This window comes from Astatotilapia calliptera, chromosome 3 (genome assembly GCF_900246225.1).
Source record: "Astatotilapia calliptera chromosome 3, fAstCal1.2, whole genome shotgun sequence".
NCBI lineage: Eukaryota > Metazoa > Chordata > Actinopteri > Cichliformes > Cichlidae > Astatotilapia > Astatotilapia calliptera.
The window spans coordinates 40,331,206-40,403,294 of NC_039304.1; the positions used below are offsets into that span (position 1 = coordinate 40,331,206).

At 39.5% G+C, this 72,089-nt stretch overlaps 3 protein-coding genes, 1 long non-coding RNA gene and 1 pseudogene across 4 annotated transcripts; 3 read left to right on the forward strand and 2 right to left on the reverse strand.

The window, feature by feature from the left end:
* Positions 1–10,242: 10,242 nt before the first annotated feature.
* Positions 10,243–11,014, reverse strand: LOC113014742 (platelet-derived growth factor receptor-like protein; annotated as a pseudogene).
* Positions 11,015–14,205: 3,191 nt separating this feature from the next.
* On the forward strand, positions 14,206–16,622 carry LOC113019551 (CD276 antigen homolog). The gene is made up of 3 exons (XM_026163308.1): positions 14,206–14,458; positions 15,607–15,960; positions 16,199–16,622. The coding sequence occupies exons 1-3, from the start codon at positions 14,404–14,406 to the stop codon at positions 16,381–16,383; spliced, it is 594 nt and encodes a 197-aa protein (XP_026019093.1). The 5' UTR covers positions 14,206–14,403; the 3' UTR covers positions 16,384–16,622.
* Positions 16,623–33,462: 16,840 nt separating this feature from the next.
* On the forward strand, positions 33,463–35,160 carry LOC113019553 (lipocalin-like). Its single transcript, XM_026163310.1, has 6 exons — positions 33,463–33,688; positions 34,191–34,330; positions 34,422–34,495; positions 34,617–34,730; positions 34,815–34,916; positions 35,015–35,160. The coding sequence occupies exons 1-6, from the start codon at positions 33,593–33,595 to the stop codon at positions 35,041–35,043; spliced, it is 555 nt and encodes a 184-aa protein (XP_026019095.1). The 5' UTR covers positions 33,463–33,592; the 3' UTR covers positions 35,044–35,160.
* A 6,658-nt stretch (positions 35,161–41,818) lies between these two features.
* LOC113019564 (uncharacterized) lies at positions 41,819–45,832 on the reverse strand. Its single transcript, XR_003272049.1, has 3 exons — positions 45,685–45,832; positions 44,661–44,758; positions 41,819–41,942 (listed from the first exon to the last, which is right to left on the reverse strand). It is a non-coding gene; the product is annotated as an uncharacterized LOC113019564 (long non-coding RNA).
* A 16,476-nt stretch (positions 45,833–62,308) lies between these two features.
* Positions 62,309–64,570, forward strand: LOC113019549 (butyrophilin subfamily 1 member A1-like). The gene is made up of 3 exons (XM_026163306.1): positions 62,309–62,640; positions 63,611–63,964; positions 64,290–64,570. Exons 1-3 carry the CDS (start codon positions 62,571–62,573, stop codon positions 64,517–64,519), a joined length of 654 nt encoding a protein of 217 aa, XP_026019091.1. The 5' UTR covers positions 62,309–62,570; the 3' UTR covers positions 64,520–64,570.
* Positions 64,571–72,089: the final 7,519 nt, after the last annotated feature.

Below are 72,089 nucleotides of genomic sequence, written 5' to 3' on the forward strand. Positions count from 1 at the left end.
ATTTTCTATCTCCTTGCATATGAAATGTTAAAAAAGAGGCGTGGCTCAAGAAGTTGCTCCTACAAAAACTATATAAGAAACATAATTCTACATTGTTGATGTCTTGGTTGTTCAAGGTCTACAATTTTTTTAAGGTTGTAATTAAAGCTTTGTTTTTGTTCCATGTTATGTTGTAAACACTTGTTAAAATGATAAAATACACAATTAGCCCATTCAAAGCTCCTTCAGTTCCCAGTTAAAACAGTCCAAATTCTTACAGCTCCAAAAACACCATCTGTGTGGTTCTGTGTCTGTATAGGAGCTCGGAAAGAAAGCGACTGGACTTCATCACGTTTCTTCACATTTCACGTCTCTTCTTCTTCAGTTCTAAAGTCAAATTGTGGAGAGTCCCAAGTATTTAATCCCTAGTGGGAGTTGTCCCACTGACCCACTATTGATCATGTGCCTCATCACAGGTAACGTCTCACAATCACTATAAACCTCTGCTGATACTGACCCACAGCCTGATGAGAGATAAATATTTCTCAGTAAAAGCTCAAGTTGTGATTCCCTGATGGGCGCAAATAACCATCGTATGACCAGATGAAGAATTAAAAACAGACCAAATTTAGCCCTCGGATTTCTAATTAAGAAAAAGTCCTGGTGCTAAGCTTAATGTCCAGGCTGAAAGGTGACCCAAGACTCAAACCTAGAGCTAGAAACATTCACGTCATTGTGATGTCACTTTGAATGTGATTAAAATGTGTCCAGGTGAAAACAACAGTTGGCAAGAAATTCATCTTTTAAAAAAGTTGTGCTGGAAAAAAGTAAATGCATCCAGTTCTATCAGTTTATCTTCAGACTTTAGAATTTGTTGGCTGTGGTCTTCTCATGGCTGCATAAGGATCAATAATCTAACTCTACTTTATAGTCACCATATTTGTTGTTGCATGCACTAACGATGACGTTACCACAGGCCTGTCACTGGTGCACTACTGGTGCTTCAGGTGAGCCAGAAGAAAACAAAAATAAATCTCATGTCTTCAACCTGAGTGCATCTGTATGCACCAGGTTACAAAAATTAAAAGGTATGTAACGTCATTGCATAATGAGCAACAGTGTCTAACAGGACATGAGTGCTGGAAGTGAAACATAGAAAGTGGTGTCAGTATACAGGATGTGTTAAAAGAAGTTATTTCCCAGTAAGCATCATGATCAGATTTCTTAGAAACTGCCAGCAGGTTTCAGAGGCCCTGTGGTCATCTTTCCTGTTTCATTTTACCACAGAGTACTGTATAGACCAATACGTTATCACTACATATACACACTATCATCAGGACTATGATGAGAAGTCAATCTTTAAAACTTTTTAAGCTAAACTCTACTGCAGCTCTGTGGTCATCCAGTTTCCTGTTTCTGATGAAACGCTTTAACTGAGTTCACGGCTCAAAAAGCATTTCAGAAAGAGGAGGCTATAGATATGTAAATATAGATGTTTATAATTCAGGTGTTAATGCAAAATGTTTCTTTTATGAAGATTGTAACTGTAATAGTCTATAGTATAATGCTTAAGCTCACTCTCAGACATATAGACCAACCTTTTTTTGTGATACTCTGCTAAAAAAAGAATAACTTCTAACTTTAACAGAACACATCCATAAGAACAACACAGAGCAGCTCTGCAGGTTCTTATCTCACTCTTACTGCCTGTTTGTGCCCTGTGCTTATCTTCAACATCATGCTGCTCTGTCGTATATTTCAGGTCTTTCTGATTCTGATTCTGATGGAGCTACAATCCAGGTTCCAGTTACCTGTTATTGTGAATCACCTCAGAGCCATCAAATATATTTAATGCTCAGACTTTTTTATACAATAACACATAAATGATAAATTTGTGTGAGAAATTATGTTAATTTAAACATTTCATCTAAGACACCGTTAGTTTGATTCAGTGTCAGGACTTAATGATGTCATTTTTAAAGCAGGGTTGCTTTAAATATGATGATATGGACAATTCATCACAGTTCTTACATGTTAAATGTTCCAGTGGTCCCTCTAAGCTGAGCGCGTGAGCAATCGCACACTGCTGACACAGACAATCTGCACTGCGCACAAAAAAAATCCAGCCTGAATTGAAATTGAAGTAAACACATGTACTTATTTTAATTCCGCTGGTTTTCTGTGTGGAGACTGTGTCAGCAGTGTGCGATTGCTCACGCGCTCAGCTTAGAGGGAACTGTTACTTAGTTTTGCCACGTGGCCTCTGACATGCCTGTTAAATTAGATGTTGATTTTAACTTGGTCATACATGAGAATTTGAGTTTGTCTTCCTGTGTTTGCCCTGCAATAAGCTCTCAAAACCTCCAACTTTTAAAACAGATGGATGGTAAATCAATCAGTAAATTATCAAACCCCATGAATGGTTGCAAGGATGTATCACACAAGCCTGGATGCATATGAGCAGAGGTGTTTCAGAGGTACTCATACAGCCTGCAGCTCATCTCAATATTTACAACAAATATCGTCCTTATGAAGGACAAAAACACATGATGGAGACAAAGAAGAGCAGCTGTACCTCTGGTCTTTGATCTGTTTTTCTTGTCTCTGATGGTGATTTGTCCATAACTGACGTCTCCAGTTCGCACTGATGAGTAGACTCCAGCTGGATCACACTCTGCACAATAAAACACACAAAGAAGACATCAGTGCAGTAGTCATACTGGCACTTACCATTACATTAGAAACAACACAAAAAACTATTTAGATTATTTACTTTTTTAAATTGTGTAAATAGGAATAACTCTTATAACACAGATGTCAATAACACTTTCACTGTCAAGAAAGAAGAGAACAGAAGTGATACTAAAGGTTATATTTAAAGCAGACAACTGAGCACAGCACTGTTTTAATGAAAACATGCTAAAATCATGGGATGCGTGTACGTCACACTAAGTGCAAAATTTCTGCTAACTGCAAAAACTGTGCTGCGCTTCTTCTTTGCAGATATTTACAGGTTTTATAACTTTTGGTGCAAATAGTGATTTTCTATGCTTCTGCCATAACTTCACATTATGCATCTTTCATGATGAACAGAAGAGATTAAAAAGTATAAGGCGATGGCCTTACAAGTCTGAACAGACAATAAATTTGGTGTCTGTGCTTCAAGTGTTGCTGGAGCTTTCTGTTCTATAGATGAGAGTGGAAATCACACTTGTGCATGTGTGTACAGTAACCACAAGCTGCATAAAGCTGAAGCATACATGCACATAGCTTTGTGAAACTCATAAGGGATAAGTGTCAGCATCACTTGTTTCTGGGGGTGGAAAAACTGTGATGACCTCGCACTTTAATGCATTTCCCTGTTAATTATTTCATGACTTCAGCCCTGTTTAAATAAAGATGCTTAGCTTAAGAGTAATTAGTAAACAGTGTCAGACTGATCCAGACAGGAGTCTCAACACCTGCTGGACTCTTCCTTGCATTCTTATCCATGATGAAGACAAAGAGGAGCAGCTGTACCTCTTTTCTTTGACTTTCTTTGCTTCTCTTTGATGGTGATTTGTCCATAACTGACGTCTTCAGTTCTCACTGCTGAGTAGACTGCAGCTGGATCAGTCTCTGCACAATAAAACACACACAGAGGACATCACTGCAGACAGTACGGTCATTTTTATACTACTTTTAATATTTTAAATATGATGCAAAACCATTTCAGCTACTGCTTTTGTGTCCAGTATTCAAATTAGCAGTGAAACAGCTGCTTTGTGCTGATGGTGCAGGCACCTTATCTGAGGTGCAAGACAGATGGCAGGTATGATTAACAGAACTGTACATTTTTATTTTTTAATACATAAAATTAATATTTTGAAAATGAATATTTTAGTCAATGTATTGTACCTATACAGAGTTTAAAAATCCCTTTTACTGCCCTGCAGCGAAACCTGAGCAGTTGAGGTGTTTCATTAGAAACAGGAAACTGGACAACCACAGAGCTGCTGTGTTATGTTAACAGACTAACCACAGGCTGACAAACAGGCAGTCCAGCATGTAAAAAACAACCGTGTGAACGGTTCAGCGGGTGAGCAGTGTGAACATTTATAGACTAAGTTTTGGTTGCATCACTTAAACAAACCTAATCTAAGATAAATAAAGTGAATTATTTCATTTGCATGCTAATGTGAAATTAAACCACAAGATATTAATTATAGACCATGTGTGTAGTGGAAGGGTGCAGTTTCTGCAATCTATGGTCCACAACCATCAAAACAAGTCTGGTCCCTGCAATAACCAGAACACTTTACGATGTTACACCTCTAGTATTAGGCCTCTGCTATTACACAATGTGTTGATCTGGTTTTGTAATCTCAGGTCCTCTCCTTATCTCTGCCTTCCTGTCTGTGACCTGAAAAACAATCAGTTTGTCATCTTGAAGTATGTCTCAACTCTTTAAAAGCATCTCAAGAACAAAGAATGCTGCAGGATGAGCCACTACTGATGTCACTGATGACAAATACACAGCCAGCAGAAAAAACGTCACCAAGTAGCTGTAAAATGAAGGTTTGGGTCCAGAAACGTGCCTAAAAAATGACGACAGCTGTGTATCTGAATACACTGAATAATCCATTTTTCTATTAATAGATGCTTTTTTCGTTAATGCTGCCCTTGTCTGATTTTTACTGCACTAAAAACGTCTTATAGTATGTTTAAAAACTACAAATACAATAAAATAAATATATAAACACAATATAATACTATTCCCAAGTGAATAGTGCCTGGAGAGTGATGTGCCTTGGGTTTATTGATGAAGATAACATCTACAGAGAAGAGCTTTATTGTGTCCCCTCAATCAAAGAGATTAAACCTAGAGGCATATGTCACAGAAATTAAAGGCATTTCCAAGGCATTCACTAATAAGACTTTCTGAAACTAGTCTTCAACATTTGCCAAGGCTAAAGGTTTTTAAGATCAGGATAACCTAGGATTTTACCACCACACAAAAGCTTTCTTCCTATATTATCTATAGAGAGCAAAGAGAGAGAGAGTCTTTTAATTACACAGGTCTGCAAAAAAATTTAATAAATAAAAATTCAGCTCCATGGGATATTTTTAGTAAATTATATGTTTGATCTCCATTTCCCTCCACCACATACAGTTATTTTTGTAAAATATGATAAGTTTACATTTAAAAAAGCACAACACCAATACAAACACTATATTTTATATTTTATAGCTATGCATAATTTTTCTGAAATTCCTTACCTTTTGCTATTATTATTATTATTTATTTATTTATTTTTTTCATATAATTTCTAGTTAGAGAAATTTCAGAGATTTATCCCTCAAAACTGTAAATACAAAAAAGTTGGACAACGTAGTTTCCCACCTATGGAATTTTTTTTTTAGAGTATCTTCATAGACACTCCTGAATACTGAAGGAAAACCGGAAAATTAATATAATGCAAATTTGCAAAAAAACAAAACAAACCATGTGTGTTCCAGCAGTGTGATTTGAGTTCTAAGCCTCCCAGAAACGATACAGAAAACCATAAAGTCAAACATGACTTTTAAAAATACCAGTGTAACTTATATGGCCCTGAAGGTAAAAAACTACATTTTCTCCATAAATGATGTTGCGTCCAGTTTCGGGCAGATAATCACGGACACGCGATAGTTCGCGCTGACGTCTATTCCAGTTAGGAAGTGTTACAAACAGCTGATCAGATTGGCAAAGCGTGTTTCTGGAATATTATGTTTTTGTTCCTGCAAATACTTTTTACAAAATTTTTGCAAGGCCTATGTGGACGGAAACCGTGACTTAGGACAAGCTGATGGCCTCTAAGTACAACTCCTCCGGTTTCATGTGCAAAACCAAATATTGTTGCGCTAGCTTATGTGGTTACAGTTCTACAGGGGTTTAAAAAGAATTACACAAAACAGAGTGTGCCCGCTCTGACCGGTCACTGCACATAAAATGTAAAAAATAAAATATAAAATACAAAAACCAACTATTTACATTTCAACTTTTAACTATTTCAATTTTCAGCTTTTTTCTTTTAAACAAATTTAAAGTGAAACAACACAAAACACTTCAAACCAGAACACAATAAAATATAAATTAAAATATGCTAAACAACAAGAAGATGCATATTCTGTCATATAGGTCTGGGATGATTTTTTGGGAGAGTGTTTTCCTGCTTGGAATTGCATACGTAGGATTCACTGCATGAATAAACTTTCTGAACAACTGAAAATAGTTGTGGATGATTACTATTACTATACCTTTACCTATACCTATACTATAACTTTCTAATGTGACGTTGTTGTCCCTGGCTCTCTTTCTCCCTCTCCTACCTGTTCCTGTGCTACTGGGAGTGTAACTACCGCCTCTCCGCCCTGTGTTCAGTGCAAACACAAGACTCACGTGCGGCGTGAAGCAAAAAAAAAGTGTGAGAGAGACAGAAAGAAAAGAAGCACGTCTCCTTTGTTCACTTCAAAGAGCCGACTCTAAGAATCGTTTCATTTGGGACCGACACATCACTATTTACTATGAACAAAATATACCAGAATAAACCCATAACCCCGAATTCTGTAGTGCTCTCGCTCTAAGCCTGAAATCTGCGGTCTCTTTTAAACTGCAGTTTAAAAATCATCTTTTTAAAAGTGCTGTTGGTAAATTTACTGTTTCAATGTTTTAGTATTTTTCCTCTGAAGCACTTATTTAGATATTTCTCCTGAAAAGTGCAACATAATATTATACTTTAGCCACTTTACATTAACCATCAAAACAAGTTTTCTCCTTCTTTTGAATGTTGTTAGAAAACACACACACAGAGACACAGTCACACACCTTTACGCCGCCTCATTGGCTGTTGATGAGGATTTGAGATTTTGATTTCACTGTATCTGATATCATCTCTGACGTCGTCTTCTTCAAGTTATGATGACATGAGCCAAAATAAAAAATAAACAACATATAAATAAACAAAATTACACACACACGTATATATACGTATATATGAAATCTTCTCACCTTCAGGCTTTCTGTGAACAAATCGCCTCACCAGTAGAGTTAGTAAAGCCAGCATGACCATAACACAGACTGATCCAAAAACTGACAAAATGCAGACAACAGCAGGAGAAAGGGATGCAGGAAGAGTGGATGTAGGTGGAGGTGTGGATGTAGGTGGAGGTGTGGTGGTGTGTTCCCCTAAAATAAAGCAAACACAGTCATTAAGTTGTCGTCACATAGTGAATGTTGAAAGCTGCAGAAACACAGACAGGTGAGTGTGTCACCTGTGACAGTGATCCAGCTGGATGGAGACTCTCCATGAGCGCTGATGTCACACTTGTAGAGGCCTTCATCAGACCTGGAAACATGCTGGATGGTCATGTGACCTGTAGGCTGCTTCCTGATGAGGGAGCCATCTTTATAGAAAGCAGCTGGGAGGTTGGAGGGAGTGGTCTTTGTTTTACAGAGCAGAGTGACGTCATCTCCCTCCATCACAGGGAGGACAGGACTCTGCAGGATCACTGATCCACCTCAACACAGAGACAAACTACAGCATTTCATCCATTTACACACAGCTTCATCAACACTAACTCCACACACTCAGCTTACCAGTGACTGTCAGGTTAACCATGTTACTGATGGGACCCTCTCTGGACTCACACCAGTAAACTCCACTGTCCAATGTGAAGATGTGACTGATGTTACAAGAAGAACCAGCACCTTCTCCCCACACATCTCCACACTGAGTCCTCTGTTGTTTGCTTGTGTTTCTCCTCAGAGTCCATCCAGCAGAGCTGTCGTCCTCCTCACAGCTCAGAGACACAAAGTCATATTTAAAGAACTGAGAGCTGCTGGGACTCACAGTCAGACGAGCTGTGAGGGTTAAAAATCCTCATTACTTGTTGATAAAGCAAATAATACCATGATACCAAGAAAGCCAACGAGAGAGCAATGGAGAAATACTGGTGAAGGTGCCCAAAAGTTGATTCTGTTCATCTGGATGTTGCGGGTTTTTTTGTTTGTTTTTGTTTTTCTGGGGTGGAAAATGCTACGTCCAGATGAGCAGAATCAACTTGTGGGGATTCACTTACCTTATTGAGCATGCATCAAGAAGTAATGAAGGTGGCACCAGAAGATTCCACCTCCACCACTCCTTATCTGCTTAATTTATAATAGAATAACACAGGAACTGACCAGTCATTTTAAAACCTCTGAATATGAGGGACTGTCTATAAATATTGCTGTTATTCTAAAAAGCTAATGCAATACTTTTCCTAAAGCCATCAAATTAATGTCAAAGTCTGGAACATGTTGAGGCAAAATTTAAAAACAAACAATGATCATTAAAACGTTTATTTTTCAATCCCAAAAAGTTGATTCTGTTCATCTGGACGTAGTGTTATCAGTGGGAGAAATCCCACTTTATTTGTCAAAAACATTTATTTGTCAAATTAGAGCCATGACTGTAAATGCATTTGGTTGATTTAAGAATAATGCACAAACATTTTTAGATCATTCATGTCTTAAAGTTATTTTTGCTTTGAATCTTAAAACATCAGCATTCAAAAATCCACAATCGAAATTTTCAAATTTCAAGCAGTTTTAGGATATTTAGGACCCCTGTGCCTTTTGTTGAACACGATCATAGAGAAACTGCTGTCACTGAAACTGAACCAAAAACTAAACGTAATATAAAAGATTTTCAGGTTTGGCTTCAGTTCTTGGTTATGAAACAACATGGCCAACCGTCCAGTAGATCAACAGAATTTAAACAATTAACTAATAGTCATAACTATTCCCACCCACACACGTGTGCGCTCTCTAACACTTAAATTCAAATTCTTCTCTATAATTATTGTTCATGCTCCACTGTTTGTGTAAGGCTTTAGCTCATATTTGATGCCATTAATGTTCATTTTACACCTTCTTCCTTTGCTATGCTTGTGACATGGGATGCACATAATAAAGCCACAACTTCTAAATCAAAGTTTAGACTCTGCTCTCTGTCATCATCCCAAACCCAGCCCTCAGTTACCAACCAAAGCATACAATCAGAGTACAACGATGTATAAATATATATATATATTACTTACTTGGCATGGTTGTGTTCTTTATTTCTGTTCTCGGTAATTAGATTTCTTTTTCTTATTTTTAAATGACACCAACTAAAGCCCGCCCCCTTCCCCTAACTGTATGTAAGCCCTCCCCTGCGTTTGCTTCCTCTCTCTGTTACGCTCTCTCTCTCTTTGTCCTCCTTCACTAATTTTTTCCCCCCTATCAGGTCTGCCAGATGGGAATAAATAATGATTGCTCTGTCATTAGGGACGGGAGAGTGCCTCTGTCCCCTAGACCAAACATTCTTCTTCTATTGGTCAGTCAAGGTTTCAAAATCATCTGAACAGCGACACCCAATGGCCACTTTTGCTATTGTCACACATTGTCACTGGCGTTTGAACATGTGCAAATGTGAGACAGAAAGCACTTGGACCTAGAGAAAGTGCTTGTAGTTTGTGTGTGTGTGTGTCTGGGAGTTTGTGGCATCATAAATATTTTTCAATACTCTGGCAACCAAACCAGTGGGCAAGCCATGACTCAACATGCACCAAAACCTCAGTTACCCGTGGTCACCTGACATGGGTTTTTTGAGCCACACATCAATATTGAGCATGACATCCCTAGCATGTCCAATGTTTTTGAACGATTTTTTTTTGCTTAATTTACTATATCTATAACACACTGGATGAACACAATATTCACTCAGATGCATACTGATGTTTACTGTGTTGAAACACTACACAACAAGCAGTCTTGTGTTATTGTCTGCTTCTCTTTTTGATACCATGTCCTGCAATATAACAGAGCTACTTTGCATCTGCCATTCGTGTGCCAGACACTGCCAAGCCACGACTCCTATCCACTGGTGATATTGGATGCCACTTTATAAATACATCAAGTGAGTGCAAATAGGCTTTACATCCTGTACTGTCACACAAAGCTACACTATATTGCCAAAAGTATTGTTTTGTGTGCGCTCACACACATGTGAACTTGAGTGAAATCCCATTCTTAATTCATATTGGTGTAATATGATTTACAGCTATTGCCGTTTCATCTCTTCCGGGAACTCTTTCCACAAGGTTTAGGAGCATGTTTATAGGAATGTTTCTTAATTTTTCCATTTGTAAGGTTAGACACTAATGTTTGACAAAAAGGCCCGGGTTGTAGTCTCCGCTCCAATTCCTCCCGAAGGTGTTCTAATGAGTGGATGTCAGGACTCTGTGCTGGGCAGTCAAGAGAGTGGAGCTCAGCATTGTGTTAACATAGATGAGCATGTACTTTATAGAGCTCTGCCTCAGGTTTCCCAGACTGGAAACACAGTATAAAGCTCCGGCATGATATGCTCGAGGTCGATGGATTGTGAAGCCCTTCTTACATTAAAGGAGATCTCCCTTCTGTCCACCTCCACAGGTGGGTACTCACAGTGCAGAGTTACTTTAGCCTCAGGTGACGTCGCCTGACAGGGGAGGTCACCTGGCTGCCAGGCCAGTTGCCCCTCAGCTGAATCACCTTGTAATACTCAGTTGATGGAACAAACAGTTGTGGATCTGGTCCGTACAGAGACCAGATATGGCAAATTTATGATGAGATTATTAGGATGTAAAAAAGATTCATGTCAAATCTGCAGTTCAGAGAAATGCAAGGCTAACCATCAATAAAATGTATTAATCACACCTGGAAAGAAGACGAAGACTAACAGCTTTGCTGTATTCCTTCCTGCAGTCAGTGTGTTCACAGTACATTGGGTAGCATGTGTACTCCCCCGTGTCTGCACCAGAGGGGTTGACCAGCATCAGAACCCCATATCGCTCATACTGAACAATTCTGCACAGCCAAAGCAAAAAGGAGCAAAAGAACACATTTTCTTGCTTACTCAAGCTGACACTGCACTTTATGAGTAAAGATCTGTAGACATGAAATGTTACCTGACCTTATGGACCTTGCTTTGTGCAAGACGATCACTGTCATTAATGGGTGTGTGTGTCTGTAACAACACTCAGCTGAGTAAAATATGTCAAATATAAAATTGATTAAGGAACTTTAACCCATCAATTGTTTAAAACTCTGAAGCTGTATCAGAGCACCACACTGTGCTTTGTTACATTACACAGCTTGACTGTAATGGATAACTATGGATATCATGCTTAAAGAGTAAATGGTTAGACTGGTTAGTCAGGTTAATGTGTACATTGTTGAAGAATATTTATATATTCTAAAGAGCTTGAAAAGAAAAGTGACTGGACTTTAAGTTTCTTGAAGATGTTTAACCTCTCAGCTGAGAAGCTTCTTCAGTTCTTTTATATACATCAATGAATAAAGAAAGATCAACGAATAATTATGTCTACTAATCTGTATTTGTTACTAATGTTCAATTTCAGTTTTTAATGAAATCAAAGAAAAGACATCCAGGTTATGGTGGATTTGCTTTGTAGTACACGACCAAAGTGGGTTGAGTTTGCAGGAATAATCCAAGAACATTCTACTGGCTAATACGAGAGATATGAGAACTGAACCACCTTCATAGTAGAGAAGGTGGTTCTACAATTGACCTTGATGACTGAGCATCTTCACAGACACACCTTCGTAGTACTGTGAATGTGGAGTTACTTGAATAAGCCACAACCCTGCTTCATACACTCAACAAAAATATAAACGCAACACCTTTGTTACTGCTCCCATTCCCCATGGGATGGACGTAGAGACCTAAAATTCATTCCAGATACACAATATAACCATCCCTCCCAAACAGTGGTCACAAATCAGTCCAAATGTGTGGTAGTGGGCACATCTGCTATATTGAGATAATCCATCCCACCTCACAGGTGTGCCACATCAGGATGCTGATCTGACATCATGAGTAGTGCACAGGTGTACCTCAGACTGCCCACAACAAAAGGCCACCCTGGAATGTGCAGTTTTTTGCGCTATTGGGGGTCTGGGGACCCAGAACCGGTCAGTATCTGGTGTGACCACCATTTGCCTCATGCAGTGCAACACATCGTCGCCTGGAGTCTATCAGATTGTCAATTGTGGCCTGTGGAATGTTGGTCCACTCCACTTCAATGGCTGTGCGAGGTTGTTGGATATTCGTGGGAACTGGTACACGCTGTCGTATACGCCGGTCAAGCACATCCCGAACATGTTCAATGGGTGACATGTCCGGTGAGTATGCTGGCCATGCAAGAACTGGGACATTCTCAGCTGCCATCTGCCCTGAACAATGTGAACCATGATTCATCCGTGAAGCGCACACCTCTCCAACGTGCCAGACGCCATCGAATGTGAGCATTTGCCCACACAAGTCTGTTACGGCGACGAGCTGGAGTCAGGTCAAGACCCCGATGAGGACGACGGGCATGCAGTTGAGCGTCCCTGAGACGGTTTCTGACAGTTTGTGCAGAAATTGTTTGGTTGTGCAAACCAATTGTTCCAGCAGCTGTCTGGGTGGCTGGTCTCAGACGATCTTGGAGGTGAACCTGCTGGATGTGGAGGTCCTGGGCTGGTGTGGTTACACGAGGTCTGCGGTTGTGAGGCCGGTTGGATGTGCTGCCATATTCTCTGAAACGCCTGTGGAGACGGCTCATGGTTGAGAAATGAACATTCAATGCACGGGCGACAGATCTGGTTGACATTCCTGCTGTCAGCATGCCAATTGCACGCTCCCTCATTGCTTGTGGCATCTGTGGCATTTTGCTGTGAGACAAAACTGCACATTCCAGGGTGGCCTTTTGTTGTGGGCAGTCTGAGGTACACCTGTGCACTACTCATGATGTCAGATCAGCATCCTGATGTGGCACACCTGTGAGGTGGGATGGATTATCTCAATATAGCAGATGTGCCCACTACCACACATTTGGACTGATTTGTGACCACTGTTTGGGAGGGATGGTTATATTGTGTATCTGGAATGAATTTTAGGTCTCTACGTCCATCCCATGGGGAATGGGAGCAGTAACAAAGTTGCGTTTATATTTTTGTTGAGTGTAGTACAGGACTTGTGTCTTTAAATACTGCAGGCTTTATGAATTGATAATGAACAGGAGCCACCCAAAAACGTGTAAAACCAGATTACAGTTCCATCTAAAAGGTGAGAGAGAAAGAATGGAAGGAAGAAAAGAAACCATCACACGAGGAGCTGCCTGTGCTCGTGCTGTTGTCAGATGGCCTCTGTTTCAAATGGACTTCAAGTCTTTATTTATGTGTTGGCTGATTGTTGTCTACATGTAAAAATATCCCAAAATATTACGTAACAGTAATCACTCAGTTGACTACTTTATTTTGTGTCTGTCACTAGAGAGCAGCAAAGTGCCATACAAAAAAAAAAAAACTACAACCCTCCACATAATACAAATACATCCTAGTTTCGTGCAGTTCTGTTTTCACTTCGTACCTACAACACTGCTTTGTTATTTGTCAGAACAAACACATGAAACGTCTTCAAGAAACTTAAAGAAGTCCAGTCGTTTTCCTTTCCAGGCTCCTTAGAATACATAAATATTCTTACACATTAACCTGACCGATAGTATTGTCCTTACCACCCAGACTAACTGGTCTAATAGTTTACAGTTAAAAAGTGTTATCCACGAATATTCACAGCTAACGAACGTGAGTGGATTTAAAAACACTCAGCACAGAATCGGCTACACCACACACACCTGACAACAGTGTGCGCTGCTGTAGGAGAACAGCTATTGGTCAATAAATTGAAGAAGAGCCAATCAGAGAGTTCAAATATGTGCGCGGTCTGTTGTTTCAGTCAAACTTTGTAATGTAACGTAAAAGCGCGTAAAAACTGCTCCTCTGAGCTTCCTGGTTTTAACTGTGACATATTCTTAGACTATACACACCCATTAATGACAACGGCACTCTCACCACAACACAACTTAAACAGCATAAAACTGTTTCCTGTTATGTAAGGGTACATACATATTATTTATTTATATTTTATATTTTTTTATCTGTATAAAATGTTCAGACGCCATATCTATCTATCTATCTATCTATCTATCTATCTATCTATCTATCTATCTATCTATCTATCTATCTATCTATCTATCTATATATATATATATATATATATATATGGCGTCTGAGCTAGGAAGGGAACTGAAGTAAGAATGCATGAAACCTATGTGTTATCGGCAATCACGTGGTGTGGTTTACAGGGCGTGGATGTTCCCTTTGTGTGGAAAGGAAAACGAAACTTAACAACACTTCTTGCTGTAAGATTCTACAGCGAGCAACTGAAGTTTAATATTAGAGGCGTAATATTACAAATTTAATATTAAACTTCAGTTGTTTGCTAGGTCTGGCGTTGGGGAGTACACAAACGTGTACATAATGAAAAGAGAGAGAAAATGCTGCCCTTCCTGATTCTTCTGTCTCTAAACCCACTGATTTCTGCCGCACAAGGTGAGCATTGTATTAGTAGATCAATGTGAATGTGTGAAAAACGATTAAATAACAAGTTAATACATTTTATGTGAGTTTAATTTGTTGCTTTTTTATTGTAGTCTACATTTAGTCTTTTTGTTTTTCATAAAAAACCTTTACATGGGAAGTTAATGCGACAGTACAAAGTGCCTGTAAGATTCGTATGACAGAAACGTATAAATATGTCTATTTTAAAAACAGTATCGATAGTGATGTGGAAAGAAAAGGCTTCGTAAAACACGGAAACGCTGACGCATTTGTTTCCTGCTATTTCAAACAGCGACATCTGCTGGCGTATTGGAAATCGCCCCTGCAAACCTGCAAACAAACTTATTATTATCAAACTGTCAATAACTGTGATGTGTTTTTTCTTGACTTCTAAGCTTCTAAGACTAGTTTGGTCCATCTGTTTTTTTTTCTAGACACTGGCAAGCAAAGCTAGAAGCTGCCATCGCCTTAGTTTTAATTTGTAGTTAAGTCTAATTTATCTCTTTAAAAATGAAAAGACTTGAGGTGTTCTCCTTGTTTATAATTTCAGTTCAGTTTTATTTATTTAGCATCAAATCCCAACAACAGTTGTTTCAAGGTTCTCTATATTGTAAGTAAAATACCCTACAATAATAGATGCAACTAAGGTATTAATACAGTATAGCCAATCATAATATTGTGGTACTTTGGCTGCTTCAATTTTTTTCCTCACTCCTATTAAATATGTGGATCAAAAGGATACAAAGGAGCAAACTCAGTGGCTGTGGAGATTCATATCAAAGGGAACAGTCAACAGAAGGTTTGTGTGTGTGCTTTTATGCTTTTATAGTACAGAAGACGTTGATATGATTTTCCTGATTTTAATGTACAGGTTAAAGTCATTTAAGGTTAAGGTCTGGGAACACACATCAGTGCAGGTCCTCACAGAGAAAGAGAGTCGATTCTGTGTAAGTGGTGTAATGATTTATCCACCACACATCAGATGATGCCAAGTATGTCTGTTGTTTTGTCTCTTGCCCAGTTCATCAGAGCTTTGCAGTTCCTCTTTAAAGTTACTTGTTCCTATTGGCTGCTGTAAAAGTGAAGACCTATACTCTGACCCCTTTAACCTCTCTGATCTTTGTTGTTTCCTCTTTCAGACATAAAAACCATCACAGCTAGGCTTGGAGAAAAAGTCACTCTGCCATGTCAAGCTCCAAACAGCAACAACCTCGCAGGTGTGGAGTGGAGCAGACAGGACCTGGAGCCAGAATATGTTCTTTTGCTCCGAGACGGGCACATTGTTCCAGAAGACCAGCAACCATCTTTTAAAGACCGGGTGGAACTCCAGGACCAACAGATGAAAAATGGAGACGTGTCTTTGATTCTGGAGAAAGTGAAAGCTGCAGATAATGGAACATACGAGTGCCGCATCCTCACGCATGGGGGAGAACGGAGAAAGAGAGCTGTGAAAACCATCAGCAGCATAAACCTGAGTGTTGTTGATCCTCCAGGTGAGTGAGTAGAGTTGAGTGTGTGTGTGATCAGAGGTGAAGCTGCTTCCTGCTTGTTGATGTTTGTTTCTAAAGATGTTGTTGATGAGACTTTGTAGAAAGCAGCTGGTCTGAGTGATGTGATCAGAGTGCAGTAGATAATGTCTGACAGCAGTTTGAAGAGGAAATGGATTCTGTTCTGTTCTTCACTCATCACCTACCTGACAGCTGACACCTCACACCTGTTTCTCACCTGCAGGTCAGACAGGAGAAAACCCAGACGATGGAGGAGGGAAGATTGGATCTGTTGGACCTGCAGCTATTCTGTCAGTTTCTGCTGTGCTTCTTGTTGCTGCTGTTGTTGGCCTTGTGATCTACAGAAAACATAAACAACAGCAGAGCCAGGAATCATACCAGCCTCCAGCTGAACAACCGCTTGTCTGAAAAATTTCAGAGCTTTTTTCAGCTTTACTTTAAATTTCCTGCTGCCGTTCCAAGTTCTCACTTCTGACATTCAGCATGTGGAAATATAATATAGGTCCGAATCTGGGCCCTGTACTATGAAGCAAGTTCAAAATACCCAGGGTATCTTTCCTGACATTGGTGGTCATATTTATATATTATATTATTATTATCTTATAAGATTTTACATCAGTTCCAGGTGGACAGAGTTTACATTGGACAGTATACAGTATGTTATTCATATTGTAGTCTTATCTTTGCTATATAACACTGTCTGTGAAGGTTCTCAGTCATCCAGGTCATCGTAGTCAAAGGAGCTTGCAAAGAAAAGTGTCTGGACATCTTTAAGTTACTTGAAGATGTTTCCGAAATGTTTCTGAGAAGCTTCTTCAGTTCTGAAGAAGCTTCTCGGATGAGAGGTGAAACATCTTCAAGTAACTTAAAGATGTCCAGACACTTTTCTTTGCAAGCTCCTTTGACTACGATGACCTGGATGACTAAAACCTTCACAGACAGTGTTATATAGCAAAGATAAGACTACAATATGAATAACATACTGTATACTGTCCAATGTAAACTCTGTCCACCTGGAACTGATGTAAAATCTTATAAGATAATAATAATATAATATAAAGAGTTTGGACAACTACTACTATCCACACGCTGGTCTGAAGGCTCTTCCAGGAATGGTGATGCTGTTTGCCACAGACTTAGTTTGTCAGTAGGAAGTGATCTCACACCTCATTTCATACCTACAGATCTCTAATCTATGACCTAACCTGCTATTGAACAGGTTAGGTCATAGATTAACAAGGAACCCCAGGAAAAAGTGAACCACCTTCATAGTACAGATTGAACCCTGAAGTTTGAAGTTACCTGGATAAGAAAAAATTCTCCCAATAGGCCTTTCATCTTCAGTTTCTTTGCACAGGGCAGTTAATAAACATTCATCGTCTGAGGAATAATTGCCTCTTCATCCTCACCTCAAAACAGAGAGCAAAGAGAAAATGAAATCACTTATTCTAAATGTTAAGCCTTTTATTGCTGGTCTAGCAATAAAATGTCTGTTAAGGGCAAATAAATATAAAACAACAAGAAAAATGCAAGAATAGAAAATTACAAAAACTAAAACTTCCACAGTTTTACATAAATTATAAATTGAATGCATTCTGTCTCTGTCTGTCAGAACATAAACTAAAGATTTGCTGTTCTGGTGTTTGGATTGAGGGTCTGTCTGGTAATGACGTATATAAGTAGATCAGTCACTGTGAGCCAATTGAAATGATTCTCTGTTTAATATCAATGTCTTGTTTGAAGCAGAAGTCCTCTTATAAGCTACAGTTAAACATAGTATTCATTTCACTTCTTTACTGTTTCTTGCATTTTATTTAGCATCAGCTTTTTAAACAAAATCCTGTTTGGGTGATATCACCTGTATGATTACCTTCTGATGCTTTAATGTGCCTTTTGAAGTACTAGTGTGAAATGAAATTAAAGGGAAAACTATCAGTTTATATTGTTTTTTTTTTCTGTTGTTTCGTGCTCAGGTTCTTTCCTTTACTGGTGAATATGAAAAAAAAAAAGCAACAACTAGCTATTATCATGTTCATGCAGGTCTAATCTCACTGGGAACCACCTGAACTCAGCTCAGAGAGAGAAGCTGCAGCACTGAAGATTTAAAAGTCAATAATCTTTTCCCTCAAGACACATTTGAGTCTGAAGCTCTTTATACCTGATATAAAGGCTGCTTATCAGTTATTCCTTGAACAAAGTTCTCTGTGTAGAACACACGCTGATTATACTCAATAAAAGCTGGTGATAAAGTGATTGGACTGACTTTCATTAACTACAGTATGTAGCAAAAATACTTTGGATTAAACTTAAGTTCAGCCACAGCTCCTGATGAGCCTGTGACTGTAACTAGAAGCAAAAAGGTTCATGTTGTTGCCTGAAGTTCAGCTTCAGCTCTGCCACTGTTTCTCAGCCTGAGGCAGGAAGAAGTTTTCAGTACTTCTTCTGTGAGTCTAAAGTGCAAACTAAGCCTGATGTGTAAACACTGCTGATCTTTGATTCAGCTGCTTCAGGCTATGGTTTAATCTGCACATTTATCAGCTCAGCAACTCCTGGATAAGAGCAGGCTCCCTCTTAAAGGCTTAGCCATCGTCCTTAAAATATTTTGCATGTTTAAACATGCTTTTTAAAAGCGTTTGCACAAAATTAATTTGGTGCCTATTCCTGATGCCATGAACTTATTTGCAGAGTATCTTTTTGCGGTAAAATGCTTGAAATCTTTAAGAACTGAAAGGTTGTTTAATCGTCTGACTGTAAGTATTAATATATGATCCTAAAAGAGAAAACAGTGGTTTAAATAATAACAAGGGCTGTATTAAAACTTTCTATTATGATGTTCTTAATACATACTCAAAAAACACACTATGAAAACAATTGTTCTGTTTCTGTATTGTACTGTGATGCATTTCTGTATTTAAAAAGGATTTATGCTTGTTTTCTTTTCTGTTGATGTGTTCAGCGCTGCGAGTGGGCGTGTTCATGCAGGTCTAGTTTTACTGGAAACCTGCTGATCCAGTTCCAGAGTCAAACACAGCTCCTGAGATCAGCTTCAGGCATCACCAGGTGAAAAACACTCAGAGAGCAGCTGCAGCACTGAATAATGAAACATATTTGTTTGGTATTTCTTTATGCAGAGGCTGATACTAAACCTGATCATTGACCTGCTTTAACTGCAGTGTGCAACAAAGAAACTGAAGTTAAAATGTAACCTACACAGCTCCTAACGAGCCTGCGACTGTAAACAGAGCTCAGTGTGTGGTTAGATCTGTTTGTGAAGGTTCTCAGTCATCCAGGTCATCATCACAGCAGAGATCATCATCATCTGGATCGGAGGAAGTTAAAGCTGGAGGTCATGTGACACTGTGATATTTGTGGGATGCAGTAATTTGATAAGATGGTTTTAAATGTCAAATATGGACATGAACCTGAAGGGGAACGTATGTGAAAGTGACAAGTTGAGTGAGTCGGACTGTCTCAACTCAGCCACGGCTTCATCTCTTATAGGTCAGACGTACGCTGTTTTCTGACACTTCTACCACATCTGGCCCACACAGCACTCATTTTAGACCTCGTCAGCTCCTCAGCTATAAAGGTCTTAATGTGGGCCAGGTTAAGTTCCACATGTGCCGTCTGGTGTGTGTGGTTAGTCACTCTGTGACTCAGAAAGATGAAACATAAATGTTGCTCTGGGGGAAAAACTCAGCTTTAAAAAATTTCCTTGGAAAATACAAATAGTAAAGTTTGTTTTTACTGTGTAAGAATCAAAACTAAAATGTGTTTATCTCTAAATGTCAGTTAGGGGTCCGTCCCTGAGAGACAGCAGAGATAACAAAATGGGTGTACACACATATGTGCACAGTGTTTGTGGTTGAAGCTGTTGCACTGTGGTTTCGAGCTTGCAGACTGAATCAGGAAGTTGCTTCATGCACCATGCAGAGAGCCTTCTGTTTAGGCCGACTCACAAAAAAATCCAGAGTGTCACATTTCCTCCTTCACACATGTCACACTCTGTGGCAAAGGTCTGTGTGACCAAGGCTCACATGAAGAGTGTTTATATACGGTTGTGTAATAGTGTTTAAGTTTGTTCTGAGCCACAGGGTGGGGTTTAATGAGGCGCTGTTATGAGGGACAGACTTTATTGACATTTGAAGAGCACAGAGCAGAGGCTGATTGGCTCACTGAAGGAGGGCTGTGAGATGATTGGACCAGACTGATGACAACAGAAATGAGTTTTAAAGTGCGGGAAAGCAGAAGTGATGTAAACAATAGACCAGAAGCCCCAAAACGAATACAGCTCTGCCTTATGAACTCTTTCATAGGTTCAACTCAAAACAATATCAGGATCCTGTGTTCAGGGTGATGTTATAAACAGTTTCCTGTTTCCTGCTGTGAGGTCCGTGTAATTTCTGCAAATACTCTGTGCGCTCTATTGGCAAAAACAAATAAAAATATTTGATAGAGAGAGTTGAGGTTGCGGTTGTTTCACATCACTGATGATGTGGAACTCGTGTTGGACTGTGTTGTAGGATTGTGGGATGCACTTTGTGGAGTCCTCTAAAACAGTCGCACACACGGGCGTCTCCATCCTTTCCTTACATCAAAGTCTGTCTGTTAAAAGAGCCTCAGCTCATGCATCACTCATCTTTCTGCTCAGCATAGCAGGAGAAGCTGGCGACACAAGACACAAAGAGAGATGAGATTTATAATTTCATTTCTAACAACTTTTTAAATATTAAATGGTGTATAATTAGGAGAAGAAGGTGCAGCCTGGTAGAATGTGAGTGTGTGTTAATACTTCAGAAGGACAAAGTGTACAGTAGTTTAACCCTGACTGTGTGTGTGTGTACAAAACACAGACTCTGAGGGCTTCAGTCCACAGACAGCCGGAAACATCGGAAGTGAGGTGTGTCTATTTCAACCATGTGTCTAAAGGTTATTCATAATTCTTCAGTTATTTTACAATTTGGTGTCAGTCCAGTTTGATTTCTATAGTCCCAAATTACAAGAACAGTCACCTCAAGGTGCTTTGCACTGTAAGGTAAAGACCGTACAATAACACAGCGAGCACTTGGTGACGGTTGGAAGAACAAAAATCCATTTAGCAGAAAGAAACCTTAGAATCACATTAATGGACGGGTGGTCATCTGCTGTGAGCTTTTAAAGGTGAGCAGGAGGACAACAGGACAAGCATTGTGTGTATACGGTGTCACCTGTTCTGCTCACCTGCTTCTGTTTGATGGGCAAACAATGGGATTTGTCTCCAGGATCAAATACCAATAGTCTCGCATGTCAGGGAGTCTGTTTTGTCTGTTTCTCTGAGAATTTCTCATCCAAAAACTCTAAACCCAGGCACAATGTACATTTCAAATTCCTTTGATTTTAAATATGTCTATATTGTCTATCCTGTAAAATAGTCAGATGTCTACTTTTGTTAATGTACAGAATTCACCTGCTTGCTGCTACTACTGCACATTCACCCAATGTATATACTATATATATATATAATGTTCTTCCTCTACCCCCTTTTTGCACATGTCCAGGAGCGTGTCAGGTTACATTTCACTGTGTGTTATACTTGTATAACTATGCATGTGACAAATAAAGAACCTTGAACTGCAATCATGAGGTACAAATACAACACAGATTTCAGTCGATTAGTTGTAATCAGAGCTGATTTGATTCTTTAAATAGTAGCGAAACATCTACCTGTGCTCTGCTTATGACTTCTAATAGCAGACTGAACACTGGAGCATCCTTTATGAAGGGAGGCAGTAGGAAAACTTCACATCATTCCTTCACCTCGTGATGTTTTCCTTCAAATTAGAGTAAACATAAACCAAAGATAGAGGAGGAAGTTTATCATACTGTAAGTTTGAAACTTTATTCCTGTCAGAACAGGGAAGTAAAAGCTTCTGTAATCAAGGGGGGAAATCTGCTGTTGCTGTCAAAGGAAATTGAGTCATATCAGCGCTATAACAGCAGCTATTCACAGACATAAACCGGACACCAGAGCAGACTCAGCACACAGATGTCTTTTTAGAACAGGCCCTGCACTGTGGCTGATTTGAATGTCAAATGTGCAAAGTTTCTGTTCTCACGTTATCGCTGTACTCTGTCCTCAGTGTGATGGCTCTGTGAAGAGCAAAAAACAAACAAACAAATGAGTTAAACTGAAGCTGTTTAGGAGTCAGGGAATTTCACTGGTTATTATCAGTTATTCTGAAGTATTAAAACATAAAATTCCAAAAGAGGGAAAAAGAAAGTTACGCACTGAGCTTCGTTTTAGAAGAAATGAAAGTGAGAGAGAAGGCCACACCCACCAGCATTTTGTTTATCAGTGGAAAGTTTCCAACATTTATTCTGTGGTTTTACTCGTTTTAGACATTTTAATGATATAAGGAACATTGTGCATGACTCAGATGGATGAACAGAAGCTTCGGTGCAGGTTTTTTAATATGCAGAAAAAAGAATCACTTAAAACAAATGACCTCATTATAGATGAGCCAGCAGGAGCTTTGGGGCCCTCTGGAGGTCAGATTTAAACACAGAGGCTGCTCTTGTGAACATGACACATATTTATTCATGGACCTCTAATATTTATGTTAGAAATTCTCTTTAATCAGAGTTTTGACTTACAGGAGTGTCTAAATGTGTTTATTGTTGGGAACTATCAGGAAGCATTCAATCCTGTCTCATCATGTCTGGAATGCAGTTCAGCCGTTTCTTAGAAATTTCAAGAAGTCGTGATGTTTCAAAAGAAAACATGTTGGCACTGGTTGACTTTCAGTCTGAGCGTCCTGTTTACATCTGATCTTTCCTTTGCCTGCCTACTTCCTCCTCTATATAAATATATAACCTTCATTTGTATGTTTGTCCCTAACAGTCAGAGCAAATATAGAAAAAAGCTTTAAACACGTTCCTGGATTCATCTACAGCAGGAGCTGAAGCTGGCTGAGCTGTTACTGTGGGGGTGTTTAGCTGGAATTCAAAGACCTGAGAAACTCTTATCGCCTACATTACTGCTGATCTGGATTATTATTATTATATAATTGGCTGTTTAGAATATTTAGTGTCTGGTGGTGGCAGGAGAAGCCCATTTTCTGTTTAATATTCACTGATTGTTTAACTTCTCTGATCTACTGTAATGTAAACTCAAAAAAATCTGTTGTTGGATGAAGACAATTTAATCATGGCACCTTTTTCCACGTGATTTAACCAAGTACAAAAACCTATTTTTGACAGTATCAAACCAACACATTTGGCATTTGGTGGTTTAATGTAATCAGATTACGTTGGATCAATGTAGTATACATACATCAGAATCAGAATCAGAATCAGAAAGGGTTTTATTGCCAAATGTTGAGCAGGTTTACAACTTTAGGAAATTGCTGCGGTGCTTCAGTGCAAACATACTGTTATAAATTACGCTTAAATAGACATGAAATAAAAATAAGAATAAGAATTAAAAGTGCTAAGTAGATAGATATATACATGAGTGCAGGTGGTGATCAGTGCCAAACATGGAATGATGCAGTGAACACAGCGTAGGGTCATGTGTTAGTGGCGGGGACAGTCATATGGTTATTGTTCATGTGTCCAACAGCAGAGGGGAAGAAACTGTTCTTATGGCGAGAGGTTCTGGTGCGAATGGACCGGAGCCTCCTGCCTGAGGGGAGCAGGTCAAACAGACTGTGTCCAGGGTGAGAAGGGTCAGCTGAGATCCGGGCTGCACGCCGCAGTGTCCTGGAGGTGTACAGGTCCTGCAGAGATGGGAGTCTGCAGCCAATCACCTTCTCAGCAGAGCGCACAACACGCTGCAGTCTCTGTTTGTCCCTGATAGTGGCTCCAGCGTACCACACGGTGATGGAGGAGGTGAGGATGGACTCTATGATTGACTTGAAGTGATTTATTTAAGTATGTAGAGTAAAATTTGTTTTAATTCATTCTACACAAGTTTAAAACTTTAGGAAAACACAATGAAATCTTGTTGTTTGAAGAACTACTTTGTTAATCAAGGCAATTACTGCTAGTCTTCCTTAATGAACCAATATGGGGGTTGATGGTTTTATAGAGACAAACACCCATTTTCACTTACATTCATGGGTAATTTACAATCACCAATTAACCTAACTCTAATTACACATTGCAAACCAACCAGATTGTGGATTTGAACCCCTTCTTAGTAAGAAGGGCCGTTTTTAGCCCATTTAAACACCCCCCAAAATGAATCAAAGCACCCCCAAAGATTTTTTACTTTTTTGACAATATTTGGTGTTTGTGTGACACACTACAAAAAATATAGGAAGCATATAGTACTTGGTTGAGATGTAATATTTTAACAACAAAAGTATAGTTACCCCCAGTCCCAAAATGGTTTGTTCCAGCTCGCCTCTCCCCATCTCTGGCTCTGGTGCCCTTTGTGCCAGAGCGATAGTGGCTGAGACGCAGCAGAGCGGAGGTGTAAGTGCCTGGCTTAAAACAGGACATAATAGCTGCAATTAACCTTCAGTTACTCTTTATATACTTTGATAGGAGTCAGGCCATGTTTCTTTTTAGCTGAAAAACATTACACCAGGTAACCTGCAGTGTTGAAAACATGTTTTCCGACGATGTTTGCTACCCTACAATCCGTCCTGTTCTGTAGTAAAATCAGCGACATTTGACCGTCCTGTTACTGTGTGTGTGTGTGTGTGTGTGTGTGTGTGTGTGTGTGTTTGTGTGTGTGTGTGGTGTACAGAGAGACAGCCAGGTTCATAATGGATATAAGGACGTTTTTTCAAAAACAGGAGCCACATTCAGGTAAAATTGTAAGATCAAATGATCCGTCAATAAAGGATAATGTTGGATCAGTGTTTCAATATTTAATCTTTGGTTATTTGCTTTTTGGTTGAAAGTACACTGAGAGAGGACTTTATTATTAGTGATTTCAATAGTAATTTTTTTCATATTAATTTAATTTTTTCATCTAATACAATCTTGCGTATGATTGTCAGTCCAAAGAGGGAGAGAGGAAAGAGGAAAGTACAAGATCAGGAAGAATCAGGTAAGGAAACAGACAGGGAACAGTGACAGGCACAACACAAACTGTTAAACTGCTTGAGAGAGTTGATCACCAAACAGTGACAGATTTGCCAACCTCAAGGTGAGGTGACATAGGTTAAAATAAAAGACTAAATCTGCAGAGCCATGATAGTAGCATCTGCAGTAAAGATCCTTTCATACATCGTACCATAGCCACAGTTGCCTCCATTTTTATAATTTTTTTAATTAAGATTTTGTACATTTGTACATTTCAAGGGCTCTTCTATTTTTGCAGTGTATTTTCTATGTATCTGTATTATATTATTCGTACACTTTAAAAGTGAATCTCTGTCCAAAAAATGCGCTCAGTTTACTTTTCACTCACTGTGAGCATCATTGATTATTCTCCCACAGTAAGTAAGGTTAGGATATGTAATTTTTTTATTCCAATCCATTCTTCTTTTGCAGCATTTAAATAACCTTTATCAGATTTGATGGTTTTGTTACAGACTTTTCAAAAAAGTGTTTTGCGTTTCTTTCACAAATGTGGGGATTCTATTTTTTTTAGAATTGAATATTGATTTATTCATTAGCATTCAAATATCTTAGTGAAAACAGAATAAAGATCTACCACAAAGCAAGAAACCGAGACAATAATCAAAAGGTACTGGCTGAAGCATATGCTTATTAAATTGTGTTAAAATGTACAAAACAATGATGTCATGTTTTGAGACTTGATGAATTTAAGAATCTTATGATTTAATAAAGAAATTTGCAGACTTGCACAGAGATGGTAAAATTATGATGACTGATAACGGAGATGAAGACAACAGACGACGAGGACAGGGAGGGACAGGGGTTTAAATGCACCAAGGAGACAGTCAGAGGGAACCCGGGACAACTGGAGACATTTAAGGACGCAGGGACTGACAGAGACGGGGAAGAAGTCTCATTGTGACGAGTAAAGTTTACCCTGCCTGACTGGGCAGCTCTCCTGGTGCTCAGCACCCCCAAAGCTCTGATCCTAGAATCGCCCCTGACTATATTCATTAACTAATTATTAATTACAGCAATTTTGCACATAATGTGCCATTTTTAACAACTGATTATATTGCTTGGGTGAAATTCTGAAGCACAGAATTCATGGACAGTGCCAAATGCTAGTGATGGGCAGATGAAGCCTCATGAAGCACTGAAGCTTTTCATCCAATTGGTTCACCCCAGCGCAAAGCTTCTTGAAGCTTCATTTGCTCTAGTAGGACACCTACTGGACGTAAAAATATTAGTTGGCATGAATTTGAAGAGTGTGGCCTTTTGCACACAGCCTGTAAATGTCAACAACAAAAGGAGTGTGTAAAACATGTATATTGTAGTGATGCAGTATACTGTGTATATTTATGCTGGCAGTATGGAAAATGATCATTTGGAAATGCTTGAAATGGAAATGATCATTTACTGTGAGGTGAGGTGTGGTTGGGGTGTGGACAGTGGTTGTGCTTTTGTAACGTTGAGGTATGGACAGCTACACACTGAGGCCTCAGTCCTGCCTGTTTACATTTTATTCTGTAAAAACTAAATTTTCACTGCTTTTATGACCTTTTTAGTGGGGAGAACATAGCTAGGATTTAATGATTTCACAAATCTTTTGAATCCTTTGTCCTCCACAATGCTAAATGGCTGGGAGTCCTCAATCACCATGCTAACCAGGTCTTCATCTATTTGAGATTGTTCTCCTGAGGAAAGACAATAAAGACAAAGCACAAATATAAATATCACACACGTAACTTATTACAGCTGTATAATATTGTTATATCATTTAGTAACATTACTGCATGCTATATTATCATGGCATTTGATGGCTCACCTGGTCTTGCTCCACATTCGGTGTTCCCCTTATTCTCATGCAAAGCTCTGTAGTGCCTAAGCATGGATGAGGTGTTGTTGTTATATCCCAGCTCCCTGGCACATAGCGAACACTTCACCTTGTACAAAAGTACAGACAGCTTAACATAAATTGTATTGCACCATCAGTATTATGAAAATACATCTTCTGTAGAAATTTACATACCTTGTTGGGAGGAATAAAATCAAAATGTTCCCACACAGGGGAGGACATCCTCCTCTTCTTAGCTGGCTCCATTCTCTCCTGACTTTCTCTCCTCACTTTCCTAAACCTCCAAACTGTCTCCAAACTCTCACTAACCGCAACTCTCCATCAAACACTCACATTTTTGAATGAAGTCTGAGGGGTTTATATCGCTGTCATATCTCGCGGCAAAGTTCGAACCACTTCATGAACCAGTCACGTGGTACAGCCGGGCAGCGAGGCTTCGGACGTCATCATTTTCAGCTCCTCCCATAAATGAAGCAAGCCTCGAAACGCGCATCGCTTCGAAGCCTCGATACAGAACGTCACATCACTACCAAATGCTGTGTTTCCTCCCTTGAGATGCTCTGCTAGGCCTTTACAGCAGCCACCTTCAGCAGCCATCACAAAACTGAACAGCACTTCCCATTTCAAATGAATAGTGACCCATAGCACACTGCAAACCCACGAGTTTCTAAACAGAACTGGTTACAAATGCCAGCTACAGCATTTTTTCAGGGTAACAATTAACATATAATTATGTGAAGTTAAACTTGTAGTCTTTTACATATAAATAAATAATTTAAAATGAAGATTAATCAGGTTTCAATGATGTCTTTTCAGCTATAATGGCACATGTCGGAAAATGGAAAAAGTGGCCAATAAGACCGACGTGCCTGGAAAGTTGAGACACATAAGTCAGAGTGGGTGCGCCCACACTGGGAGAAAGATATTAATAGTTTCACCTTTTAGAATTTTCATTATTTCAGTTATATTCTTTTGTCAGGCTTTGGACATTTGAGCGAGTTGCTCATTGTTGATGTGAAGTATGATGAATACACCCTGACTTACTCCATCAACACCAAGGGGAATGAAACCTATCTGCTAACAAACTAGACAGTAACAGTATTTAGGCATAATTTCACACTCTGACGAATCCTTTTTTTTAAGGGTTCGGGCGACCGTGGCTCAGGGGAGGAAGGTTGCCGGTTTGATCCCCCTGCTCTCTGTGTCCTGGTCGTTGTGTCCTTGGGCAAGACACTTCACCTACCGCCTACGGGTGTTGGCCAGAGGGGCCGATGGCGCAATATGGCAGCCTCGCTTCTGTCAGTCTGCCCCAGGGCAGCTGTGGCTACACCTGTAGCTGCCTCCACCAGTGTGTGAATGTGAGAGTGAATGAATAGTGGTATTGTGAAGCGCTTTGGGTGCCTAGAAAAGTGCTATATGAATCCAATCCATTATTATTATTAAAACGTCTAGCTGAAACACCTAATGTTTTCACAGGGTGCAGTGTGGACCTCAGTGCTGACGTGCAGGAGAAGTTCAGGCTTTTCTCCTTGCAGACTGACTTCCTTCCTGAAAATATTTTCATCCTTCCCAAAAGTGGTACTGTAATGTAATGCAATGCAATTTCATGGCAGGATGCTGTAAACGGACTAAACTTCAGTCAGGAGAACAACTGAGATCATCTATCCACAATACTAGGTTAGCTATTAAGTAAAATGTTAAAAATATATAAATACAATAAAATACAGGGTCGTACATAAAACTTGTAATGCAGTTGTGCACTGACCACCTTTCCAATGTTCCTTCCTCAGATGAGTGTCCAGCTGCTGAAGACATTAAAATCTGTTATGTAAACGTAGCCGAGAACCAACTTGAGTACTGCTGGGAAAATAAAAAGGCAAACATCAAAAGTGCTGTATTATCTCATTTCTTTTTAATGTTGACTTAGATCCATACCATGATTTATGAAATTATAAAATACTAACTAAAATACTAACTAAAATAACAAAAATTGTCTGCTTCTTTAAAATTTCTTTTATTACATCAAACCAGTGAAAATTGGAAAAACAAAAAAAAAACAAAGACCTGTTAGCATGTTTTGAGACAGAGACTGTAAAGTTCTTCAGGCCACTTTAAATCCTGCTTCATGCAAATGATTCACACTGAAAGTATCTTAGTTTAGTATTAAGTGAGCCACAAAGCAGCCTAATAGCTTAAAAAACAGTAAAACTAAGTGAAATTGCCAGTTTCAGTGTAATTCAGACGAAAGTCCAGCTGCAGATAAGGAATACCATTAAGTCAACAGTGTCTGAGTGTGTACTTCCCCGGTTAAAGTCCCTGTTTTCTTTCACCGTATGTTTGTTTGTTTAGATTTGCAGTCTGTGTGTTAGGATGCCTGGGTCGTCGACCCAGGGTTTTTGAGTTTATGATATTATTTATACTGTCTAGTTTTTGGTTTCTTTGAGTTCTGTCTTATGGCTTAGGTCTCTGTCTTCTTTAGTTGCTCTGTCTCCTCTATCACCTGCATCCCCTTGTCTAGTTCGCGTCTATGTGTATCCTTAGTTCCTATATCCCCGTGTTCAGTCAGTGTTTGTGTCTGCCCTGTTCCCACATCTCTGTTCCCTTTGTAGTGCCTGCATGTGAGTCTGTGTCTTTGTTCAGTCTGTGTTATGTGTTTCCTGTTTTACTTTGAAGGTCTCCGTCTTTTCTCAGTGTGTGCAGTTTACGCTTCTTTGGTCTCGTCAGTTCTGATTTGCCCCAGCTGTGTTTCCCTCCTGTTACTCATTTCCTGATTGCTCCCTCTGTGTATTTAAGCCCTGTGTTTCGCTGTGTCTGTGTTGCGATCTACCGTTTACTTTGCTGTGTGTTCTGTCATTTCTCCAGTTTAAGTTTGTTTTGAGTTTTTTCAGTTATGTTATATTTTTGAGTACCTAATTAAAGCCTTTTTGAGTTCACGTCCGTCTCCGGAGTCTGCACCTTGGGTCCTATTCCTGCCTGCACACAGCCACACCTAACACTGTGGTTGGGTAGATTTAAGATGAGTCATTGTTTTTCTATCCATGGTAGCTGCCACTACTGAGGCTCAGGAAAAATGAAGAGGATAATTAAGAGGAACCATCAGTTCTGTCTCATCTAACTACACAGTATTATAATCATGCACTTATGTCTCAAACTAAGACAAAATGAGACAAAATGAGTTATGTGAGTCTTTAGATTATCAGTAAATTCTGGTGATAATTTGACACTCAGTGGAGCCATTTTTGGTTTGTGATGAGTGTTTTGTGATGGTCAGCTTCTGTTTTGTGAAATGTTTTTTCTAATTTAGAAGATCACGCAGAAACGTGCACGCCCTTATCTGAGAGTGTCGCAAACTCGAGGTGAGAAGATAAACCTCGGCTGGCCTGCGTGTTATCTATGTGCATCTCTCTTTTCAATGGCATCAAGTGAACCCATAATAAGCATTTCTATGTCTTAGACATCATATCCATTTCTAATGAGAGATTATTTTTTAAATGAGGGAAACCTGGTCTAACAAAACGCTTACAACAGAGCTAAAGGTTCATCACATGTGAGACGGTGGGACTCTCTGATAAGAACTGAAACACTGTGTGTAAACAGCTGAGACAAAACTATATATAAACACTCATTTATTCCATTTTAGTTTACAATGATTTTTAAAGTAATGTGGAATGATTCATGTTCATGAGCTGTTACAACCACAACCATTTATTTGTCTGTATATGGTTGGACTACAAGGCTTGTGTTGAGGGTCTTGGAATAAAAAGTGGAATAACATCAGCACAGCAGAACAAATAATGTTATTGTCTGCAGCTAAAATATATAGTGAACATGGTTTTATAATAATGCGCAAACACAACCTCACTCTGCAATATACGAGAAGCCAACAGCTGTCTTCATCCACGACCTCCGCCTTTACTCATCATCATTCACTTAATCGCTTAGGTTGGTTTAAATCAAACTCAGTTACAGGTTCAACTCCATTATATAAAAGTATGTTGACTTTGGATTTGGTGTGCAGTGCCACCTTAACAAAATGAGGAAACTAAGAGATTACAAAAAAAAAAGAAGTGCAAGAGTTAACGAGCTACTGCAGATTAACAGTTTCTGAAAGTCACGTGTTAAGAAATAGGACGATTAGATGAGCTGAGGGATCCATCTACTGCTCAATGAAGCCTCATCAGAAACAGTCTCAATGGAAGGATGGCTCTATTCTTAAGGAAGGGACACAGGGAGAAAGACTGGCGTATGTCACATTACACAGGAACTGGACGGAAAATCAGTTGAAAATATTCATCAGCATGTGCAAACATATTATAGGTATGGAATTCAGGAAAGTACCATCAGAAGTTGATCCACTATGCAAATGTCTGATTGGCAGTGGCTTCATTTTTCACTATGACAACAAACTGCTAATGCAGTATGAAGCATCACAGGACTTCAGTCATGGATTAGCCTCCACAGACCTCAACATTACTGAAACGTCTTAACAGAGAATGGAATAAAAGGGAACCAACATCCAAGAAAAGAACTGCTCCTGAATACTTCTTTACAGAAAATACAAAAAAGCTTGACTAAGAGACTTAAGGCTGTGCTGAATAATAAAGGTGGACTGACTTACAGGGTCCTTAGTATCATATAAGCTCAGTTTTTGTCTTGTACACTGTATTTCCATTTATATAACAAAATATATAGAAACGAGGGGTGGTTTAAGACGTCTTTAGAGTTATATTCATTATCTTTAAACAAACAAAGAAAGCACCATCCATTCGTCTTCACTCTGTATGAAAAACAGGGGAAAGGTCAAATTAAATGTAAAAGTTTGAAATTCCTTTCACAATAAATCTAATCATAAACAAAATAAAAAATAGAAAATTGTTTAAACACACTTTTCCATAAAGCTATCAATAGGAAATGTTCCAGTAAACTTGTCTTGTGTTTCTGTTTAACTTCTGCTGGTGTCCTTTCATGTGTCCACAGTTGACAGGTAACCCTATTGGAGCTGCCAATAGTAACCGGTGGCTTCTCAGCTTCAGTGTGTTGATGGGCACAGCCATTGTTACCACAGCTGCTGGTGGGGACCTGGAGTTGGTATACGCCGAGCTGTGAGAGGACAGAGATGGAGAACGGACATTTAACTATTTAACAGGAGATACGTTATGACTAATAGACGACTACTGTTTAAATGATGCCTTTGCAGCTCTTATGGCACACATTACACAACTTTTCTTCATGCCAACAAGACTGAGGTGCCCACATAGTTGACACATACAACTGATTATGATGCATATTTTACTATTCCTATTTTCACATATCTCCTTGGCTTTATTTGGGCTTTCTGTAGAGCAAGTATGTAAGAAGTACCTGAGCTAACTTAAATTTAGACGATATGAGGAAAAATGCCGCTTCCCAAAGTTTCCTACAAGTACCCAGTTTATATTTAGAGAACTGAAGGCTCTTTATCCTCACAACTATTCCCTGGTGGATCCCTGTCCTGTCACAGTAGCAAAGAACGTGTATCAGTATTATCAAAGCCACTTCCCTAACCAATTTTAAAAGCTATCTAGCAGATGAACTTAAGTGCCAGTAGCCTCTGTCTGCTGTGTACAAAATGTTATATGATTAACCACACAGCAGATGCTGCACTACAACAGTAGCAGCAGTTCAGGTTCAGTTTGGTTCAACGCCCTTTTGACCTATGAAACAGCAGAAAATGAAACATTTCAACACGCTTTTGTTAGCGTTAGCTACTCTGCTGTTTTTCATCATTTCACAGGTGAAATAAAATCATAGTACATTTACTTTGCTTCCTGTAGGAGTGATCATGTCCAGTCTGACTGAGACCATGAATTACTTATAAGGAAAGCCAACTTTGAGATTCCTAATCAGTCAGCTTTAGAAAAAAACTGTGTGAACCGGTTGGTGGGGAGATAATCTCACTCTTCTATATAAAGAGTCACCAGGCAGCAACTTCCAGATCTTCATTTGTGAACTCCCCCATTGTTAGGTATTTTAGTACCATGGGAGCATTTACTGGATATTGTTTTATAGTGACATTATACAGGAAAACTCTGTCATTCAATAAGGCCCCTTTGTTTTAGTTATTTTTCTCTTTGACCCAAGAATTGATGTGTGAGAATCACAGGCTGGTACAAGGTTGAAATACCACAGAGATCACTCCCTCAGCTACATTAGTTTCTTAATCTTTTAGACGCCTGTTGAAGGCCAAATGGTTTGTTTCAGATTTCACTAATGTAAGAACTCTTTGTTTTGTGCCTTGAAAATATGTCGCTGAGATAATCACAATTGTAGCTGAACTGATACACTACACAAAGGATGCTTCTTCACCCAAGGGCAGGAAGACGCTGCCTTATCTTGGTCTGTACTGGTTTAAACTGATGAATCTGCTGTCTCATGAATTTTACCCTCTATATAAACTGTTGTACTTGTGAATAAAGTTGAGTCACTTTGGGAAGACAATCTAAAGCAGTCTCTGTTTTCTTGTTCTCCCAAGCTGCTCCCGAGCTCGTACTAACACGCTGAATGGCATGCTTGAATATTACTTGAGAATATATTTGACTGTGTTACAGACTAAGGTACATTCTCTGCTGATAGACGTCCACGCCTCGAAGGAAGTCGATCCATGGATTAGGCCTTGGAAACCGTTTCCTTCACCCATCATCATCATTTCTTCACTCTTCAGCAGCTATGGCTTCACTTCGTGCCCTTCTGGGAGTGGTACTGTGCTCCCTCATGGTTTCTGCTTCTGAAATCCTACCTCAGGCGGACTTTGATTTACAGGCGGTAAGAGTCATCCATAATACTTTTTATTTTTTATTTCACCGCCCATCTGTTTTCATACAAATATCTCCGTCTTATGGAAAGAAGGGGTGCTGGACCTTATCCAACAAGGATAGGCAGGGCACCCCCCAGACAGTTTAGCAGTCTTTACAGGAGGCTGACCTTTGCAAAATTTACTTCTATGATGACTTCACCATTTAAGTTAATTGGTTATTTTTCACCCTGGATTTTGCGTGATAATATTTATTTTGTCCATTGCTTTAAAAACAAACAAACAGAAAAACTATATAAATATAAAACAGAGTGTGAACAACAAAATATAAGCATTGCAAACTTTGATGTAAAATTCTGCAAATGTTTTCTCAAGATATAGCATGAATAAAGCTAATATACATCAGTGTATTACAAATGCGCACACACACACACACACACGCACACAGTGTTACAATAAACAGCTCTTGTGCTTCTCTATAATTCTCAATGCTTTCCATTTGTGTGTCCACAGGGTGCAGGTAAGTGGTACTTGACTGGAATGTGCTCTAATTCCAAGTGGTTCGTCTGTCGCAAAGCCAGTATTAAGTCTGGCACGGTCACGCTTGAGCCAACTGAAGATGGGGGTTTTAAGGCGTCTTTCTCATTTCCTACGTGAGTGCGAGAGGACAGACAAAGCAAATACCATTTGGATAGCATTAAAATATTTACACTGATGATTAATGTTATGTCTTTGCACCCGTAGCGATAACTGTTTGAAAATAGACATGGTGGCATCCAAGACTGACGTGCCTGGAAAATTCACATACAGCATTCCCTGTGAGTACGCCCACAAAGCCAGGAAACATTTTAACCACCACGGTTAATGCTCCATCATCATCATCATTGAGTATTACTTTTTTTCCAACATCTTTTCTTCTGCTGTTTCCCTTTTTGTCAGTCAAGGGGTTAGCGACTGAAATGCGTGTGGTCGATGGGAAGCCTGACGAGTACTGCTTGAATCATTACATCAACACCGGACGGAATGGAACCTATGTTGAAAACAAATTATATGGTAAAGTTGCATTTAGCTGTGTTCAGTAAACTGTTAAGTAAAGTTGCAGCCACTGCAGCAGATTTACATCACGTGGTTTCACAGGACGTAGTCTGGACCTCAGCGCTGAGGTGAAGGAGAAGTTCAACCAGCTCTGCTTGCAGTCCGGCATCCTTCCTGAAAATATTGTTCATCTTCCTAAAACCGGTACTTTTACATTGGTGGTGAAGTTCTATATAAAAATAGCCTGAAATACAAATTGATGTGCACTGATTACCATACATTTTCCATTTTTCCTTCTACAGAGGAGTGTCCGCAGGAGTGTTTTGCCTGACTGATCTGCTGCAAGATCGTCTCACCGACACTGCATAAAGATCTTACACCATCTGTTATGGAAATGTGACTGAGCAACATCTTGAGCAGTTTTTAACAATAAAAATGCAAAAATCTAGAATGTTTTTCTTCATTATTCATCCTTTATATGAAATAAACTGAAGAACATCCATAACAACACAACCAAAATTTCCCCCATTCACACGATTCTATCTCCACAACTGTGATCACCATTTTCGTTGTGTATTTGTAATAGTTTTAATGTTTTCTAGTATTGGACTGTTGAAAGATTAATAAATAATCATCAGATAGACCCATTATAAAAATAGTATTTGCTTCCATCTGATAGAGTTACCCTCAGCTCAAATAGCTGTGACATTAAAATGCTGTATATTTACAGTCTAAGTGCCTCGTTCATGAACAGTGAATTTCACACACAAAACATTCATACTTTCATACCTGAATTTGTCCGTACAAGTGTAGGACTGTCTCAGAAATGATCAAACATTTGACTGTTAGATGGTTTTCCCACCATGAGCCTGGTTACGCTGGAGGTTTCTTCCTGTTAAAAGGGAGTTTTTCCTTCCCACTCTTGCCAAAGTGCTTGCTCATAGGGGGTCATATGATAGTTGGAGTTTTCTCTGTTTTCCCAGTATTGTTGTGCAGTCTTTACCTTACAATATAAAGCACCTTGAGGCAGCTGCTGTTTTGATTTGGTGCTATATAAATAACATTGAATTGAAATGATTTTTTTTCTTTTTTATTTATTTGCTAATTTAATTGAGCCAGCGTGTCTCAGGCAAAACAATATTATATATATCTCTCTGTACACACACACACACACACACACACAGTAACAGGATGGTCAAATGTCGCTGATTTTACTACAGAACAGGACGGATTGTAGGGTAGCAAACATTGTCGGAAAACATGTTTTCAACACTGCAGGTTACCTGGTGTAATGTTTTTCAGCTAAAAAGAAACATGGCCTGACTCCTATCAAAGTATATAAAGAGTAACTGAAGGTTAATTGCAGCTATTATGTCCTGTTTTAAGCCAGGCACTTACTCAGCCACTATCGCTCTGGCACAAAGGGCACCAGAGCCAGAGATGGGGAGAGGCGAGCTGGAACAAACCATTTTGGGACTGGGGGTAACTATACTTTTGTTGTTAAAATATTACATCTCAACCAAGTACTATATGCTTTCTATATTTTTTGTAGTGTGTCACACAAACACCAAATATTGTCAAAAAAGTAAGAAATCTTTGGGGGTGCTTTGATTCATTTTGGGGGGTTTCTTTTCTTTTCGTCCGCTCCGCTGGAGGAACATGGAGGAAAACAGAGAGCAGCACCACGCTTCGTTAATTCAAAAGTTTTCAGGCTTAAAGGTCAGAGGTCACAGTGAAAGCCTCCATGTGTTGTTGGGTTGACAGAATCTCCTGTGCTGCCACCTGCTGGTGAAGAACTGTCAGAGGGCTTCATACACCAATCACTATAAACATGTTATTAAATTATAACCTTGATGACGTAAACTACACACACACAACAGAAAAACAAAACAAAACTCCTACATGAATATGAAAGAGGTTTGAAAGATGTCAAGGACTTGTTTTACTGAATGGAAAGTTATTACTGCTGACATCATGTGGGCAGAATCTGATGCTCTGTGATCTATTTTGTTCATGTTTAACCTGTTTGTGTATTATACGTATTTCAGTTTCATCCAGTGGTTCAACGTCATGCATTTTTCTCTTACAAAAGAATCAGACAAGTTACTGAAAACCTGTTGTACTCTAAAAGCCAACAATGGGACACAGACGTGTCTTTATTTTTTTAAAACAGTGGGTCTTCTATGATCTTCTATGATGTATTCGTCATGTATATTGTCTCTGTGATACTGCAGGCTGACAGTATCAGTTTCAGAGTATGATGTGAACTCATACCTCTCATGTCACACATATTTGCTTCAGGTGATGCTGCCTCAGTAACTCAGTAGATTTAATAACACATCCAAGATGAACATGATTTCTTTAAGCTTATCAGAAAAAGGATAAGAGCGGAGATCTCGCTGAAACAGACCCCAGGTGTCAAGTCCAGCAGGGAGACAGAAATCCACTGATGACCAGGTGAGCATGCATATTTAAAGAAACAAACCTGATGTCAGACTGAGATGCCATCTGTTACTCTCTGACTCTGAGTTCTGGACTCAGACTAACACAACACGATTGCATCATGTCTGGATGTGTGTTGACTCATCGGGAATAATAACATACCAGAAAACGGAAGAATACCTGAGGGCCTCATTGTAGCTCGCCTGGTCCCTTTACCTGAGTAACATCCCCCCTCACAATGCTCAAACACAGAGCCTCCTTTCATGACCAGGTTTGTATATGTTGCAAAGAAGCTGCACAGAAGTGACATTTTTTTCTTCTAAAAATGTTCATTAATTGAGTAGGAACTAATGTCACATGAATTATTACTACTGAGATTGAATGTGATGGGCTTCATATTTTCATGTATTCTTGTCTGTCGATTCATCATAAAGAGTGTGAAGACGACACTGAGATGAGCAGCAAATATAAAGTTTTATGAAAGCACTTAAAACTGAAATAAATATTTACCTTTTCATTGCGTGCAGTTTTCACTTTCTGTGAGCTGCTTTTTAAGGAAAGAAAACTGGTATGACACGCAGCTAAATGCTGCTCTTAGATAAAATGTGTGTTCTTTGTTTGCAGTTTCTTTTCATCATCATCACTGTGACAAAGCTGTCACAACAAAATAGTTCTGATCTGTGAAAGAGATTAAACATTTGTTTGTTTTCAGAGATAAGACCTGCAGCCACAGACATACACTGATTCTGCATCAGAAAAAAAAAATCAGCTCTTATGAATCTGAACGCAGGACTCTGACAGACTCTTAAGTTTCATGGGTCTGTGTGGTGATTAACTGCATATTTGTTAAATCAGAATCAGAATCAACCAAAATTGTATGCAAACCCGTTCAATACATTTGAAAGAGGGTACTTTTAAGAGGAGGAAACATAAATGTACAATAAATTAAAAATAAATATAAATAAATAAAATAAATAAATATAGTATATACAAGACTGTATATGAACAAGTGAGAATACAAACAAGTGAGGATACGGTTGGAGCACAGTGATTTAATCCTGAGAATGTTGCACAGTTAAAAAGAAAAAATTGCACAGTTGAATGTTGTGTTTTCGCAGCGATTTATCCCCCGATTGTATTTATTAATGCAACAGCCCTGGCATATGTGCTGTTTCTCAGTCTGTTTGTTTTGGCTTTAATGGTCCTGAACCACCTTCCTGATGGTAACAGCTCTGACAGGTGATAGGTGGGATGCGTCCTTCAGGATGCTGCAGGCTTTCCTGTGGCAGCAGGACCCCTACAGCACCTCCAGGGAGAGAAGAGCACAGCCAATGATCCTCTGTGCTGAAGATGTTTTTAAGACTACAGGCCTGTCTCAGGTTATCCTTCATATCATATCTAATCTTCATCCATGAACAAAGTCTTCTTATTTTGCCAAGAAGCAGCAAAATAAATACTTTATTCCTAAAAAAATGAAAGACCTACATCAATAATGATCAACAAGTATTTTAGTCATACTCATGACATCACAAACATACTGAGCTTGATTGTGATTTTCTCCTCCTGGACTGTCTCACACTCCCCTGACACACACTCCCCTGACAGATCACACTTGATGACTCAATGAACAACTGAAATTTGTAAACCATGTCTAATTACTTCCCCATGGAGGTCAGCAGTTCTTTCCATTTAAGGAAAACAAACTGCATAGAAGCTGCTGTGTGGAAAGACCTGCATGACTAATGACTTAGACTGAATGATTCCCATGAAAAGTTTCCAAATAATATTATATTATAACTGGGATCAAATTGAAACTAAACACTTAGGAATCAACATGTAGCATGAAGCATCATAAAATGATACATGTCTAAATACATTGACTTACTGCCATGTGATTGGCTGATTAAATATTTCCATTAACAAGCAGTTGAACAGGTGTACCCAATGAAGTGGCAATGTTGGTGGTTAAATTCCAGCCTGCGTGGCAAATATCTTTGGCCAAGATTATACCCCAATGTGTGTGCGTGTTAGATAGGAAAAAAAAGTGCTTGTGTGAATGGGTCAATGAGGCAAGTTGTGTAAAGCGCTGTGGGTGCTCAGAGTAGAAAAGTGCTCTATAAGAACCAATCCATTTAGACAACTGACGAATTGAAACAAATGAGTGTGCTGTGTTTGCGACACCACAACAAACATCACCTATATTTTCATTAACTGCACAAATAGTGGTGGTCATTAGCTGCTAGCTAACTGGGTAACGGTGTCATGGGTCTGTAGCTCTGTCACCGTTTTAGGGAACATATTTAGTTTTAAAGTAAGTTACAGGGCTTTTCCTGCCTTTCTGGAGGGATTATATTTCACTAAAAGTATTTAATATCCATATCACATAATTATGGATTAATAGAATTAAGATATTAAAAACACACCGTATTTTAAAGAAAATACACTAAGAAACAGATTATATGCTTCTCGTGTTCCTTCTTCCTGATATTGCTGTCATTCGGGACCACTACATCGATCACTACGGCCGTCTTCTCATGTTTGTCTACCACCACTATGTCCGGTTGGTTAGCCACCACCATTTTGTCCGTCTGTATCTGGAAGTCCCACAGGATCTTTTAGCTCGGTCATTCTCCACCACCCTTGGGGGCATCTCCCATTTTGACCTCGGGACTTCCAGGTTATACTCGGCACAGATGTTCCTGTACACTATGCCGGCCACTTGGTTATGGCGTTCCATGTATGCCTTGCCTGCTAGCATCTTGCACCCTGCTGTAATGTGCTGGATTGTCTCTGGGGCATCTTTACACAGCCTGCACCTGGGGTCTTGCCTGGTGTGATAGACCCCAGCCTCTATGGATCTTGTGCTCAGAGCTTGTTCTTGTGCTGCCATGATTAGTGCCTCTGTGCTGTCTTTCAGTCCAGCTTTGTCCAGCCACTGGTAGGATTTCTGGATAGCAGCCACCTCCTCTATCTGCCGGTGGTACATACCGTGCAGGGGCCTGTCCTTCCATGATGGTTCCTCGTCTCCCTCCTCTTTCTTGGGTTTCTGCTGCCTGAGGTATTCACTGAGCACTCGGTCAGTTGGGGCCATCTTCGTGATGTATTCGTGGATGTTCCTTCTCTCCTCCTGGACAGTGGTGCTGACACTCACCAGTCCCTGGCCCCCTTCCTTCTATATCTAGAACTGTTGTTATATCTATCTATCTATCTATCTATCTATCTATCTATCTATCTATCTATCTATCTATCTATCTATCTATCTATCTATCTATCTATCTATCTATCTATCTATCTATCTATCTATCTATCTATATATATATATATATATATATATGCTAGTTTATGTGTAGGTCTATATGTAGATGACAGTGAGTGAGAGATGATGAACTGAAGGAGTTGGGAGAATGACAAAGACTCTGCATTACTCCATGACTGCTGTGTGTATCATACTGTGTTAACTGCAGCATAGACATGCATGTGTGACTGTGTGCTCCCTAAGATGAGTGGGCTGAGCTTGATGAAACTTTGCATTAACATTACACAGGCACTGTGAGTGGCAGCATGTATATAACTTATACAAATACTGTATACATCTGTGCTTTTCACAGTGCAGTTGAGCAAAGAATGAAATGTCAGATTAAAATGAGTCACGCTATAATGTCCACAACATTATACTATAATGATTGTAGTATAGATGTGTCTTTCTGTGTTCCCTATGCGCTATACATTTTGTAAACATAGATAGAAGAAATCAAAAATACGTGCAGCAGTTAAAGTGACCCAGAATGATCCTAAAATCAGTCGTTGGAGCTCTTCAGTGTCACTAGATGGCAGCACCAGACTGTGCTTTAAACTGTGGTTAGTGCTTTTTGCTGTCTGTGGATGCTGCTGGAATGCACCTATAGTTGGCTGTGAACTGACTAATTATGCATATAATTAAAGTGGCTGGAAAGATCCTGGTGATTCTGGTAACTCTACTTGAGTATATCTCTTAGTACATCAGTCTTTCTCTGAGCATTTGTTTTTGCAGCATAATCTGACCCCGATTTTGACTGAATGGAAACTGAGATCATATCAGACTGAATGAGTATAGACAGCACATATGTCCTCACTGTCCTGTGCAAGGACAACCACAGATATCAACAACACTGTAACTAAGATGCACATGCAAACTGTTATCTACTGATGGAGAATTTTTTAGTTTAAACAGCATCTAAATTCTCACATAATTCATTTCCTTAAATCAAAACTCATTAACCACATCCACACTTTGTGCATGTGCATGTGTTAGCAACAACAGTTCACATTTTCCATCAGACATCTTCATGAAACCCACAGAACCACACGAGAAGAACAAGTCCAACTAAAGTCCTGCAGAGAATACAGATCACTGCAGTGGAGACAACAGCAGGGTTCTACAAGTAACTAAGTATGTTAAATATATTACTTTACATGTATATATTAGATATATACTAGATAGGATTGTTATTTATTGTTCACATAACATGTATTATATAGATACATGTTGCTGTTATGGCCATACTGAGATGCTGAAAGACAGGGTGATGAAAATATACATGTATTTTTTTTTTCTTTAAAGTCGTTAAAGAAGTTTAGCTTTTATTTTACCACAAACATTAATTTCTCTTTGAGTAGGAGTTGACTTGAATTTATTGAAAAGATTAAAGACAATATATACAGATCTGATTTGTAATGAATGTCCTCAGGTCACGTGGAACAGCAGTTGGATTCCAGCGGTTGGACTTCAGCAAGGACTAGGCGACGACTCTGAAAAGTTCAAACAACATGGGACCAGCCACAGTTAAAATAATGCATGGGTTTTGCTTTAAATACTCTTGATAAAATCGAAGAAGTACTCTATTACTTTAAGAATGTGCCTTCAGTTAAAATAATCAGTGTGGCTGCTTGCCCAGGTTTTACAATATAGTTTATTGTTCTGGCATCAGCAATACATAATAATAATAATAATAATAATAATAATCATCATTTATGAGGGTATTTGATTTGTTTTTAGTTTCTTTCCATTTTTCCGCTTTGTCATATATATATATATATATATATACAAAAAATATACATAATATATTGATCTACTGTCTCATCTTGTTCTGCTCTGAGTTTTATTTTTATTTTCTGTCCCACTGTTCTGTTTCCTGTTTTATTTTGTTAGGGCTCTTGACTCATGTACATCATGTTTAATTTAACGTCCTCTGTCACATTAATTTGTTCCTTCTGTGTTTTCCACCAGTTCAATCACCTGCTGTGTATTTATTGTCTGTCTCCCACTGCTTTCATGTCAAGTTGTCCGTTCTACTTTCACAGTTGTCTGCTCCTTGTTTCCCCTAGAAGTCTTTTTCTGTGGTTTGCTTTGAACTTGTTGAATAGCCAACAATAAAAGCTTTTTAGTTTCACCTCATAGTCCTGAGTTCTCCACAAATTGCTTAGTACAGTAGTGATGGGTCGTTCGCGAACGAAATGGCTCTTAGAGCCGGCTCTTTGACATGAACGACGCGAGCCGGCTCCTTATCGCGAGCCGTCATGTGGGGTTTTTTTTCTTTCTCTCACCCTCTCTCTCTCTCTCGCACTTTTTTTCCGCTTCACTTCGCACCTGAGCCTTGTGCTTTATGCTGGGCAGAGGGGGGAGGGGCGGTAGTTACACTCAGTAGCACAGGAACAGAGCCAGAGGGAGAGAGAGAGAAAGAGAAAGAGAGCCAGGGACAACAACGTCACATTAGAAAGGTATAGTAATCATCCACAACTATTTTCGGTTGCAGATGATAAAGGATTCAGAAAGTTTATTCATGCAGGTCCATATGACAGAGAATATGCATCTTCTTTTTGTTTTCATATTATAATTTATATTTAATTGTGTTGTGGTTTGCAGTGTTTTGTGTTGTTTTCACTTTAAATTTGTAAAAGGAAAAAGCTGAAAATTTAAATAGTTAAAAGTTGAAATGTGAATAGTTGATTTTTGTATTATATGATTTATTTATTACATTTTATGTGGAGTGAAAAAATAAAAGTATATTTACAGTGGCCCCTACAGACAAAGCACATACAAACTTCAAATCACGTACGAACTCTGAAGCACGTACAAACTCCAAAACACGTAAAAACACGTACAAACTCCAAAACACGTAAAAACTCCAAAACACGTACAAAAGACAACAGAAGTGCTCCAGGATGCTGGGCGCAGTGTTGAGCTTTTGTTACCTAGTGGCTACACAAGCCAGCAAGTACCAACGACCGGATTTGGTGTGTGGTAGTAACAGGTAAATGAACTTTTTTTTTAAATTATTTGAATATATATGAGTGCCTGTGTATAAATACACAAACAATACACACATGCTTTCAATTGTGTAATTTAAGTGATCTAGTAGCTCTGCTTTGGAAGTTCAGTTCATGCTAGAAATGTGTTTTGGAGTTTGTACGTGTTTTGTCTCTAGGGGCCACCGCATATATTTATATATAAACATATACAAATAAAACCACTTTTTTTACGTTAGTAATTCCTTTTGTGCATAATTTTATATTATTGTTAATAATAAATTAATTAAAGCAACAAAACAACCTGAAGAGCCGGTTCGGAGCCGAAAGAGCCGGCTCTTTTTAGTGAGCCGAACCGAAAGAGCCGGCTCTCTAAAAAGAGCCGGAAATCCCATCACTATAGTACAGTGTGACACAAGAAGAAGGGAAATCTCAAAATCTCAAACGCAGTTAATCATTAATACATTGCTGTGTTGTTTGGATCACTCACTATGACATCTTCATAGTGGGAATGATTTTCTTTTCCTGAAGTGTTCATATATTTGAAGTCAATGGGCTGTCTTGTACACCAACGTGACCAGGAGACTGGAAACATTTACATCATTATAATTTCGCCTAACAATTTTTTTTAAAAAAGGACATACTTTGGATTTGGTCCTCTCATTTTCTCTGGATATTTGTAATATGAACATCGACAACGCTGGTATTTCTGACCATTTTTTGGTCATGTCTGATGTTGAGCTATGTGCAATTGTATTAAATTCTGAATGCTGTGGCTTGCCTTCTTACTCAAGCTAGAAAAGTTGATCCTAACACTCCAAACCCAAACAGCAGCACTTTGTGACAAAATATACCCTACATGGTATGGTACTGTCTTTAATAAGCTAAAGTAGACTAAGGCATGCATTTCTATGGAGACAAAAAAGTGCAAACACATCTAAATATCCTCAGAGATCACTAAACTTACAATGATTTTAAAGCAAACTGAGTTTTAAAAAACTGCAAAACTGCACTAACACAGTATTTTTTTTAGTTTTCAAAACAAAGTGCACACTTCAAATTCTTTGAAATGATGGTTAGCATAAAGGTAATGAATGATAGATAGATGATAGATAAACAGATAATCAAATAGCATCTCAATATTTAGAATAAATATCGGCCTTATGAAGGAAAAAAACACTTGTTCTGAACCATGATGGAGACAAAGAAGAGCAGCTGTACCTCTGGTCTTTGATCTGTTTCCTTGTCTCTGATGGTGATTTGTCCATAACTGACGTCTCCAGTTCGCACTGATGAGTAGACTCCAGCTGGATCACACTCTGCACAATAAAACACACAAAGAAGACATCAGTGCAGTTCTACATTCATACTGGCACTTACCATTACATTTAATATGACAAAAAAACTATTTCGATTATTTACACTTCTTTTTTTATGTTGTATGAACAGGAATAAGACAGACACACATCTGTTTAGTGCTGCAGCAGCAAACATCAAACAAAAATGTTAAACTGAAACTGTTGGCATTTATAGGTTTATTATGTATTCATATAGTATTTGACCCTTTTCTTTACTGTCATGAAAGAAGAAAACAGAACTGGAAGTGAAGGTTATTATTAAACCAAACAACTGATCAAAGCACTGTTTTCATGAAAACATGCTAAAATCATGGGATGCATGTACATCACACTAACTGCAATATTTTTAACTGAGCTGCACTTCTTTGCACTTCTTTGATATTTACATGTCTTATAACATTTGGTGCAAATAGTGATTCTCTATGCAAAAAAAAAATGAATATTGCAATGACTACACCCACACATGATTAAAGATATTAGTCAAGACTTCTGCCATAACTTCACATCATGCATCTTCCATGATGCACAGAAAAGATGAAAAAGTCTGAAGGCGATGGCCTTACAAGCCTGAACGGACAATTAACTTGGTGTCTCTGCTTCAAGCATTGCGGGAGCTTTCACTTCTACAGATGAGAGTGGAAATGTAATTAAAGCCGAGGCATGCATGCATGCACACAGCTTTATGAATCTGATGAAAGAAACGTGTCTGCGTCCCGTGAAAAAACTGTGATGATCTCACACTGACTTCAGCCCTGTTTAAATAAAGATGCTTTGCTCAACAGTAATTAGTACACAGTGTCACATTCATGCAGACAGTAATCTCAACATCTGCTGGACTCTCTTTCTCATTTTTTATCCATGATGAAGACAAAGAAGCGCAGCTGTACCTCTTTTCTTTAATTTTCTTTTCTTCTCTTTGATGGTGATTTGCCCATAACTGACGTCTTCAGTTCTCACTGCTGAGTAGACTGCAGCTGGATCAGTCTCTGCACAATAAAACACACACAGAGGACATCACTGCAGATAGTCATTTAAGTACTGCTGTTAATATTTTGATTATGATGCAAAATTATTTGATCCCCTTCTTTTGTCTCCAGTATTCAAACTGGACATAATGAAAAACTAAATTTCTTAAATCAGCGACTAGCAGTGAAACAGCTGCTTTAGGGAGGACGCAACTGTGCAGATGATGCAGGCACCTTATCCCAGGTACAAATAAGACAGGATACAAGAACAGAAAAGTTTTTTTCATACAGAAATGTCTTGTTTTGAAACTGAAAACAGAGCTGAACCCCCGCCCCCCAAAGGATTAAAAGTAGGCCATGTGGGTAGTGGAAGCATGCTGCTTCTGCAATCTATGGCCCACAATCATCAAAACAGGTCTGTGGTCCCTACAATAACCAGAACACTTTGTGATGTTACGCTAGTGCTGTGTTGATCTTTGTCTTGTAATAGCAGGCCCTGTCTCCTTATCTCTGCCTTCCTGTCTGTGACCTGAAATCAGTTTGTCATCTTGAAGTATGTCTCAACTCTTTGAAAGCATCTCAAGGACAAATAATGCTGCAGAATGAGCCACTACGGATGTCACTGATGGCAAATACAAAGCCAGGCAAAAGATGTTTCATTTGGGAAGTATAGGTTAGAGCCTTCCACTGAACTGGAGGTTTTATCAATCACTCTTGGCATACGGCTTGATGCCATTCATATAGAAGAGGTAGTTCAGATTTGCTCCTTTCCTTAGTCGGGATCTGTAGCCAGTCTTGTTGATAATCACACAAAGTTATAACAGCAGTGTGGACAGGGCACCTTGGGAAATCCCGCATTAGATGGTGACTGATATTGGCTTGATTTCGGCTCCATTGTTGTTTGTCACTGAAAGTAAAGGGCAGTATATGACACCAGTTATTGCTCTTGCTTGCTTATGTTCAAGGTAGGCTAGGCTTGATTAGCCTGGGGACCCTTACTGGATCTAGACATCATGGAGGGATGATCTGAAGTTCCAAAGCTGAATACGCTATCCAGCTGCTATATATGCTTACTATGTGAATGAAGTAAGACTAAAAATTGAAGCTGAAAAGAAAGAAACCATGAAATCTCCTCACCTTTAAGTTTCCTTTTAACAAGTCGTCTCACCAGCAGAACCAGTACCACCAGTAAAGTCACAACACAGACTGACCCAACAAATGACAACACAAAGAGAACTGGAGGAGCAAGTGATGGAGGAAGAGAAGTAGAACGAGGTGGAGGTGTGGATGTAGGTGGAGGTGTGGTGGTGTCTTCCCCTAAAATAAAGCAAACACAGTCATTAAGTTGTCGTCACATTGTGAATGTTGAAAGCTGCAGAAACACAGACAGGTGAGTGTGTCACCTGTGACAGTGATCCAGCTGGATGGAGACTCTCCATGACCGCTGATGTCACACTTGTAGAGGCCTTCATCAGACCTGGAAACATGCTGGATGGTCATGTGACCTGTAGGCTGCTTCCTGATGAGGGAGCCATCTTTATAGAAAGCAGCTGGGAGGTTGGAGGGAGTGGTCTTTGTTTTACAGAGCAGAGTGACGTCATCTCCCTCCATCACAGGGAGGACAGGACTCTGCAGGATCACTGATCCACCTCAACACAGAGACAAACTACAGCATTTCATCCATTTACACACAGCTTCATCAACACTAACTCCACACACTCAGCTTACCAGTGACTGTCAGGTTAACCATGTTACTGATGGGACCCTCTCTGGACTCACACCAGTAAACTCCACTGTCAACTGTGTCAGTGTAGCTGATGTTACAGGAAGAACCAGCTGGTTTTCCCCAACCAGGTCCACACTCACTACTGATGTCTTGACTTGTGTTTCTCCTCAGAGTCCATCCAGCAGAGCTTTGAACATCCTCACAGCTCAGACACACAAACTCGTTCTCAAACAACTGAGAGCTGCTGGGACTCACAGTCAAATGAGCTGTGAGAGAATTTATTACACTCACTGTTATTGCATCATGTGTAGAATGTTCACATTCTTGTATTTCGTGTGAATATTTCATTAGTAATATAGCAAAAAAATATAGAAACACACACGCACTGAAAATGTTACTTTTTTCCAAGAGGTTTACTTACCTTGTGTTGATCTGCTGATGAGCAAAGATGTCTGCACTGCAGAGAAATGAGTCTGTTAGTTTTAACTCTGGTTAAGATCAGATACCATATTTTATAAAGGAAGTAGCTACTGTGACAGCTTGTGCAGAACAAACTAGACCATATTTGGCAAATTTGCACAAGCAGGTAGAACCAATGAGTTTTTCTGGGATTTGCTAGATAGCTCAGTTAACAAGATGCATTCATAATTAACAGTAGCTGTTTCCCCCTCGGATGTCAATTAATCGTTTTAATTTTTTTTTTTCTGCTTTCTGAAATGTGTGGGTTCTGTTATATTTCAGGCGATTCATTTTCATTTCATTTTCCATTAAAAATGGCTGGGTTTGATCTCTGCCTACATTTCACTAGGGCTACCCTTGGAATAGCCATGATTATCGAACAATGTCTTTATTGATACATAGTAAGGTGTCCAAACTCATAATTAAGGAGTTCATCAAAGGTCATGTATATGAGGGAAATAATTTAATTTTGGCTAATTTTGGCTGATAGAACAGTCTTGAAACACTTCAACATGCAATTCCTTTGTTTTCTTTTCGTTCAACTTTTGAACAAAACAAAACTGCATCCATCTCCTTTCTATATAGTTTTGTATATACTCATACAACATGTAGAATTTTGAAACAGGTCAAAGGTAGAAGTACATCTTAAACACTGTAATTAATAACAGCTTTTAAACCACTTCAGATTTTCTTTGCACACTTGGCCCAATTTCATTTTATTGTCTTGAGATTTCATGTTTTGCCTCATGCATTTCTATCTGTCTCTTTTCCTTCTTTTCACTAAAGCTGCTTTCCTGTTGGATATTGTTGAGACTAATAGCCACAACCCCCGAATCCTGTTCAAAATCTGTAACTCTGTGATCAATCCTTGTCCTGGAATGTCAGTTTTGGCCTCCGCAGCTCTCTGTGAGCAATTTTTAAATCATTTTACAAGAAAAAAATTTATTATCAAGGGCCTCACTTTTACACCCTTCTGTGGTGAATCTTCTTCCTACTTTAGGATGAATGTCAACTTTCTATCAGTTTGAGCCAATTTCACTGTCCACCCTCAAGAGATTAATTAAACAGCTGAGCAGTTCGAATTCTGGATGGTGGATGGTTTTGTTGGAATTGGGCCTTATATTCTATCTTGGATGATGATGAACTATCATTACTAGTGGGCTGTGTGTCCCGCTTTAAACATGTGATAGTGCAACCTGTTCTAAAAAAAAGAGCAGCCAGAATGATCCTGCAAACTATAGGCTGATCTCCAAACTCCCTTTCTTATCTAAAGTATTGGAGAAAATTGTGTTATTGCAACTACAGGCCTACTTAAACACAAATAGTATTAGTGATAAATCTCAGTCTGGCTTTAAACCACGCCACAGTACCGAAACGGCTCTGCAGAGGGTCTTTAACGATCTTCTTTTAATTGCTGACTCAGGTCACCCCGCTGTTTTCATTTTATTGGATTTGCCATCCATCTTCATAGACTTCAGCTTGTTCAAAATGCTGCGGCTTGTCTCCTGGAACATTTGCTTCCATTACTCCAGTTCACACTGACTTAAACTGACTATCCATCAAATATCGTATTAATTTTAAAATCTTGTTGCTTACCTTTAAAATTATAAATAACATTGCGCCTAGCTATCTTGCCGACTTTCTTAGCTTGTATACTCCTAGTCGAGCCTTAAGATCATCTGGTCAATTTATTTAACCCACACTCCTGGTTTAAATAGTGCTTCCCATCTGATAGTACGAGTGCTTGTTTTTGTACTTTGTTAATGTTTAATAACAATGACTATTGCACTACTGTGAAGCACTTTGGTGTACTTTTGGTTTTAAATGTGCTATCTAAATAAAATTGTATTGTATTGTAACTTAACCCAAAGGAAGGCATCTGTGCATCCAGCTTAAATCCATGAAAACATCATCACATTCAAAAGAAAAGTTTTAACCAGTTTAATGTTTAGTGTTTTGTTTTACAGGTGACCTCTTCTGGTCATTTCAACGGTGATTGTATCCTGAGAGCTCTTTTCTTCTTTCTTGAAGTTTATGCCTTTCATACCTCAAATGTGTGAAAAAGATATAACAGTAAAATCCCCCCCACAAAAGAATATGTTATTCATCGGTAGCTACAAAGTTCATACACCAGCTTTTAAACAGTTAATATTTTTTTTTGCACATTTGGTCATCGCATTTGTTTCCTTATGTTGAAACTCACGTTTTAGAGTTCAATTTGTCTTGTAAAATTAAAGTCTGCAACTTTGAAAGTAAAAGCTTAGTGTTCTTTTTGTACAACTTTGACATTAGTAATGTAATTTTTATAATATAGACAGATTTTAATAATTAATTATTTTATAATATAGGCAAATGTCTATACTTACAGAGCAGGCAAAGCAGAGTGGTTTGTCCCATCGTATCGTTAAGTCACATGAGGTTCAGACTATTTCTTACAGCAGTTAAGCCCACCTCCTTCCTCTTTGAGATTTACAGTGTAGTGTGGTTTTCTCTCACCACTACTTGAGGTGCACAGCAGAAAATGTACCAAGAAAATTGGTGCAGTTTTTAAGAATGTCGCTATTCTATAGGAAAGACAAAGAATCTGAACCAATGAGATAAAAGGAAAAAAGAGAGCGATGCAATTAACGAATTAAGTAAGTGAAAGTGTAAGTGATTTAGCAGGTTCAGCTGTCATTTAGGCCCTGACATTAAATCAGGTTGTTAGTCAGGCAGCACTTCTTGAAATCCTAGTGGATCCAGACTAAGCAATATTCCTGGCTACTCTTTGATTCCTGCATTCCAGTTTCCCGCTTTCAGGTTTCACGGGTTAACCTGAACTCAGAACTTTAAAAAAAAGTATTTTACATGCCAAAAAAAAAATTATTTTAAGGTTCTTTCCTACAAATTTTCTTCTTGTTTACGTCTTTGAAATACCTTTAGTAAAAAGTCAGCCAGAAACACAGGTTTCTGTACCTTTTGCCTCTAACATTGTGTAACAGATTAAGATCAGATGGTGGCGTATTTAGGAAAATATATTTGTTATGGCCTGTAATGGGGTAACTGTGCCCCCTAGAGGAGTAAAACTGCACAAGAATGGCAATTTATATTGTTTTATTAAAAATGAGTTAGGCAGCCAAATACAGTTGTTGATTTAGTTCTGAGAGTCAGGCTTATGCTGCTTTGTACCATTCCTCACAAGCATAAAATCCATATTTCTGGTAATTCTCCCAAGCATTTCCTAAATAATCATTTTAATTCTCTAAAATAATTAAACTAATGATGGCTGATATGAAACAGATACAAGCTTCAAACTCGAAGTTGCATTTTTCCTGAACCATTCAGGGAAAATGCCAGAAAAACACACATGAACAATAATTGTTCTTCCCCTGACTGATTGTATGGCTGGTCTAAACCAATGGGTACTGCTACACAATGTGAGATGCTTCGTAAAAATCAATGTCCCCTTCCACAGCACTGCTACTGTAGAGGTTCATGACAGATCCTCCTTAGTTACACAAGCAGCACCCTCTGTTCCCCAAGCACTTCTACAGCCAACTACTACATTACATAAGTTTATAGAATCAACTGACCAATCAAGCCATTTTCCCAAAATTACATATCATTCACCCAAACCCTAGTTACAATCATCATATCTACAGGCAGATGTTGTCCTATTACAAGAGACCCACAGACCTCTTAGAGGTTCGAATGAACTTAAAACACCTGAGTTTCCTAATGTGTTCTCAGCTTGTTATAATTCTAGACAAAGGGGAGCAGCAATTTTGATACATAAAAATATTAATTTCACAGTACTCGATACAGTTATAGATCCAGAGGGCAGATTCTTATTCATTAAACTATCTATACGTGATAAAAAGCTATGTATTGCAAGTGTATATGGTCCAAATGTTGATGATCCCTCATTCTTTCACGGTTTTTTCAGTGCACTCTCTGAACACTTAGATGGCACACTTGTTCTTGGAGGTGACCTCAACCTTGGACTAAATGAAGACATGGATAGGCTCAATACAGCGGGAACTCAGCGTAATTGGCAGTCCACAAATATAATCAAACAGTATATGAGCGACTTTGGTCTTTGCGATGCATGGCGCTCCCTTCACCCCACCAGTAAGGAATATACTTTTTTCTCACATGTCCATCACTCCTACTCTCGTCTGGATTATTTTTTGGTCAGCAGCTCACTGCTGAACGACATTTCAGACACTGAGATTCACCCTATAGCTGTCAGCGATCATGGTCCTGTATCTTTAACACTAATGCACAAGAATAATACTACGCCAAGAAAAAACTGGAGATTTAATATATCACTACTTAAAGATGAAGACTTTATTAAATATTTTAAAAAAGAGTGGACTTCATATTTGAACTTTAATGACACTCCCGAAACATCAGCTTCTGTTCTATGGGAAGCAGGGAAAGCTGTGATGAGAGGTAAAATAATTTCTTTCTCATCACATAAAAAGAAAAAAGAAAACAAAAATATTCAGGAATTAGAAAAAAACATCAAATCACTAGAAGAAGCCTACGCGTCCCACCAAGATCAGGAAACATTGAACAAAATACGCAAAACAAAACTAGAATTAAATGAGATAATTGATAAAAAAAACAAAATTCTTAGTACAAAGACTACGCCTACAAAATTATGAACATGGTAATAAATCCGGTCAATTTCTAGCAAACCAGCTAAAAATAAATAAAGAAAAAACAACTATATGTGCTGTTCAAGATTCATCTGGGAACACAATATATGATCCGATACAAATAAACAACATTTTCAGGGATTTCTATAAAACGTTGTATTCACCACAAATAAACCCATCTAAAAAAGAAATTGATCAGTTTTTGGACAACATAACTCTTCCAAAATTATTGGACACTCAAGCAATGGCACTGGATTCACCACTGACACCAGGTGAACTCCAGGAAGCCCTGATAAGTATGCACAATAATAAGGCTCCAGGTCCAGATGGCTTTCCTGCAGAATTCTACAAAGAATTCTGGTCGATTCTAGCACCAGTTTTCTACAGAACGTTGTTGGAAATCAAAGAAAAGGGCAGACTTCCATCAAATATGAATTCTGCAAACATTAATCTCCTGCTAAAACCAGGCAAAGACCCTGTATATCCCTCAAGCTATCGTCCAATATCCCTTATAAATGTAGACCTTAAAATAATCTGCAAAGCTCTCTCAAAGAGACTGGAGAAAATAACCCCCCTCTTAATTCATCCTGACCAAACTGGTTTCATAAAAGGTAGGCACTCATCAACAAATACACGTAGATTACTTAATTTGATAGACTACTCATACAGTAAAAACCTAGAAACTACAATATTCTCTTTAGATGCAGAAAAAGCATTTGACAGAGTTAACTGGAAATTTCTATTTGCAACTTTACACAAATTTGGTTTTGGATCCTCTTTCATAAACTGGTTAAAAATATTATATAATTCCCCAACAGCTTGTGTTAGAACAAATGACCAGACATCCTCCAGCTTCTGTCTCTTGAGGGGCACCAGGCAGGGATGCCCACTCTCCCCTTCACTATTTGCAATTTTTATTGAACCACTAGCAGCAGCAATTAGACAGAATTCAGTAATTAAGGGCATAAAATGCAAGAACGTGGAACATAAAATCAGCCTTTATGCGGATGATGTGTTACTCTTTCTCCAAAATTCACAAGCCAATATCTCTGGGGTGATTGAATTGATAAACTGCAAGAATATCAGATTACTCAATTAACTGGTCAAAATCTACAGTCCTACCGATTAATTGCTCCTTCCATAATTCCTCTTCTACACCACTGCAATCGGGAAATATAAAATATTTAGGTATTAATGTTTCTCCCAAGCTTGCAGATCTAACTAAATTAAACCATATCCCACTTTTAAAGAAGGTAGAAGATGATCTGGCTAGATGGAAATGTCTACCCATATCACTCATGGGAAGGGTTGCCGCTATAAAAATGATGGTCTTACCAAAAATAAATTATTTATTCTCAATGATCCCAATTAAACCGCCACAAGATTGGTTCAGATCTCTAGATTCATGTATGTCCAAATTCCTTTGGAAAAATAAACCCCCACGTATAAGCTTAAAAACACTACAAAAGACCAAGGATAAAGGAGGACTAGAACTGCCTAACTTTCAGCACTACTTCTTAGCCAACAGGCTTCAGTTTATCTCAGGATGGCTAAAACACACCCTCTTAGATGAACCTTGGCTAGATGTAGAACAAGCACTCTGCAATAATCTAGAGATCTCAGACCTACCATTTATCAGCTCAAACATCCAACGACATGAATGCTTTAAAAGCATCAACATCAGCTCTTCTCTGACAGCATGGTGGGAGTTTCTAAAATTGACGGCGTCTTCATTAATCCCATGCAAACGTACACGTATCTGGAACAACGCTGACATATTACAAAACAATAATATGATAAACTTTTCAGATTGGAGTGATAAAGGAATCAAATATTTAGAACATATACTAGAAGGAACAGAATTTATTTCATTTGACGGACTAGTTACACAATATGGGATCAACAAGAAAAGATTTTTAGAATATCAACAAATTAAATCCATAGTAAAAAAGAAATTTAAACCGGGTCAAGTTGAACTACAAACACCACCAAGTGTGGTTCAATTTCTTACTCTTAAACCCCCCAAATTACTATCCAAAATATACAGAATGCTTTCTAAAACAGATGAATCAATATCACTTCCTATTGCAAAATGGGAAGCGGATTTATCAGTTAACTTAGACCTAAACTTCTGGTCTCAGATTTGCTTAAAAACCTTTCATCTAATTAAAAATCCCAGTCTTCAATTAATTCAATACAAAATATTACATAGAGTGCACTATAAAGGTCATCGGATGTTCAAGATGGGCTTTACGTCTACCAACAACTGCTCACACTGCCAAACCAATTCACCGGACAATTATATCCACGCTCTTTGGTTCTGTCCACCAGTTCAGAAGTTTTGGCGCGAGATATGTGAAGACTTATCGAAGTGTCTGAAATGTAACATTCCAACTTCCCCCTTAGTGTGTTTGTTGGGCAGCTTAGATAATGTCACTTCAGAAAAGAATATCGCCCATATGGTTTTCACTGCCCTATGCATAGCCAAGAAAACAGTCCTCATGAACTGGAAAAATAAAAATAATCTTAATTCTAACCAATATAGAAATTATCTATTAGATTACATTAGTCTTGATACAGCCTCTGCCACCACATCAGATCAATTGCTCTGGGCTCCTTTGATCAGCTCCATCACCTAGTGGGGGTCGGGGGTCATAGTTTGGTCCCGCCTTCACTGTTGTGATTGGTGTGGGGGTAGGGACAGGCTTAGGGCGTCGGGGGGTTCCCCGGAGGCATCTTCCTTGGGGGGCTCAACCCGGGGTAGCGGTCATGTCCGGTTAGGGGCTCTGTTGGCTCTCCGGTGACTGTTTCCTCGCGGCTGCGTGCAGCGGGGCTAGGGGAGGGTCTGTGCTGACGGACGTGGGTTACTGACCTGGTAGCCTGGCTGCCCCTGGGTGGGTCCGGGATGGGCGTGAGGTTCTGGGGGCGCTCCGTCTCTGGGCTGGGACCCGGACCGGGCCTCGGGGGCTTGGGTCCTGGTTGGTGTGTTGCCGGGGTTGTGGGCGGGTGGGTGCATGGGGGCCCAGCCCTGGAGCAGGGTGCCGCCGGTGCGTCGAGCCACCTGGGGGGCTCTTCAACTGGTGGGGGAGATTGTCACATCTTGCAGGAGCTTTCCTCTCCTCAGGAACTCCTCTGCAGGAGGGGGAGATACAGGAGAGGTGGAGGAAGATCTCAGCCTGGGTGTTTATTGTCTTATGTAGTCTGGAAGATGAGTGGATGGTGGGGTGGGTGCAGTTTTCTCTGTGGTGGGGTTGGGTGGACTGTCCCGGGCTCTGTGGGGCCGGGCGGCGCTGCTGCACTGGGCCCGGTCTGGATGGGCCTGGGCCCCCTTTCCCTGGCGGGTCGCGGAGTATGGGGGTGCCTACTGGGGTCAGCGGGGGAGCTGGCCCCAGGGAGGGGTCACTTGCCCCTCCCTTCCTTCCCTCCCCATCTCCAGCTGCCTCCCTCTTCCCGCTCCACCACAACCACCCACACATGCAGGGCCTTGGAGTAGGGGTATGTCACCAGGGTGCAGAGGAGGCTACCCCCCCCCCCCCCCCCTCTGTCCCCTTCGGGCTGCCTCTGCCTCAATTTTATCCCACAACTTAGACATTCACATTACTCACACTCTCATTACACATACATATAGGAGCTTGGGGGTGGGCACGATACACGGAGTCCAAAGTACCATCAGGGTGTACACCCCACCCCTGGCATCGTTGCCCACCTCTCAATTTTAAATACACGTAGACATTGAGGGCTAGCAGGAGGGACCATGCGCTTACCTGCTGCTCTCTGGCAGGTAGCTCCAAGCCCTCCTGGGTTTTAAATGCACCTTAGAACACACATGCATCAACATTACAATGAGCGGGTGGAGGGAGGTTCGGAGTCTTCTCTCACCCCCGTTCTCTGCGACCTGCTGGAGCAGGGGGGCTAGGACTAGGAGGAGGAGTTGGCCGTCCGACTGCGGTCTGGAGTGTGGAGCCTTCCTGCTGCTGCGGAGTCGGGGCGGTCTGCCTCCCCCCACCGCAGGGAAAAGGGAAACACCACCTGGGTCTGGGTGCAGTTCCCCCCTCCAGGGGCGGGGGCACCTATACCCGGTTTGTAGAGTACGCTTGGGGAGTGTGATCGTGTGTACAACGTCTCTTTATGTCTGTCTCCACGTTGGTTGAGTGTGGAGTAAGTGCATATGAGAGCATGAGGGTGGGAATGGATGTTTGTATCTGTGTGTGCCTGTATGTCTGTGTCTATATGTCAGGTTGGGTGTCAGGCGCCACCTCTCTGGGGACATCTCAGGCCCTCCAAGGTTTGGAGGCCTATCTCCCCCTACCACCACTTCCCCTGCCAGTGGCGGACCCCCTCAGACATCGGTGCGTTGGTGGTTCTTTGTGTCCGGGGATGGGCGTCCAGGTACACACCGGCTCACTCCTTGGCGGCCGCTTATCGGGGCCTGGAGCCTGGGGCTCGCTCGGGCCACTTCGGAGGTGGGGTGCCCCCAGCCTCTCGGCCTGGGGCTCGGTCACTCAGGCGCAGCTGGCTGCCGGCGGAGCTCACGGGCGCGTCACTGCAACTCCCCCTGGCTTCTGCTCCGCGGCTGCTGAGTGAGCCCTCATCTGGGACTCTCCTCAGCTCTTTCCGGGACAGTGGCGCAGCTGCCCCTCTGTTGGTCTTCCTTGGTCTCTTGTGTTCTGGGGGCCTCTGGATGTCTGGAGTTTTGATCTCCTCCACACCTGCTTCACGCCCTGGAGGACGGGGCTGTGGCCCCCCCACACCCTCTAGCAGATTATTACATGAAGGAACCTTTTAAAAAAACAAAAAACAAGCACGTCCATGCTCACAGGTGTACACACGGGTGATCACACCCACAAACTACACCCTTTTTGGCTCCTACCTCAAAGCACACTGTGTTCTGTTGATCTTATGTGCTGCACAATAATGTTTAACATTTAGTATTTACTGTCATATTCCCATATATCATTGTGATGTTGTTTATTCTATTACTCTTGTTCTCTTCTGCTTGTTTTCTTTTTTCTTTCTCAGCAGGTGATCCAGGTGATTGATATATGCATTTTTTTCTCTCTGCCCGTTCTGTTGGTTTTTGTCTTTTGCCCTTCTCCCCCGTCCCTCTTCTCAGCTGTTTCTCTTTCCCTCTTTCTTTCTCCCCTTCTTTCCCCCAGTCAAGTCTGTCCCGTATTCAGTAAGTGAAAATAAAATAAACAATAAAAGGTGAATCAAATGGACCATTACGGCAAGGCTGGGATGGTCAGTTTGGTAAAGTAAATCCGTTGGGCATCTTTCTTTGCCTTTAGACAACAATTCTGATGGCAAAAGAGCCAAACGGGACAGGCCAAAAAAAAAAAAAAAAAAAAAAAAAAAACAATCATCATATGATTATTGAAAAAATGTTTTTCTGTCACCAGATGTCACTAAAACAAAGCATTGAATAAAGGAACCCATTTTAAATAAAACTGATAAAAATGTTCAATACTGGTTTACTTTTCTATTTGCACATCGCTAAATGTGGATCCAAATTCAGACTCTTGAGGCAGAATGGAACCTTAACTAAAAGTGAGTCTTTATATATGGGTGTGCAAAATACAAATGAAAAGTGCAGGCAGCTGGGGAACACAGAAGGAACTAACCAGCCATAACAGGACGAAGGAAGCAAAACAGGATGAGAGATTGTGAAAATAAAAAACGGCAATCGGCATGAATAATCAGGTCTAAACTACTGGTGAAAAATCTTTCATGACATTGCAGATTTCTGATATTTTGTGTAAATGCAAGCATGTAACGCAGGCCTGGACCTGGAGCCTGGGCCTGGAAAGCAGGGCTTGAAACAGTTCTGTTCTGTTTTCTAGCTTTCCAGGGCCGGTGTCCTGCAGGTTTTAGATTTGTCCTTGATCCAACACAGCTGATGTAAATGGCTAAATGACCTCCTCAACATGTCTTGAAGTTCTTCAGAGGCCTGGTAATGAACTAATCATTTGATTCAGGTGTGTTGACCCAGGGAGAGATCTAAAACCTGCAGGACACCGGCTCTCGAGGCCTGGAGTTGCCCACCCCTGATGTAACATTTTGATTATTTCAAATAACAAACAAATGTGAAACATTTATTCTTGCATGAACCACCACACATTGTGTAGCTTTCGTACTTATTTACATAAAGTCAAAATTCACATGTTTTATGTAACTCGAATGTTTAATTATGTGGGCTTAAGAAAATAAAGTTATAGACTATATTTATATGAAACACGTGCATACTAACTGCATTTGATAAATTTTAACCATATATACAATGCATCTTTGATTTCCACCCTCTAGATCCCTCCCTGGCACTAAAGTCCCATATTGTTGCAAGAAAGAGGTTGTGTCATATTTGTCATATGTCAAAGTCTGTTCTCCATGCCATTGTCAGGAACCTGGTGTCACAGTCCTGGGTCGGTGACGCCAGTGTTTTCTGTTTTCTATTATTAATCTTAGATTTCTTGATGTGTCTTTGTTAGTTCTTAGGTTTTGGTTCTGTGTTAGCATTGTGCCTCTGAGTTTAGTCTGTGGATTTTTACTTTGAAGGTCATTGTATTCTGTTTTGCTTCCTCCCCACCTCATATTTGTAATTACTGTCAGCCGTGTTTCCCACCTCTCTTTTTAATGTCTGCGTGTGTTCCCGTTCGTTGTTGCGTCATCCCCATCCTAGCCTGTGTGTTCTGTTTTCTAGCTTTCCAGTTTGGTTTCTGTTTTCCTTTTTGCCAGCAATAAACCTGAGATTCTTTGAGTTTAATTTTCCGCCTCTGTGAGTCTGCATATTGGGTCAGTTTCCTGCCTGCCTTCACACAGACCATGACACCTGGGCCTAAGGAACCGAGGGTCCATGAGCAGTTGGTGACTCATATTATATTATCTGTTTTTGCTGCACTGTGCTGCAGTTCCTGTGTTTTCATGCTTGTATGTATAGGCAGGTGTATGTGTGTCGGTGTGATAGGCACCTTCATGCCTGGTGGATGTGGCCCTGCCAGGTGGCTGACCACACCTGAAGATCATGCTACGCACCTGCAGCTGATCAGCCTGTAGGAGGAGCTACTTAGGAGTGTGGTGGAGCTCTCTTTGACGGTGGATTGTTGCGTGAGGTTCCACATCAGTATTCTTAGTGAGATGCCTGCTGTAGAAAAGTGGCTTTATGGTAGTGATGGCCAAATGAAGCTTTCTGAAGCACTGAAGCTTGGATTGAAAAACGGTTCATTACTCGAAGCTTTTCAACACAGTCCTCTCTGGTGACATCTGGTGGCCAAAAATATGAAGAGCAGCTTGAATCCACAAAATAAAACCAACTGCTTCATAATGACTGCCCACTCTACAGAGTGGAATTCTGTCTGATGTTGGGCCACTTTGTGTTGCTTTAAACGTGTATTTTTTGGGGTGACAAAAATGTTGTTTTTCTTTAATACATAATTTTGAGCAGTAAACTCTGCTTGTTTAAACATGCACCATTGTGTGATTTTTCTTTGCTTGTGACTTCTTGATGTTGGTAAATACAATAATTGAAAAATACCACGTTACATATAATATACATATGATAATGTACAACACATTATGGAGTATGTTTCTGCTGTGAGGTCCCGCCTCCATGTACTTATGCAGTTAATCGCTAGACGGGTATTTTTATAAATAATATTATATTTTGGGAAATTTTCCCAGACATATTTTTGACCTGGAGGTAGATTTGATTGTGAACTGGAAAGGGAAAATGCTTATGAACTTGCAAATTAAAAACATGATGCATTTAAAGTAGCCCTTTTCCATTTGTATTTAAGAAGAGAATTTGTTCTAGTGGGCGTTCTAAGTTCTCTTGCCTTAAGGAAAATCCCTTCACATGGCACAGAAGAGGCTGGAGCGCACAGAAACTGGTAGAGATGCAGTTATATGGTCTAACTGGGCCCCACAAACTATCAGCTAATGAGAATAAATAAATTAAATTGCTGCACATTTTTTGCAGACTAGCAGTTTAAGATTATTTAAAACATAAATTATTTCTTTTTATAACATTAAATGTAAAGAGTCAAATAGAAGTCTTTCTAAAGTTATTTAATGATATTGTAGCGGCTCAGGGCTGTTCGGGGTTCTGTTTGTACAGTTATGTTTTGTGTATGTTGCCATGGTGACGGGTGACGCCCTCTCGCTGCGACGGTGTGTCCTTCCGGGGTCAGAGGGCGCCCTGTGTGTTGGTGTTGTTGCCGCGCTGAGCAGTTAGGGGAACAACAGAGATATTTTATATAAAAATAAATCACTTTTCCTGGAAACTTGGATCCAAAATGGGATCCTGTTGGTGGCTCAGCTGGTTAATAGAGAGGGACAACTACTTACTTACAACGACTTTATTGCACTATATAATTTTCCAATCAGTGTTCAGGAATTCTCAATGGTGCTTGGTGCCATACCCTCAGGGACTTTAATGTTATATAAAAACACTGACAGCTCGATCTCTACCTCAGTCACTCTCTCTGGTCCAGCTGAGTCACCAATAGGAAAAATCTGCTTTTCACAGGAACTTGGTAATAGCAATAAAAGAATACGTAGTTTATTCCAAGAAGATATCGTCTCTCTCCCATATATAATATCTTATTGGAACCGATATGTTCCAGATATCAAGTGGAAGACAGTCTGGATGGTCCCCCATAAATATTTGATTGTAAATAAGGTAAAAGAAGTCTCATTTAAAATTCTACATAAATGTTATCCAGCCAGTCACTACATGGTAAAATTTAAAAGGGACATAAATACTAATTGTACTTTCTGTGGCGATCATCCAGAAACTGTGACACATCTTTTTTGGTACTGTTCTTTTACACAGAGATTCTGGAAGGAATTTAGCGGGTTTGTTATTGTCCATGTTTTAAGGGAGTTTTCTTTACGATGGGAAAACGTTTTATTCTGTTTCTTTAAGTTCCCCAAGAAGTATGATAAATGTTTTTTTATGATAAATTTGTTAATACTTTTAGCTAAATTTTATATCCATAAATGTAAGTTTACTAACAAAACACCATATTTCTGTCATTATTTTAAGGATGTGGAAATGTACATACAATCTCAAAACAATATATGTATGTGAATTTTTGCGTGTATTCTTATAATTGTTACCTTTTTCTTTTACCCCTGGCTTTGTGTGTTCATGTTCTGTTGTTTTGTATACTTCATCTGTTCGTATGTTGTATACTCATTGTTTGTTAAATAAAGTTTATTTAAAAAAAAAAAAAAAAAAGGTAGCGGCAGTGTGTTTTTCTGCAAAACGGCTGTGCTCCCTGGCTAGCTCACGGGAAGCACGACCAAACGATTCCTCCGTCTCCTCCTTGTCTGAGCTCGCCACAATATTTATATTATGAAAAGCAGATTTTTGACATTTTAAGTTTGTCCCGTTGTCAGATAAAATAAACACGCACAAAACAAAAGCAAACAACAAGAACACAAAGCTGGAAAACCCACCCGATTGACCAAAATCAACTCAAAATATTCCCACACAACAGAACCTACTCTATTCCTCGCTGGCTCCAAATCTCTCAGTAGAAATATCAGTGGTTCGCTATCTGTCACCATCAAAACACTCCACAAATCCCGCGAATGATTCGCTTCCTTATAAACCATTGAATCAGATACCGAGGCAGTCAGATTCTAAATGAAGCATCGGACGTCACTGATCACGTGACTCTGGCCAAACAAATCAAGCTTCGACACACGCACCGGAGCGTCAGCTTCAAGCGGGCCATCACTACTTTATGGCTGTCTCCCCCAGGAGGAGTGTGAAAGGCCAGAGAGAGGAGACAGGGGAGCAAAGAAAAATATGGACTTTTTGGAGACGGCACGACACGGGAGTCAAGGGAGTGCACGGCAGTTTTTTGTGTGAATTATTTACACCACTGTAAATAAATGCACTGTTCATCACAAAGAGTCCAAGGTTTGTGTCTTCATTTCCCACATCCCCAAAGTGTGCCACACAGCCAGTGACAGCCATGGATTTAACACCTTTCCTCTGCTTTTTCCTTACTACATATTTTTGGGGATTTGCTTCTGCTCTCGATGGTAAGCTGAACAGCACAAGTATACGCAAACAAGTTTAGAAAATTATATAGAAAATAATTAATTGAAATATTTTTTTTCAGGTCAAGCTGTGCTTTCTGTAGTATACTGACAGTTGCTCTCATAACTCAAGTAACCGTTCTAAAATAACTTTGTCACTGATGTCTTCAAAAAGGTCATTATAACCAGTGTTGGGAAGGTTACTTTTAAAATGTATTCCGTTACAGAATACAGAATACATGCCCCAAAACGTAACGGCGGTACATGTATTCCGTTACTCCCCAACACTGATTATAACCCAGTAGTTATTAAGACCAGTAAAACCAAATGTCAAATATGTGCATGATTTGTGCTTCTTCCCTCTCTCCTTCTGTAATGCATTTTTGCTTGATGATATGAAACAGTATATTTAAACTTTATATTGTTTTATATTTTATTAAACACTAGCAGTGTCTGCCTATTATTGTCTTTCTTTTTTACCTCTACTACTTTCGACCTTTATCTACTGGATTGAAAGAAAAAAAAAACGAATTTCCTGTTCGGGTTTTTCCCCTTCTGTTAACAAGAAACTTGTGTTGCTTACTTCAGGCTAAGCAGGTATTTTGAGTCACTCCAAGGTAGACTTGACAACTGATATGATGATAATTTAATTTTAAAGGATTATGAACAGTCAGTCATTGCATTTCATTTGTAGATAAACATGGGAAAATGTTGACATTTGAATTAAGAACAACACTAACATGGAGTATAATAGTATAAATGGAGTTAATTATTATACTACTGGTTCTTGGTGGAATGGATATATAAGATTAAAAAAAAGGTTGAGCAGCACCGCCGTGACATTGTACATTTATGGCTCAGAGATATATTTCTTCTGGAAAGAGAACGTTAAACTGTCAAAGCGTCAAAGGCTCATTTGACAGTGACGTGCTTTATATAAATATTTTCTTTCTTTCTTTTCTGTTTGACTTAGACCAAAAACAAGTTGTAGAAGCTGGAGAGAATGCACTACTGAAGTGTTGTGATTCCAGTATCGGTAAAATCGAAAAGTTATCATGGATCAGGAGAGATGTGGGGACAAATCTGCTTGTTTTCTTCTACCGAGAAAATCGCCTCTATGAAAACATCCAGCATCCATCCTTTCGTGGCCGAGTGAAGCTGAGTGATCCACAAATTAAAGATGGAAATGTGTCCCTCGTTCTCTTCAACACCACCACTAATGACACTGGAACATATGAGTGTTATGTGGTAGGCACTCACGCTGGACGCCGTAAGAGAGCAGTTTCTGAAGCCCAGCATGTAGTGCAGCTGAAAGTTAAATCTATAAGTACGTTTTGGCATCTTTAGCCTAAGTTAGATGAAATCTACACAATGAACCTTTTTTTTTCCTTTTTAATAAAGCAAAAGCCATCATACCTTAAAACCATTGTAAGAAGATCAGAAGCCTGTTTATATGATTTTAAATTGGTTTCATTTTAAGTATCGTGTCAAGTGTTTTTAATGTAAATTTATTGATCAGTGATGTTACAATTTACAAACAAATTAGAAACTAACACAAACAAATTCCAAAGTTTACTATGATCTTTCACTGCTTCTTCCATTTATTAATTGATAATGTCTGACAGCACCTCACGCATGTTTCTCACCTGCAGGTCAGCCACGAGGACTCACGGAGGATGGATCTGTTGAACTGATGGTTGGTCTGTCAGCTTCTGCTGGGCTTCTTGTTGCTACTGTTGCTGGTTTTGTGATCTACAGAAAATTTGCGAATTCAAATTATCGCTCTCCTTCTGAACAAAAGCCAGTTTCCAGGACTCCCAAGGAAACTGGAAAGATGACAATGGAAGTCCAACCCGAGAGTCCTCTCCTATTAAACAGTTAAATACAGACTGAAGAAGTCACTTGGACGAGAGATGAAACGTTTCTCCTACAAAACGCTACGTCTGAATGAACAGAATCAACTTTTGGAGAGTTAAATATATAAATTTTTGTTTTCAAGTCTCAAAACAGAGTTAAAGCTAATGTGCACTGTTGTTCTCTCAGCCCACTGAGAGGAAAAGCACATCTTTATCAAAAACTCCTGCAACAACCTCTTTTTGTGGATTGTGTGTTTTTATTGTCTACTTTTTTTTTATTTAGGAAAGTGCATGTTAATTACATGTAAAAAAAAATTACATGAATGTAAACATACCAGATTATAGCCAAGGGCTAATTTCCATCTGTTGTCCATAAAACATAAAAAATAAACATAATAATTCATAAAAAATTCATAATTCATTCATAATCTATTTATCCCCTTCGTATATTTTATTTATATTTGTCTCTGTATTTATATGTGTGTGTGTGTGTGTGTGTGTGTGTGTGTGTGTGTGTGTGTGTGTGTGTGTGTGTGTGTATATATATATATATATAACATTCTGTAACTGTAACTTCTGTCGTTGCTGTGCTTTTTTGGAAACCGAATTTCCCAGAGGAACCCACCCGAGGGATTAATAAAGTTCTATCTTATCTTATAATAAAAACTCCATCACCAAACTCACACATACACACCATTCTGTTCCCAAATGAAACATTAAAACTGTACAACTCATACATGATCACACACTTGATTTCTCCATAACCAGTTTTTAACCTTTGCCTTAAACAAGTTGAATGTCGAGCATTCTCTAATGGGTTGAGGAAGAGCTTTCTTTATGCCTAATGAACTCCTTTAGTGGTGGTGGAGCAAGGGAGTGTAAGACTTTATATATTAAACACACTCTTTTAAATTTCACTAAGTTATTGAAGTTCAGTAATTTGTGTTTTTTTAACACATGACAGTGGTGGTGGGAAGTCGGTTTTTTGTCAAGTACTTTTAAACTTCTTTTATAAATGTTTTCAATAGTTTTAAGTGTTGTTGGACAAGCAAGTGACCAGGACGTGAAACAATAGTCCATATGTAGGGATGGGTATCGAAAACCGGTTCTTGTTGAGAACCGGTTCCCACTGTTTCAATTCCTTGGAATCGTTTGCCATTTTTGCAAACGATTCCCTTATCGATTCCAGTCGCCCCGAATGACGTCACCACGTTGCGGAGCGTCATTTACCTGGCAGGAAACACGGCGCCTAAGCGGCTCAAACGCTCAAAAGTTTGATTATACTTTATGAGAACCGATGACAACAGGGCAACTTGCAAAGTAGATATTTCATTTAAGGGAGGAAACACTACGAATATGCAAAAGCATTTGCTCACAAAACACGCGATGACACGCGTTTTTAATTCCGCTCCGGACTCGTGACTCTCAACCCAGCAGCAGCGCTAACGTTTGCACGTCCTCTCCCGTTAATGCGGCAGGTAAATAATCAACTAACAGTGCATATTATGTTAGCGCAATCTGCCTTATTACAAGACCTGCCATTACTGTACATGTACATGTACTCTGTCTGTCTCTCTCATCATGGTCACCTATAGGTGACCATGATGAGAGAGACAGACAGAGTCTGGCTCAGATGCTGGCAGTTCTCGCTGCAGTCTACCCGTAGCGTCTCCTTTCAGGCCAGGATAGACGAATGTCACCGAGCAGTGTCTAAGTTTGTGGTCAAAGGCTTGAACCCATTTGCCACAGCAGATGCCCCCGATTTTTGGTAAGTGAATGTGTTTAATTGTAGGCAGGGACATTACTGGATATTCTTGTGTAATTGCCACAGAACAATTTATGTTATACTTTGTTATTGCTACAGAAGAATATTTATTTTATTATTTTACATTTACAATTTTTTTTCCTGGGGACCCTGTGACACCCCATTGAAGAGCCATAGGCTGTGGATCTCTTAAGATCTCACTGCTGGGTTTGTAAGGCCATGTTACTCCTAAATTTCTATCTTGTTCAAAGAGAAGATATAAAACAAAGTTCTAAGCTAATCGACCTTAGTGTTCTCCTTTTTAAAAAAAAAAAAAAAAAAGAATCGATAAGAGAATCGATAAAGAATCGAATCGTTAAACAGAATCGAAAATGGAATCGGAATCGTTAAAATCTTATCAATACCCATCCCTAACCATATGAGAGATGATCATACTAGCCATGGTTATTTTCTAGAGAAGTGATTGTACAAGCCTTTGTTCTTCTGGTATGCTGTTGCTCGTGTTCATGAAGATCTAATTACACTGGAATCTTGAGAATCTAGTTCCTGACTGATTAGAATTTCAAATGCATATTTAAAAAAGTTCCACTACCATCTCCTTTTATTTCATCATTCCTTTAGTCTTAAAGTGCGCAAAGTTAAACTCACAATCCAACAAGTGACTTTATCTCACAGTGGGTAAATCCAGGGAATTTCTTGTTATTGTTAACAAGTTAATATGAATTAAAAGAAGGAAAAATCTCCAGCTTCAAATGGACAATGTTTATGACATTTATTCTGCTCTTACCTTGTGTTCTATGAGGCAATAATGTTGACTGACAGGAGGCGTGAACATTGGCAATGTTGGCAGAAAAAACACACAAGCCTTAATTAAGACTAAAACAAACACACACACCTGACTATGACTGGAACTTAGTCTTAGTCACGTCTTTCACATTACTAAAGGTAAAGTCACCTCTTTGGTCTTGCAATGGGGATAAATAGAGTCCAGACGAGTACAGAGCTGCACAGATTTATCAGGACTGTTTAACACTTTATAGACATTACATTGCATAAAGAAAACACTTCACTTTGCTTAACCTGTAAACCATGTGCCAGGTCACATCTATAATCTTTGATGTTTTTATAGAAGAGATTTAACTGTCAGCAGTTCACATTTATGTCCCTTTATTTATATGATTTGCGGTGCTAAGGCTTAAGATGTAATGTGTAGGCCTGCTCCTACTGCTCTAGGTCAGTAAATATCAGCTGCAATATGTACATTAGCAGTAAAGTAACACAAAGACTCATATATTACTATCACGGGGGTCTCAGGGACACAGGGAATAAAGCTTATCCCAGGTCTATAAACTAAACAGGTCACAGTTACAAATATGTGTGTCTTTGAATGGTGAGAAGATTGTGGGACAGTGCACACAGGTGAACTGTCCCTTTAAACGCTCCTGTCGTGTTCACCTCCCGCCCCTTACTTTAGTGTTCCCATTCTTCAAAATTGACCAGCCAGTTTTAACTGCTCTTAAATCAGCACAACAACCAACAAATCTTTTATTCAACATTCTTCATCTGTGAACAATGTCTCAAAGTAGTGTTTAATATTATAATATTAATATGAATTAACTGCAGTAAAAATACAAATGGGCACTGAAAACATATTACAAAACGAATGAATGAAAGTAAATAAAAAACCAAAGACCAAACTCAACATGAAGCCTTGTGTGTGTGTGTGTGTGTGTGTGTGTGTGTGTGTGTGTGTGTGTGTGTGTGTGTGTGTGTGTGTGTGTGTGTATCATGCACATGTGTGGCATGTGACAGTCAGGTGAGGGCCTTGCAAACATAGGCATCACATTTGCAGCATCTCAGGCTTGTTTTGTTGTCTCTCGGCGCACAGAGCTCACAGCGCTTCCTTTTCTGCTCGTGTCTGTGTTGGGGGAGAGCAGCCAGGCCAGCGGCTGAGGCTGGGGCTTGCACACTCTTAACCAGACTGGCAGAGGCTGGTGTGCGGGGAATGTGCTGGCGCCGTTGAATAAGAGGAGTCACCAAAGCTTTCCCCAGCTCTGCTAGGAAAAGTCTCTTCCTGAAACTCTTCCCCTGATTCCAGGTTGGGTTGATGGCTGTCCACACCACATATGCGTTGAAAGCAGACACATCAAGGATCTTGTGGAACAGTGCCACAGGCCAATGAGCTGTCATTAGCTTGCAGGTGTATGTGCCAGTAAGCTGCAATAAAAGGAACAATAAATAAGAGATTTGGAACATATTGAATCTGTCGTACACAAAATGCTATGATTCACATAAATGAAAGTGAAATACATGCAGGATCGATGAAACTTTACATTACCTTATCAAGGCAGTCAACAGCTCCTTTGTTCTTCTTGTAGTCCTGGATTATAAGGGGCTTCCTGTCCTCTGTGGTGCTGACCGCGGCGTCTTTGTGTAGCGTGCTCATCGGGATGACATTTCTATTCTCCATGGGAAAATCCAACACAAGTGTGTGTGTGTCAGTGAAAGCACATGGTGATGAGAGTGCCTCTCTTCCTCTACTTTTTCTGCATAATCCATCATACAAAATGTAATCAAATGGAAAAGTCTCTTTTTAAAACTTGTTTTATTAGTTTTAATCTTTTAACTTTATGCATCAAGCAAAAATTTAATTATATGCAACATTCTCTGACTGGAAGAAATTAGTTTAACATTTAAACCTATTTTCTGCACATTCCAGCACATAAAATATTTTTTTTTTTGTTTACACTCACTCTTTCAAATAGATGCAAGTAAAACACGGCAGAACATAAATAAAGTCAAAGACTCAGCGGTCCTGTTGCTCTATTTTCACCTGTAAAGCAGGAGTTGGGTAGGCAGAGGTGTGCTCTGGTGCAGGTGTGCCGGAGCGGTCAGTGGAAGAATCCGCGAGTTTCTCTGTGAGTTTCCCATTAAACCCTCACGCTGCACGAACGTGGCACTCGCTTACGTCATTGTCATGAGACATTTTCGCAAAAAAATCACGGTTTTAGTAACGCAGTAACTGAGCGTTCCTACGGGAAAGTAACGGTAATCTAATTACCATTTTTGCAATAGTAATCCCTTACTTTACTCGTTACTTGAAAAAAGTAATCAGATTACAGTAACGCGTTAACGCGTTACTGTGACAACCATCTCTGGTTGTCACATGTGGTATTATGCCCTTGGAGACTGGTTGTTTTGTCCAGCACAACACGCATGCCCTGGTTTTCTTCGGCCCCTCCACTACTGGGGTTCCCCGTGTATACCTGCATATTTCAGGCATAGCTGCTCCTGGCGTCACATGCTACCCAGACCTTTATTCCACTGTGGCGTGGGTGTGGTCTCTGGCCAGCTGCAGAGGAGGGGTGACGCAGTGAGCTCCTGGGGTGGCACAGGGGCGGGGTGAACAGGTGTGCTGGGATCTGACAGTGATTGTGTCTCTTTATATGTTGGCAGTGACAGTCGGAGGAGGGAAGCGGACGTGACAGCAGAGAGAGAGCGGGAGTGTCTGTGTCCCAGTAAAAACCACAGTATTAAATAAAAATTCTGCTGTCATCATATTCGCTCCAGCTTATGTTTCTTGGGTCCAACATTACATCCACATTTCCCTGGATTGCTTAAAATGTACACCTTGAAGGGACAGCGACCTCTGAAAGGAACCAGGCAATCATCAACCGTCACCTCAGGGCCTGGATTGTACATAAGCGCCACTGCTGCACAGTTCAAAAGCAAAAGTGGTTTTTATGGAGAACAGCTACCATCCAAGCTCTCTCAAAAATATCTGCTGAATCATTTTTTTCCTTTAAAACAAGTTTATCATTTAAATTTAAATGATGCCTAAAGAGCGTGTAAGTGCCTGAGCACAAACTCTGGATGTTAAAAATGTGATCAGATGAGTCTATTCAGTAGTGCGTTGTCAGCTCGAACCTGTTTTTTTGTTGGGTCTTTTTTTCTTTTTCTCTATAGCTTTGCTCTTAGTGTTTTACAGTTCAATTCAATTGTATTTATACAGCGCCAAATCACAACATCATGTCATCAGGATAACACATCTCATGAAAGACTGAAATATGCTTTAAAGAAAAACTCCAGAGCAGAGATGCTTCAGCTGGATCAGAGGGAGTTTCCTCAGCAAGCTGCCTGTGTGTAATTTTTGGCTCACACTTGCTTTCACAAGTTGGATAAATCAGACTGTATCAATTCAGCCACATCTTCCCCTCTTATATGTAAATTGTCAGCAGTGCTGTGACATTTGTGCCACATGTGGCCCAAACAACACTCATTTTCACTCTGTCTGTGGCTATTCGTCGAATTCGGGGACTACAGTGTTATTTTATGTAGCTGTTTCTCTTGTTGACAGTTGTGCCAAAAGTGATTGTCTGTAGTTTTTTATGTGTAATGTCTTTACTTATATTTGTAAATACATGTTAGTGAACAGTTTTTGCAAATTTAAAAATTGCCTATTTTAACATAACATATACCTTTATAAAGCTAGTGTTATATTTTTGTAATTCCTGATATCCTCTTGGCCAGATTACTTCAAAAAATACATTTTTAATTTAAATTAGACTTTTTAACTCGATAAATAAAGGATACATCAGTTTGACAAAAACTGATTGCAGCTTCTGCCTTCTGACAGGAACGTGGTTTGTGGCTCAAAATGACATGATATCATTACTTATATCCATCCGTAATGTGTTTCACGTATTATAGGTCATGTACATTTGTTTAAATATGGGAAATCCTTTTTTGGCATATACTGAAAATCTGTATTTGGTAGACAATGACTTTTTCGGCACAACACTGACGTTTTAAAATGGCGGATTGGATACTTATGAATGAGATGTTCTCATGACTTATCAAGTGATGCCACTGATCAGCCAATCGGTGGCATGCAGTCTGATAAGGTGACATTTTAATACCTTCTCAGATTGTTTGAAACCCCAGCCGAGCAGATACTAAAAAGTACCTGGTACCAGGAACTATGACTCAATGGAAAACCCGAAAAACAGTAGTTGTGATCAGAGCTGTTTTGATTCTTTAAATGATAGGGAAACATGCAGCGGTGTTTCCTTTATGACCTCTATTAGCAGAGTAAACACTGGAGCATCCTTTATGATAAGAGAGCTGTATGAAAACCTCTCATCATTCCTTCACCTCGTGATGTTTTCCTTCAACGACAAGGAAACATGATGAGCCAGAGACAGAGTTTTAAACTATTTGTTTCAGTCATTCAGCAGAACAGGGAAATAACAGACTCAGAAAATCAATGATGGGGAAATCTGCTGTTGCTCTCAAAGGAAGTCATTTAAATGTTACGACTACTCCGAGACTTGACAAGAGAGAGAGATAGAGAGAGTGAGAAGGCAACGCCCAACAGCAGTTTGTTTATAAGGGGAAAGTTTCCAACATTTATTCTGTGATTTTACTCATTTGAGACATTTTAATGACACAAAGATCACTGTGCATGACTCAGATAGATTTAAAGAAGCTTTCCCTTATTAAAGGTCAGAGGTCACAGTGAAGGCCTTGTGTGTCGTTGGTCTGAATCTCCTGGGCTTCCACCTGCTGGTGATATCGTGTCAAAGCACTTTACAGTGGCACTCCACAAACAAAAAAAAGGAAATTGGGTGGTTGTTACAAAAGTCTAACTTTTAATTGGTACAAAATAATTTTACGTTTCTCTGATGAACGTAATTAAATCATGCAGGATTTGTATGAAATTTAACAACTTCATTTATTCTTGTTCAGATGACATGATACAATCTAGTAAGAGTGGTTAGTTGCCCGGACTCACAAAATTCACAAGATCACACAAGATTTCAAACAACAGG

Bases quoted from the DNA above. Each gene is read 5' to 3' on its own strand.
- LOC113019553 (XM_026163310.1), top strand. From the start codon at position 33,593: ATGGCTTCACTTCGTGCCCTTCTGGGAGTGGTACTGTGCTCCCTCATG. The intron at 33,689-34,190 runs GTAAGAGTCATC...GTGTGTCCACAG, and splicing joins CGGACTTTGATTTACAGGCG to GGTGCAGGTAAGTGGTACTT. The intron at 34,331-34,421 runs GTGAGTGCGAGA...TTGCACCCGTAG, and splicing joins GCGTCTTTCTCATTTCCTAC to CGATAACTGTTTGAAAATAG.
- LOC113019549 (XM_026163306.1), top strand. From the start codon at position 62,571: ATGGATTTAACACCTTTCCTCTGCTTTTTCCTTACTACATATTTTTGG. The intron at 62,641-63,610 runs GTAAGCTGAACA...TGTTTGACTTAG, and splicing joins ATTTGCTTCTGCTCTCGATG to ACCAAAAACAAGTTGTAGAA. The intron at 63,965-64,289 runs GTACGTTTTGGC...TCTCACCTGCAG, and splicing joins GCTGAAAGTTAAATCTATAA to GTCAGCCACGAGGACTCACG.
- LOC113019551 (XM_026163308.1), top strand. From the start codon at position 14,404: ATGCTGCCCTTCCTGATTCTTCTGTCTCTAAACCCACTGATTTCTGCC. The intron at 14,459-15,606 runs GTGAGCATTGTA...TTCCTCTTTCAG, and splicing joins ACTGATTTCTGCCGCACAAG to ACATAAAAACCATCACAGCT. The intron at 15,961-16,198 runs GTGAGTGAGTAG...TCTCACCTGCAG, and splicing joins GAGTGTTGTTGATCCTCCAG to GTCAGACAGGAGAAAACCCA.